The sequence below is a fragment of the Gigantopelta aegis genome, chromosome 9 (assembly GCF_016097555.1).
Source record: "Gigantopelta aegis isolate Gae_Host chromosome 9, Gae_host_genome, whole genome shotgun sequence".
NCBI classification, from domain to species: domain Eukaryota; kingdom Metazoa; phylum Mollusca; class Gastropoda; order Neomphalida; family Peltospiridae; genus Gigantopelta; species Gigantopelta aegis.
In genome coordinates this window covers 39,901,110-39,973,198 of record NC_054707.1, presented here as the reverse complement: position 1 = coordinate 39,973,198, position 72,089 = coordinate 39,901,110, and the positions used below count along the sequence as shown (strand labels likewise).

The 72,089-nt window shown below is 35.2% G+C and overlaps 3 protein-coding genes and 1 long non-coding RNA gene across 7 annotated transcripts in view; 3 read left to right on the top strand and 1 right to left on the bottom strand.

Moving 5' to 3' along the window:
* The window catches only part of LOC121382068 (sodium- and chloride-dependent glycine transporter 1-like), a 17,162-nt gene extending 16,425 nt beyond the window's left edge, over positions 1 to 737 (top strand). Inside the window, exon 14 of the mRNA XM_041511549.1 lies at positions 1 to 737. This exon is cut by the window's left edge and continues 2,278 nt beyond it. The gene's annotated coding sequence lies outside the window, so the exon portion shown is untranslated.
* Positions 738 to 7,183: 6,446 nt separating this feature from the next.
* Positions 7,184 to 29,785, top strand: LOC121381324 (choline/ethanolaminephosphotransferase 1-like). The gene is made up of 8 exons (XM_041510585.1): positions 7,184 to 7,528; positions 20,130 to 20,277; positions 22,733 to 22,874; positions 23,546 to 23,630; positions 24,857 to 24,991; positions 26,533 to 26,691; positions 27,552 to 27,677; positions 28,285 to 29,785. The coding sequence occupies exons 1-8, from the start codon at positions 7,304 to 7,306 to the stop codon at positions 28,429 to 28,431; spliced, it is 1,167 nt and encodes a 388-aa protein (XP_041366519.1). The 5' UTR covers positions 7,184 to 7,303; the 3' UTR covers positions 28,432 to 29,785.
* Positions 29,786 to 37,598: 7,813 nt separating this feature from the next.
* LOC121381076 lies at positions 37,599 to 41,589 on the top strand. Its single transcript, XR_005959041.1, has 2 exons — positions 37,599 to 37,675; positions 37,711 to 41,589. It is a non-coding gene; the product is annotated as an uncharacterized LOC121381076 (long non-coding RNA).
* A 1,798-nt stretch (positions 41,590 to 43,387) lies between these two features.
* On the bottom strand, positions 43,388 to 71,737 carry LOC121380674 (choline/ethanolaminephosphotransferase 1-like). 4 transcript variants are annotated; one of them, XM_041509611.1, is made up of 9 exons: positions 71,066 to 71,737; positions 59,638 to 59,882; positions 57,670 to 57,817; positions 55,771 to 55,912; positions 52,774 to 52,858; positions 51,664 to 51,798; positions 50,335 to 50,493; positions 48,365 to 48,490; positions 43,388 to 47,155 (listed from the first exon to the last, which is right to left on the bottom strand). In XM_041509611.1, exons 2-9 carry the CDS (start codon positions 59,869 to 59,871, stop codon positions 46,991 to 46,993), a joined length of 1,194 nt encoding a protein of 397 aa, XP_041365545.1. In that variant the 5' UTR covers positions 59,872 to 59,882; positions 71,066 to 71,737; the 3' UTR covers positions 43,388 to 46,990. The 4 variants fall into 4 exon arrangements, with proteins under 4 accessions (XP_041365545.1, XP_041365543.1, XP_041365547.1 ...); XM_041509609.1 differs by lacking the exon at positions 71,066 to 71,737 and adding an exon at positions 62,205 to 62,493; XM_041509613.1 differs by lacking the exon at positions 71,066 to 71,737 and adding an exon at positions 62,053 to 62,176.
* Positions 71,738 to 72,089: the final 352 nt, after the last annotated feature.

The window sequence follows — 72,089 nt, the reverse complement described above, 5'->3', positions numbered from 1 at the left end:
TGTATCGTGTTTAACGTCGGCCTCAGTGGGGTGGTAGTTAATAATTAAGCCATCGGTCTTGATGCGTATATATACTGGGTTCACATGCCGGCACTGGGTCCCACCAAGAGTTAGCAGTAAAGGCCCAGTGGGGCGGGGTGGGGGGTAAATACCATTAACGACTTGGTTTTCACCAACTATTAACAACGAGCCTTAGTCCTAAACAAAGTTTCAAATAACTGAGATAAAATGAACCATACTTGGATATAGGTACAAAAACTGAATGAAGCTGTTCTTCGCGACTATGTACATTGCTACAAATTAGGGGATGGGGAGGAACAAAAAATAGCTAATATAATTTAACAAGCTTTATTTCCTAAATCTCTATATAGTCTGGGCTAAGTTTTGCAATGATTAAAAAGTTTCTGATTAATTGTTATGTGTTTGAGTAATGTTTTAATTTAGAAGCAAACATTTTGATTTTCGAAAATAAATAGAAAATGCAGTCTAAACCTAGATCCACAGTAAGGCCTATATTGAGAAGAATCCAGGAAGAGTGTTCTGTTTCCAGTGGTGGTCAGCAAGCTCCAACTTTGTTGCGAGTGACATTGACAAAATTGGCACCACGCTTGTTAAGTTTCTGAATGATGTATGCAAATTGTTATAATGTTAATAGTACTGGGTTTTTTATAGGAATATGTCCGTGTATTGTTTGTTATATAATGCATTTTAAAAATAAATTAATAGTTTATTTATTATACGTTTGTGTTTGTTGTATTTTGACAATATTTAAAATTTAAAAAAGTTTTAATATTCAAAACGATTTACGGAAGCTCGGTGGTGGCGCGGTTGTTTATGTTGCAGTGGGTTGTTGGATCGATAACCGTTACAGATGGTGCACTGCTCAACGATAGATTGTGATATATAGCCATACGCAACTCCCACACATGCCCCCACCACACACCCCCCCCCCCCCCATCCCCGCACACCTGCTGAAGAAATACAAACAAAACTGAAGGTGACTGAAATGTTTTTTGTAAATTAGCCAGGTATTTACCATGGAAAAAATGGCTCCAAGACATTTTTCAATGATCATGTAGTTTGATTGGCCTCATCTTCGACAGGCACGCACACGCACACACACACACACACCCACACCAGGTGTGTATGCAGAGGGAAGGTTTCGGAATCGAAACCCTCCCTGCTCAAGCATATTTTATTTTTTTAAATATATTTTCCAGAAGAGAATGATTCGATCCTCCTATAAATTGCGGTCGTCACAGTCTAGACCCCACCAACTGCTAAAATGCATGCACGCACACGCACAAACACACCACACACGCGCGCACACATACATACACAAACGCACACACGTACGCACACACAAATACACCACATGCACACACACACACAAACACACACACACACTGTCTACCAGTACACAAAGTCTACGCAGGTATGGGGCGCCGCATCTTCATAAAAAAAAATGCTTAAATTTCATTGGATGCGATGAGATCTGATTGCAACGAATCGCAACGCTCCTTATAGATTCCCTTGTTATGTAAACTCCATGTTGGCGGGCGAACACTGATGGTTGCACTATACCAATTAATTTCCGGCTGGGTCGAAGTTCGAGATGCACCGAAGTTTTGATAGAGAAGTTAACACCACAAGTCCTGTGATTGGTTATAAATGTGAGTGTGTTGGTTGTAAAAAAAATTAGTTTCATCTGGGCTAAAAACGTATGCAATTTTATTTGATGTAGTACCACCGTGTCAAGTAGCCTTGTGCTTGGAACATGTATGGGGTACCTGTAAAAAAAATTACTCAAATTTTGTGCGAAACTAGGGGTGTTGCAGAAACATCTGGTTATATCGAAAATGAGCCATGAAAGGTACCATTTTCTGCAGTTAATACTTTGAGGTAGGGGTTGTAGTACTGATATTTATGGGTCACAGTTTGGTTGATATATTGCATATAGTGTTTTTAAACACAAACGTTAACATGGTCGCCTATGGGATTTGAATTGGTATAGTCCAACCTGATATTGCTTTCAAGATTGTCACATGTTACCGATGCTGTGATTGGTCAGCGATGTCATCGTGTAAGGGACATAATCGGTGTTACAAATTTTCTTCCAATAGAGGGCGCTAGTAGTGGATATCAGTAATCTTGACATGTATCAAGGCTGAATACGAGGAACGAATATTAGCCTTGATTTATGAAGATGGGGGCGCCGTTAACATTTGTTTTCGTATCTGAAACGGGGAGGCACAAGCCATCGTAAAATATATTAAAAAGTAAACGTGTGTTTTAACACCGCTCGAGTACATTGCCTAATTAATCATTGGGTATGAATGCCAAATATTTGATAATTCTGACATATAATCTTCAGAGGAATCCCATTACATCTTTCCATTATCTGCATGGGATACTTTATATGCACCTTCCACAAACAGGACAACACGTACCAAGACTTTTGATATACCAATCGTGGGGTACTGGTTGGGACGGGGGAAAACCCAATCAGACAATGGGTCCACCGAGTAGGTTCGATCCTGCTACCAAAGCACCCCAGACAATTGCTGTACCGAGTGAGCTACATCATTCAATCACCCCTGCGAGTGCTGTAACCTCACCGTGGTGCAGGGGTGTAACATTCTCTTTGAGAATGGCCAATACAGCACAAATTGAAGTTTAGAGTAAAATTCGGTGTCCGTAAATTTCTGTGATATTTGTATTTGTATTTTTGAACAGTTCTTTACACTGTTCTTGTTTAAACCTTGAATTTTTATATTGATGTTGATCATCACTTTATTTATTTGCATTACCATAGTTTGACACCCAATAGCCGATGTATTTTTCGTGCTGGGGTGTCGTTAAACATTCATTCATTCATTCATTCAATCAGTCATCTGGTTTAACGTGCTAACGTTCAATTAGTGTGGATGGTTAACAGAATCTATCTAGTCAGCTGGTTTATTTATACATCTAATGTCTGAATTTAGTTGACAATAACAGTTTCGTCACTGCAATTATTTCCAGCATCACCTTCGACAAGGTAACAATAGTCATAAGCGTATGAGACAGGGGCAGGAGGGGCAACTGCAGATATTTGCGACCTGAGACCTTTTTACCATGCATTTTCATCATTCTACCCTCAAAATTAGTTGTAACTCATGTTAAAATACGTGGTGATTCGTTTGTAACCCTATATAGTTGTTTGGCAGAATTGTTAACATGAATAAACGTTGTTATCCAGATTCGGGCCATAATTTAATCGAGATGTTAAGCCAAAGATAAATTTTAATCTACATTATATATAAGGCTAGTAGGTACTTGGTTTGTATCAGTGTGTTCCCTAGAAAGGCATGGTACACTAAACACTTTTGGGACATTTTCACCATTTTCAGGGCACTTTTGTTTTCATTAAAGACAAACAAATTTTAATTCAATTAAAAATAAATGTAACTAATGTGTTTGCGTTAATAAATGAATGACAATATAAATGCAAATATATAAAGAATTTTTTTTAATTAATTATTGAAAAAGGCTTGTTTAATCTCAGGGCAGGATGGTGCTAATTAAGGCAAGATGGCACAAGACTATTGAGGCACGGTGCTGCACCATGCTAAAACAAGCTAGGGAAAACACTATATATATATATATATATATATATATATATATGAATTTTTTTAAATTAATTATTGAAAAAGGCTTGTTTAATCTCAGGGCAGGATGGAGCTAATTAAGGCAAGATGGCACAAGACTATTGAGGCACGGTGCTGCACCATGCTAAAACAAGCTAGGGAAAACACTATATATATATATATATATATATATATATATATATATATATATATATATATATATATATATATATATATATATATACCTTTTAAGGGCTAAACCAGGTTCCAGACACCAGGCGCCACCTACTTCGTTCCCAGCCTGGAGCTCGACGCGGTATAACATCTCGATTAAATTATGGCCCGAGAGATCGGTGTCCCGATTAAAAAGGATTTTCTCTGCCAGATGACAAATGCGTATAAGATTACTGGCATGGTGAATTCCATCTCTTACAAATGCATAGGTCTACTGTATGATATAATAATGGAGCACATTCACTGGGAGCCAACTAGGTAAAACCAAAATACGTTTCGCTACGAAGTCCAGTATAGGCGCTGCGGCGACAATATGGTACACCGCATGATCGATATTTTTAAAAGCTATTAGAATTCGTAGAGTAACATAGACATCTGAATTATCTATGTTTCCATACGTAGTAGATTCTCAACGAAGTCTAAATGTTACGTACTGTAAGATATTGATGCTTTTGTGTGCTCTCCCTATTTTGTTTTGTTTTTGTCAGCGAAATGGAGTTTTCTACTGGGATGTATGCGGCCATTGGAACTGATTGAACGCTGGAACGCTTCTCATTTCGACAGCCTGCAGCACCAGGTTGGACTCTTTTTCAGCGATATTCCTTGCCTCCACGTCATTTCTCCGGCTGACGTACGTCGACTTGTTTTTCCGTGACTCGTATGACGGCCATTCTGCAGAACGCCACGGTTATTCGCGTTTAGTATCTACATATCCGTGCCTGCCCTAGCAGCACTGGAAGATTGACCGCCCCACTCTAAGAAGAAACAGGAAGCGGGGTCGACCCCTGCTACTCTTTTCTAGACTTTACTTTGTTTTATATTGATACCATCTCAGCAGTCTTTTTTTATTTTTGGCTTGTAACTTTTTTTTTTTTTCTTTTTTTTTTAAATTCTGTTAACTTTTTTACTAATTGCTATTTTCAAAATGCTGCCCATTTTCAATTCTAGATTCCCCCCCCCCCCCCCCCCCCCACCCCACCCCTTCTGTCCCGGACCCTGTCACTGGCAAAGTCAGAGATTGTCCCCGGAAGAGACGTGCTTGAACCTTAATTGGATATAGGCACGTTAATACATTATCCAATCCGGCCACCTTATTTGGACATCATTCATTAGCTCGACTATCTTCCTTTACGCTGCCTGTGTTACCTTGCAGATGAAATGAGCATGGCAATCAGCAGAAAGTTTCCAAATACAAGGATATTTTAACGTGTTCATATACCACTACGGTTTCGAGCACGCCTGTCACGGGCTTAATGTCTGACATGGTCAGTGACTAAGTCCGGGCCAGGAGGGGGGTGTAAGTTTAAGGTGGGCGGAATTTGCAACAGAAATTTAGAAGTAGGTCTGAGACCTATGGCAAAATATATATCAGCTGATTCATCCTGCTCATGTCTGGACCAAAAATATTAAATCAAAAAATAAATTAGAGTGCTCGGCCGAAAAGGTTTTAAAGTGATTTGAGCAATTTTGACGGTCTATGAAATTAAAGTGTGTTGGACTGTTTACAGAAACAAATAAACAAAATTTTGAATGACGACTCGTAGTTTTAAAGTCCAACTAGCCCCAAAAAGGAGGTTATCTTTCCTAGGTAAGGTTGGCTAAGGCGAGCTGATGAGCGGAGTCGCAGCAAATCTGGGAATGAAGCGCTTCCATTTTTGATGTTGTATATGGCTGATGACGCTTCCATAGTCGCTGCCGAAGAGAGCCTTGATGATCCGATGAATGGTATGGCTATCCATTTTGCTGATCATGATCGCTTGGCGGTAGACATTTCCTCGACGTTAAGTGACGACTAGCCCCGACTTGTCGGTTGGTGACTTGGTGGAGTGAAGCTCGAAAGCGCTTCCACCAGAGAGGTGCTGTAATTCCTCTTCCACTACTCCGCCCAACAGCGTCATCTTGTCCTTGGTGGCCCCCTGTATGAACTTCAGATAACCGGACCTGATCTTCCTGATCTGAACTTTCCAGACGGTATCTGAGTCAACAGGGGCTGGAGCTGGTGGTATCTTCGGTGTTGGAGGAGGCCGGGCCTTGTCAGGTTGGTCGCTCGGCTGTGCGACGGCCTTCCTCTTCGCAACGGCACCTGATCGGACCGGTGGCTTGACGACTGGCAGTACTGGTGACACCGACCAGTTCTGTCTAGGTCACGTAGAGGTCGGTGATGGAGGGCCGCCGCAGGGCGTCTCCCACACCGCGGTGTTGAGTGTCCCTCGCTACATGCTACTAATGATAAAATGTATTGGGTTTCCTCTCTAATACTATGATAAAATTACCAAATATTTGACATCCAATAGCCGATGATTAATGAATCAATGTGCTCCATTGGTGTCGTTACACAAAACAATTGCAAAGCTCGGCGATCTATTTCGAGACGTAGACCACGTGATCGCGCACTGGGCGATTCCGCCTTGTGCAGCAGTTACAGGGGCCGTCTCATATGAAGCGAAGTTACAACATGGAAGAGTTGGCTAATGCCGTTTTGGATGAATTTGGATTTCATTACGTCATTAAACCAAAACAATTACACATTATTGATTCCATTTTGAATTTGAAGGATACATTTGGGGTGTTATCGACAGGATACGGCAAAAGTATGTGCTACGTACTGCCTCCTCTTATGAGATGACCCCTGTAACTGCTGCACAAGGCGGAATCGCCCAGTCTCGAAATAGATCGCCGAGCTTTGCAATTGTTGCGACGGAGTGTCACGAAGCGTAGCTGAATGTGGGTGCTGTCGGGTTTCTTTCTGTAGTATGTGTATTAGTGATTAATATGTGGATTTTTTTGTATCACTTAACTCGAAAATGATTGATGTAAAGGTATTTGACGTCAAACATAGGATTGTTGTGGTATTAGAGCGGGAATCGTTGCCTACCGTTTGGTAGTCAGGAATTGCCAAAAAAAGACATAGGTTGGTCTCTGACTGTAATGAGAGCGTGTTTATGTCCAAATGTCCGTCTAGCTCTCTTACAGTCAGAGTACTCGGGCTGTCAGTCACAGTACTCGGGTTAATCGCTTAGTAAAACGGGGCCCTGGACAGACAACCCAGATAGCTGAGGTGTGAGCGTGCTTGAACCTTAATTGGATACAAGAACCAAAATAAGTATAAATAATAAACAACAATAAAGCAACCATGACGTTTTCTTTAAATTAAATTAAACTAATGGATATAATAAATGTATCGTGGATATAATCTATGTACAGCAAAGGCCGTTGTGCCCAGCAAAAGTCTATGCCACGAATCAAGTAATGTCAAGTGCGCATGTTTACTTTCCATTTCCGCCATGCGTATTTCCGGTTTGATGCTTGATGTGTATTTTTGGTTATTCATAACAATTCACAGCTGATCTTATTATAGAATACTGTCACAAGTGTATTTAGTAATAGTCGGGTAAAGGCGAAACACACATTGAATTGTACTTGACACGTAATAGATCACAATGACAGAAATTTTATCCACTGTCCAGCTGAAAAAGCTTTCGAACCACAAATACAGCGTTGAGGGAACCTCCTTCCTCGAACCGCCGATGCAGAAATTTTGGAGATGGTTGATAGAACAGGTTCCTACATGGTGGTCTCCTAACGCTATCACGCTGGTTGGACTTATTATCAACATTACAACCACTTTAATTTTAGCATACTACAGTCCAGATGCCAGACAACCAGTAAGTGAAATACAGTTACATGTATTATAGTATATATTTGATATCATTTATGATCATGATGATGAAGCATAAAGTCCAATCATATTGTTAACTACCATTAATTACCTTCTTACAGGCGCATTTGCAAGAATTTATGCAGGGGGTGTCTAGAATGGTGAGTGAAATATCTAGGGGGGTGTCGAGTCATGCTGACCCAGAAAGTACATTATTAAAAATAATAATATTTGCTTTAGCAGGGAAGGATTCTGACCTCAAAACCACCCCTGCACACATACCTGTACCGCTTTCCAGACGGTTTGTCCACCGTACAATTCGTCCACACGATTACAATATTTAGACCAATAAATCTAAAATGTTATTTCTTTGCCATTGAAATGGTTAATTATTTTTGTTTTGTGATAAACTACTAGTATATGAAACAAACTAAATTTTAGTGGCACTATCAATTTATTGTCTTTGTACAGCCTAGCCCGAGTACTCTGACTAGGAGAGCTAGACAGACATTTGGACATAAATACACTCTCATTACAGTCGGAGACCAAGCAGAATTCTAAGTTCGCCGACCTATATTGTGACATAGATTCTACACACTAGATTATAACCATGTCACCAATTTGACTTCACTGAGATCTCCTAGGACTAAAAGCATGCAGTTTTTGATGTCTGACATTTAGTTTTTTGTGGAATGCTTTTTGCCAAATCGTATTAATGGTACCAATACATACCAATCAATTCACATCAAAAATAAATAACCTGAACATAAAACAAATTAATTTCAGTAACCAAAAGTGTTATGCTATCCAGTAAACACAAAAATGTGTAAGACTTCAAGTTACTTTATTATTATAAAGCATTCGTCCAACAAAAAAAAATAGAAAATAGAACTTGCGCATGAGTCGTGCTTGCGCGACGAGTGTGATATGATTGCAAACTTCACAAGATGAGATATAAATCATATTTGACAAAAAACATGAAATTTTCTATTTATTATATAACTTTTGGCAATTTACCTTTATTTTTATAATGCCAGCAGCAAAATAGTTTCGACTTTCTTACAGTAAAAATAACTCTAAAATGTGTTATCTTCACTGAGTGACTGATAACACTTTTATTTCACTGATATGTTAAGATATTTCACTAAATGTTTTATAATAAAAATGAATATCAAGCTATTAGTTTGTCTTTGAATATAATGCAAGCAGTATGTATTGTAATTAAAGTCTTACCCACCTCTCCAAACATCCAAAACAAAAGTTAAAGTTTGTTTTGTTTAATGGCATGACTAGAGCACATTGATTTATTAATTATCGGCTATTGTATGTCAAACATTTGGTAATTCTGACATATAGTCTTAAAAGAGGAAACCCACTACATTTTTCTATTAGTAGCAAGGGATCTTTTATATGCACCATTCCACAGACGGGATAGCCCATATCACAACCAGTTGTGCATGTGTTGGCTGGAACAATCCTAGACAGACTGTGCATCGGGCAAGCGCTTTACCACTGGGCTATGTCCGCCCTCCTAAAACAAATGACCCATACAAAGGGTATATGTACTTATTTTAAAAATCCAAAGTTTCATTGAGATCATGAATTTATGTAGCAAGTAAAGTGTGAATTTATTGTGCAGCAAGAGACAGATGTTACGTACAGGTGAAACATTGGTGACAGCCATTAAAATTTATCAATTGATATTAACCGACTAACCTGGCTAAAACCAAATCATTTATTACTTGTTATCAGTGTGACATAAAAAATAAAAAAAAGTCGGCTGCATATTCGTGAACAATGTTTTATGTAACTAACAACGGTTCAAATAAAACAAATTAATCATTTAATGATTTATTACTTGTTATCAGTGTGACATTAAACAAAATTAAAAAGTCAGCTGCATATTCGTGAACAATGTTTTATGTAACTAACAACAGTTCAAATAAAACAAATTAATCATTTAATGATTTATTACTTGTTATCAGTGTGACGTTAAAAAAATTAAAAAGTCGGCTGCATATTCGTGAACAATGTTTTATGTAACTAACAACAGTTCAAATAAAACAAATTAATCATTTAATGTTTTATTACTTGTTATCAGTGTGACATTAAAATTTTTTTAAAAAGTCGGCTACATATTCGTGAACAATGTTTTATGTAACTAACAACAGTTCAAATAAAACAAATTAATCATTTAATGATTTATTACTTGTTATCAGTGTGACGTTAAAAAAATTAAAAAGTCGGCTGCATATTCGTGAACAATGTTTTATGTAAATAACTAGTTAAATAAATATGCTTAATGATCTTTTTAAATGATATCATATGTCATATGTTGATCCTTGTGTGTGTATGGTTTAACATTTGCCAGTGTTGTTGATTGTCATTTGCACGCTTGTGACCTCACTTTATCTCACAACAATCGACTTCCACTGATAATGTGTACCAACACTGATAACATGGACTTCTGTACCTTATAACTTTGTATGTAATTGTCACCAGCTGGTCTTTGGAATAGGCAGCACATATTTAAACTTTTTTTTTTAAACACACACACACACACACAATCATGTAATATTTTGTAATGCTTAGGCCATTTCTTCATCTAGGGCAGGACCTAGCAAGTGGTAAAGTGCTCGCCTTGTGCATGGTTGATCTGGGATCAATCCCCATCTGTGGACCCATTGAGCTATTTCTCATTCCAGCTAGTGCACCACGACTGACATATCATAGGCTGTGGTATGTGCTATCCTGTCTGTGGGATGGTGCATATAAAAGATCCCTTGCTGCTAATGGAAAAATGAAGTGGGTTTCTTCTCTGAGACTATATATTAAAATTACCAAATGTTTGACATCAAATAGCCAATTATTAATCGATCTAATGGTGTCGTTAAACAAAACAAACTTTATTTTTCCCACTGGAATTACACAACATACTTCCCTCCCACTTTCTTTCACTGTTAAAGAGACCATCTTGAATTTTCTACTATTGTTATGATGTTTCTGTCTAACGTAGTCCCATTCACCACTAACATTGCTCTTTTTTTTTTTTAATATTGGTATCCGTATACCCAATGTGTTTTTGGTAACCCTAATGTTTAAAGTAGCTCAAACTTTTCTATAATATATAAAAAAAATTGTATGTACAAATTTATTGCCAGATAAAATCCAGGGGCCTAATTCACAAAGGTCTCTTAGGCTCTGTTAGACAACAAAGCATCCTCTTTGCAAGTCTTTTATCATTGCACTGCGAGATCGCAGAGTTGCAAGAGTTTATTGAATTAGGCTCCAGTTCTGGCTACTAGCTACAGACATTTGGAATCTTGACCAGAAAAGCATAGAATATACAGACACTAGCAGGTATTCTAAACAAGAATATGGATTTAATATATAAGCTTAATTGTTACAAAGCTCTATTACTAGAAAATATGTTACAATGGTACTCAGGACAGTCCATTTAATATTTTTTCTTATGTTTTTTGGCATTAAATGCACTTGACAAAAAACATCACCAATAGAAATATTGGTCATGACTGTCTATGTTTAAGTTTTGGGTATTTATTTAGTGATTTCCATAGAAATTAGGCAAGGCATGGTAGACCAAACACTTTTGGGGCATTTTCACCATTTTCGGGGCACTTGTATTTCATTAAAAATACACAAAAATTAATTGAAGTAAACATTAATGTAATTTATGTGCTTGCTTTAATAAATGAATGGCAAAAGATATAAAATGCATATTTTATTAATTAATAATACCTTTTTGGGTGTTTTATAAAGGCAATTTTAGAATTAATTACTGAAAAAGGCTTGTTTAATCTCAGGGCAGCATGGTGCTGATTAAGGCAAGATGGTGCTAGGCTATTGAGGCATGGTGCTGAAACAAGCTAGGAAAAACACTACTATTAACAACCACCTCTACCCCCAATATGTTTTATAGACCAGGGCTTTAGATCTCACTAATTTATGTTTAAGTTTTGGGTATCTATTAACAACCACCTCTACTCCAATATGTTTTATAGACCTAGGCTTTAGATCTCACTAATTGGGGCACAATATAGGCATTTTGTCTGTCCTGAGCACACCATGGTCCTTTTAGTACAGTAATGAAAATAATAGCCGGTAAAGAGTTTTACATATTCACAAATGCATTTTAGAATAGTTTAATCTAATTACAGCTTAACATTCCATTAATGTTGAGATAAAATGTTTTGATGTTATCATGTTTGTACCTAATTTGGGCTATTTTGAACATACTTATTTTGGGTACACCTTTTATTGCCTCAGTTTTGGTGCAATCTATTTAAAGCACCAGAGACACATATGTATAGTCTTAATGTTAAAGTGTGGCAACCAAAGGTTAAATGGTCAAACTTCACTGAAGAGGAACAGCACAGTAGCTATTTCCACTCATTGAGTGTTTCATGACAGTTTTAAAATGTTACATGCAAAAAATAATTTACATACGGTAGTCGGTCACGAAAATGAGGTTGCTTGTGGTTATCATTTTCAACTTGACTGTCTGAATTATGACCCTCATTTGGCAAGTCGACTATTACTTTTTGCAGCACTAAGTGTGTTGTTAAACTTGCTCTGGATTGGAGTCAGTTCTGGGAGGCTAACTCATTACCCACTAGTCGTAAGGCCAGTGGCTTAATGATGGCAAAATGCATATTAAACAGTAGCCTGTAATACATGTATATTTACACACGTAGAATGAGGTTTTCCTGATGGATGCCTGTCCATCTTGTAGCATCTTGACCATTGATTTGGTTAGAGTTTAGATGAATGTTTATATGTGATCATATTAATAATTCTGCTTGGGTTTTTGGGTGTTTTTTTTCACATAATTGTGCTACATATTATATATTGTGATGAATTTGTGTTTTATCGGTTGAAACTTGGTTAAAGTTATGCCTCTAGTTGCCTGTAATTCCTCAATTCTTTAAAGGATGGCTTTTGTATTTGTGTGTTAATCAAGTGATAGTTTGTACCCTCAGCTCCACGTACACATGTATGTGACCTCAGAACTAGGTCACAGTCAATTTAGATTAAGAACATGCTTTATGTTTAAGTTTGATTAAGTTTTTCTGTTTGCTTTGATACTTCCATTAATGGAAGGAGATGTTTTGTTTAACAACGAACTCAACACATTTTATTTATTTAAAGTTATATGGTGTCAGACATATGGTTACGGACCACACAGGTATTGAGAGAGGAAACCCGATGTCGTCACTTCATGGGCTACTCTTTTCGATTAGCAGCAAGGGATTTTTATATGCACCCTCCCACAGGCAAGGTAGTACATACCACAGCCTTTGATATACCAGTCGTGGTGCACTGGCTGGAACGAGAAGTAGCCCAATGGGTCCACCGACAGGGATCAGTCCCAGACTGACCATGCATCAAGCGAACACTCTACCACTGGACTATGTCCCGCCCCTCCATTAATGGATTAATTCACATTTGGTATTTGTAGGACAGGTGTTCACCAAGATACACTGACAGCCGCCAGCCCCATGTATGTGACCTCATCAGTGCAGCTTTGTTTTGTTAAAAATCCTTTCAACTGCACAGCCCAGGGTACGGTCACTGTCACAGTCATTTTATTATTTTTAAGTGCATTCTAATCTGAATTTTAAGTATCTAATGGCTTGCTTTCATATTTGGCATTGTTGTTCACCAGTTGAGTCTTTCAACAACACACACAGGCAGAGTTCTTTGATTTAAATCATTGATTTAAATCACTGCAAAAAAAATCATGCATTTCGATTTTTTAAATTTTATTATGTTTCATTTCGATTTTTATGATTATTGCATTTATTTTTATTGATTATTTTGTAAACATGTGATTTATCAATTAACTTGCAGTACAAAAAATGAAGTGTTATTTAAAATCAATTGTTACTTACGCTAGATAATATAAGTTGTAGAAGCATCACGAGGGGTATATGGCTTTTTATGTACCCTCTGTGTGTTCTTTTACCCCGAGCCGAAGGTAACACTTAAAAAGCCATATACCCCGAGAGATGCTTCTACAACGAATTTATCTTGCCGACATGTAAAACCATATAGCCAAATAATCAAAATAACGCCAGACAATAATTGTTAACAATTTATTAACGGAGCCGTACCACGCGGACGCGAACGAAACCACTTGCCAGTGATGAAAAATAGTTCCGTCCATAAACAAGTTTTTAACTTCAGATGTTTGTAATACAAAATTGTCTGAAACAGATCTTTTTTTTTATCAGAAAGTTATGTAGACACTTGTGAAGTGTTATGCAGTTGGCTTACCTGTCAAATTTGGTACACTGTTTTGGACATTGACAAGTAAACGCATAAGGACATACCATTTGCGACACTGAGAACACATTGTTTTTGTTCAATAAAAGTATTAAAATACTATTTTGTTGCCTTATTTCTCGATGTTCGAGGTATTTCCTTTCAGAATGCAGTGAAGCTTCCAAATCGTGTATTTAACAGGGAGCAAGTATTCAATTCAGAAGCTCCAAATTAAAGTAAAAATTTAAAAAATAAAAAATCATGATTTTTTTTCTACCCTGCACACAGGGTTTCTGCCAGAGGGTAAAACGCGTACGGTGCCATACCCACATTTTTATTTTTTTAAGTTAACATTTTGACAAAATTAATGACTCTTTATCATTATTGTATGATTTTTTTACCTTAAACCTAAATGTAACTCATTTTCTTTGTGGGGGGAGGCCCCCATACCCCATGTTGACTGTGGTTGCATTCAATTCCATAGCGCCATACCCAAAATTTATCATGCGCGCGCACACACACACACACACACACACGATATATACACATTATACAGGGGTGCAGATATGGGAAATATTTTACTAGCCCGCCGGACCAGAGCCAACTAGCATTTATTAGTATGTCAGAATTTCTACTAGTCCCCAAGTAATAAAAGTCTATCACATACACAGAAATGTTACTAAAAATAAAGTGTCATTTGAAAGAAAACTCAATTTTAAAAACTATTTTTGTTTGTTCTCAACTGTACTGCTATCAGAATCTAGTTGTTGAAGTCACCTGATTGTCACAGCGTCTTCTGGCAAAACTCTCTACGATATTTGCCTGAATATATATGGTCCTTATATGTTTTAAAGTAAATATCTTTCTGGCTATCTGTTTATATACTGTATTTATTTATTAAAACAATTTTACCATTATAACCATTATAACATTAGTTTTCCTACAATGTTGTCTGTTAACATTGGTTCTCAAGGACTCCCATTTTGTAATTTGCCTAATTTGTTGAACAACATATATGTTTTAATAAAACATTGAAAAGTGTTGTGTTGGAAAGTTTTTGCTGTAAGCTATACCACTAAATGTATCACCCATCGAAACAGGTTATGTAGTTAACAATATTTGCAGCTGATGTATGCTACAGTTTTTGATGCACGTGCAGTAAACTTAGCTACTTAGCGGCCAGTTTAGTGCTCATGTGAAGTGTAGAAATACTAATAAACAGGTAGCTATTTGAATAACAACTATCTGTTTATAAATATTGATATGCTTTAGAACCGAATGCTTATGCTCACCGAAATTGGTTCATCCATGATAATAATAAAACAAAGTAATAAATGATTAATGTAGCTGTTGTTTTATTGAAGATATCATCATTCAGAGACTTGTTATGATTATGTTCCATTTTAGCCATATATTTTTAAAACTTTGGTTCCATTTTAGCCATATATCCATAGATTATGGTGCCATTTCAGCCAACAATAGATTGTGTTTCGTCTAATTTGGTTCCGTTTTTGTTTGGGACAGTTTTGGCACGGTTTCGTTTTCGCTATAACCCGTTTCCGGATGTCGTGCTTGTGCAGTTCAGAAGTCTGAAGTTGATGCATGTAGTCATATATATTTTAGTATCATTCTGAACCTGGGGCGGGACGTAGTCCAGTGGTAAAGCGCCCGCCTGATGCGCGGTAGGTCTGGGATCGATTCGCTTTGGTGGAGCCATTGGGCTATTTCTCGTCCCATCCAGTGCACAACGACTAGCATATCAAAGGCTGTGGTATGTGCTATCCTGTCTGTGGGATGGTGCATATAAAACATCCATTGCTACTAATAGAAAAATGTAGCGGGTTTCCTCTGTAAGACTAATATTACCAAATGTTTGACATCCAATAGCCGATGATTAATAAATCAATTTTCTCTAACTTTAACTGTATTGGATGAATATGATAAATACAGTCCAGTAGATGTTGACAATAATACTGAACATAGAATCAAACACTTATCTGATGATAACACTAGTGAGCAGAATGACACTGAACCTGATCCAATTAGCACAAGTTACAGAAAGGATGCAGTGGACTGTCTTTTAGAAAACAATCTAAAAATCTAATTTATGACCATATTTTGAAGTTGAGGGAAATGGAAAAAGAGCAGAAGGAAATGTAGGCCTACATAATATTCTCGCTGGGTAAAAATTAAAGGAGGGTGGAAGCCCCCGGAAAAATATCCGCCCGGTCCCCCCCCTCCCCTAACCCTAACCCTAACCTTAACCCCAACCCTAACCCCAACCCTAACTCTAACCCCTAACCCCTAACCCTAACTAAAAATAATAATGGAGGGGACCGGGCGGATATTATACCAAGCCCCCTCCACCCCCCTAAAAAAGAAACCAGAAGAGAAAAAGAAGAAAAAAGGGGTGGGAAACATGGTTACCGTATAGGCTAGCCCGAGTACTTGGGCTACATGTAGACCTATCGTTGGGTATTGGTCGACTTTGCGAAAAGACATGCCCCTTGTTTTAATATTATTTTAATAAAGATTTCAAGATATCTAAAACAATAAAGGTGATCCCCTAAATTGGGATAACATGTCTGTGTTCTTTTTATTTCTTCATGGAATGAATCGATCGCACTGATATCGCCAGGTGATAAAAAGTTTTGTTTTTGTAAAGGTGGTGTATATATAATATGACGTCCAAGAAAAATACTTTTAATGATGAACATTACCACTTCCGTTATTTTTATAAGCGGTGATACCCCCAAAATGGAAAGTTTCTTATATTTTATAAAGAATTGCCAAATAAACAAATGACAGTAATTAAAAGTCATCAGTTGCGACCAACTACATCTGCAATTGAAAACAAAATATTAGACAAAAGTCAGTGAACACAAAAGACTGATTGACCAAGGCTGTTAAAATAGTGTTAAATTACGTTTTGGTACCTATCATAAGCTACTGAAGTTTTTCCACACCGCTGCTTGTTTTCTTTGATGTCGAGTGTTCCGACTGATCGATTTTATTTTTTGAGTGTGAAAAAAGTGTCCAATATGAAATAGCGGAGCTGGGTTCTGTAAAATATAGTAGGATGTGGGAAAATAAAGAGGGATGGAGAAAAATAAAGGGGGCGGAAAAACATGAAAGTGGGGCAGCAAAATGCAGTAGCTTAAATGGAGCAGCGAGAACACTTGTCACAACAGAAACAAAACTAAATATAAAACCATTCAACCCTTTGTCTGCCCCAAGTACCAGGTTACAACATGCCCACCATCAACCGAAGAATGAAATGATATCGTTCGACAGTACGACACCAACAAAATATAAAATTATTCCATAGTGGATACAGGAATCTGAATAAAGTTAGGTGGGGTGCAATATGCAACAGAAAATTGAAAACCATTGGTGCAAAATGTTGTAGTTCGCTAAATTTCATATCTCTCACTGATTTGTATAACATTCATGTATTGGATCTGTAGAGTTATTAAAAAAATTAAATAGGAATATATCGCTTTAAAAAAAAAAAAAATCGGAATATGTAACTTAAAATACTGGGTAAAAAGAAAATGAAAAAAGTACCAAATCAATTGATTTCATTGAAATTGGGCAGGAAGTAACCTAGAATAAAGTAATAACGTTGAAATTTCATTTTGACGCAGTCTACTTTGAGTTTGAAAACGTGACGTCATTAATGCTGTATTTTTACAAGATATAATTAAGATAGAGCCCAAATACCTGAGATTTAGTTTTGTAAGGTTATTACCTGTTATTTACACAAAAAAATAAGTTGTAGGTTTTCCCATGTGACGGCTCATGTTTTTTTTTATATAACAGTTAAAGGGACATTCCTGAGTTTGCTGCATTGTAAGATGTTTCCGACTAATAAAATATTTCTACGATTAAATTTGCATATTAAATATATTTTTTTGTTTAGAATATCAGTGTCTGTATATTCAATGTGTTTCTGGTCATCTTAATATTTGTAAGAAGCCCAAACTGGATTTTGTCTTCAAATAATTTCGTATGTATGAAAAAATATATTTTAGGAAATAAAATGAAATTTAACCTAATACAAATATTAGAAGGATCAGAAACATGTTTGATATACAGCCATTAATATTTTATGCAGAAAAATATATTTGATGATTACAGTCGTTAAAAAGTCTTTGTTAGTCGATAACATCTTAAAAATTGCAGAAAACTCAGGGATGTCTTTAAAAAAAGCAGATAGCTTGTAAGACTGGTAGATGCATTTTTTAACACGTCCGTCAGAATTTTTAGTCACATTTGGTGAGCAGGCAAGTATTATTTGCACTCCTGATTATACACACACACCACACATTATACACACACACCACACATTACATGGGCGGATCCAGGAAATATTTTTAGGGGGGGACCAAAAAAGAAGGGCACATTGACTCGTCAAAAGGGCACCTTACTACAAGTTTTGATATTTACAATTAATATGAATTCCTACAGTTCTACGTCATAATATACTAGCAATAATGAAGTAAATTGGCGTCACTCACGTTAGAACCTCAATGGGGCCCCATTGAGACTCAATAACACAGACACATATCTGCAAGCTTGCGCATGTACACGAAAATCTTGATTTCATTTATCTACAATATAATTATTGTTTACTTAAAAAAAAAAAAAATCTACAAACAAAAAGGGCACTTGGACATTTTGAGGGCACTTGAACAATTTTTGGGGGGGACGCGTCCCCCTGGTCCCCCCCCCTTGGATCCGCCCATGCATTATACACACATTATACACACACCACACATTATACACACACCACACATTATACACACTCACAACCACGTACATGTATATAAATACAAACAGTACCAGCTGGTACAAATAATCACACCTGATACAATCACAGTGCTTTGATTTATCTGTCAGAATCAATATCAAACTGCAAAGTTGTCCTGGTGTATCCAGACAATTGAGCTGATTAGCAAGCCTGAGGGTATCATTTTACTTGTGGGGGTCCATAGAACAACACCATGTATATTGTAATAAAATTAAAGGATTATTAATTTAAAAAACCTCAGTGTATTAATTCTTGCCTGTAATATGGTGCTGTTAGTATTTTGTTTGCACATGCTAGTAATTCAATCAGACCACCCCAGAATCTCTGTTTACCTGGAGTTTTAATAATTCAATTTTACTTGATGTTAGCGTATGTGACATTGGAAAATTTAGCATCATTTTATATACAGTGGGGAATTTTTTTAATTCAAATTCAAAAACATAAAAGTAGCTATATAAACGATACTAAATTAAGAAAGTTGAAAAGTTGGGCATTTTTTACATTAATTTTGTTCATTTTTTAAAATTTGGGGATAAAAAGAACACAGCCTTTAAGAAATGCTGCTGAATATCAGTCTAGCAATGTAAGTAATAAAATGCTGTGCTGTATATACCTCATAGGATAAATGTGTCAATTGGCCAATGCATGTGTACCTAAATAGATTTATTTCTAAACAAATATACGAAATGAACAAATTAGCCACATTGCTAATATGTTTATTTTATTAGTGGTCTATGTCTGTCTCATAGATTTAATCTATGTAGAGCTATTTGTTTTCCATTCAGCTTTCTTACTTTGGTGTCCAGCTAAAGATGTTGCCAATAGCATTCAGTTTTGTTTTTCAATTTAAGTCTGGTCGTTTACAAACCTTTAACAACAAACCATAAACTCAGTGTCCCGCAGTCAGCGGAGATAGCTGAGATGTGTAACTAGGATAGCTATTGAAACTTTATTGGATATAAACATGAAAATGAAGTTGAATTTCAAACTAGTACTACACACAGGAAAGTTTAGATGGGTTGTGGCGATTTCTTTTTCCTTTTTTTTTCTTTTTTGACCGTACACTTGGCTTTCCCTCAAAAATACAACCAGCCGAGGATATATACATTACCTCTGAGTATGTAGCTACTTCTATGTTAAGTGACAAAGATGGCAGCATCCATTGAGGTTGTATTTATGTAATTCATCTTTGAATGCAATATTTAACACAATGTGTGTTAGTTATCTTCAGACCTGAGTGCAAAAAAATCAATTTATTTAATAAGCGGTTTCGGGTAAGTACGACGATGGTCGGCAGCAGTGCAGATCAAAAGAGGACAAACGATCAGAAGGATTGGAAATTGTTAAAAAGTATATTAATATTATAGATGCTGAATGTCCTCTCGTCTTTCAGGTACCTCCATGGGCGTACATACTGTGTGCGGTTGGATTGTTTGCGTACCAGTCCCTGGGCGCGATTGACGGCAAGCAGGCTCATCTTACTAACACTAGCAGTCCTCTCGTCTTTCAGGTACCTCCATGGGCATACATACTGTGTGCGGTTGGACTGTTTGCGTACCAGTCTCTGGACGCGATTGACGGCAAGCAGGCTCGTCGTACTAACACTAGCACTCCTCTCGGCGAGCTCTTCGACCATGGCTGTGATTCCGTCTCTCAAGGTACATTAGACCATAACAAAATAAATAATATATTTTCATTCAAAGTTTTTTTCAGGACATTGGAAATACCACTCATCTAATATCATGTACACTCATGTCACTTTAGTCTGCGCGGCACAAATGTCTGCTCACGTTAATTACGTTACATTACGTCTTGAAACAATTGCTGGAGCATGTTTGTAAACAAACAGCGTTAATTTAATTCATAAAACCATTGTTAAAACAACACATGATTGTGAATATATGTATGAAACTGGTAGATAACAATTTGATTGAAAAAACCCCACCTGAATTAATGCACAAAAAGATTACTTTTGACAGCCCGTCGACGTGTTTTTGTATCATCTGTCAACACATGTCTGTCAACCTTGTATATTAACTTACACAAGTTTACATAGAAGCTTCAATACATACCTTATTGTAATTTAATTTATCTTTTATTTTATCTGTTAACGTAAACATCCAAGCATGCTTTGAATTTCCCTCGGAGTGACACAACATAACAAATATGGCTGCCCAGAGCATATAAAACTTACAAGTTACAGCATGGCCTGTTTTAGCTTTAGTCTGTCTCAAAATTATCATAGATTGTCCTATATTTCTAACGAACACTATTTGTGCTCATTTGCACAGTTACCGATAATAACAGACAACTTTTGTTGAATAATGATAATAAATTTTGACATTGACTTTTTTTATGTTATCAAAATTTCCTGAAACAGACTATAACAGGAAGTGTTTGTTGTCTGGAACTTACAAAAAGTCAGATCCATTATCTGTTGTTGTTTCTGTGAACATTAGCGACAAAAGTGGTTGCTTTAATGTTTGCTGCGCAAACTTAAGTGTCATCATGCAGGCCAGTAAATACACGGGGTGCCACTAAAAATGTGTTCATTACTTCAGTTTAATTTTTTTTTTTTTTTTTTCAGTTGTAACACGTTTATTGTTCCATTGTACTGTGGCGGTGAAACAAATATGTTTAAAGAAAGATTTTAACTTTAAAATATAACACAAATGCTTAGGTGCGCAGACTTAGGTGCCACCAGTGTACATGTACCGGGTATGTTTAAATAACACCAAAAAAAGGCCAGTTAAACAAAAAATTAGGGGCAGGTCTTTATTCTCGGGGCATCATTAAACATCTAATCTAATCTAATCTAATCTAATCTAATCTAATCTAATCTAATCTAATCTAATCTAATCTAATCTTATTCTCGGGGCAGGTGGGTATCAAAATCTTGGATTTATTTTATTATGGTTTTATAATAAACATAAACATGACAAAATTGTAAAAATTTCTGAAGTCTTATCTCTTCAAAAGACATGTAGAACTTGATGTTATTTACAGTTAGAATTTGTAAGATAACTAAACATTAGATGTAGATATACTTTGTATGATAACTAAACATTAGATGTAGACTTCAGTTTTAAAAGCAACAAAAATATATACCCAGAAACATGTTGGTCGTGTTCACAGATGTATCAGTCAACCCATCATATGTACTAATATAGATAATAAACAGTTATAATCAACACAGACAGCATTTTTTATTAGCAAATTATCTTGTCCTTGAAACAAAGAAATTAAAAATCTTGACATAGTTTGCAAGTTTCCTATCTGCCATGTAGTAACAAATTAATTGGATACTACGCGTATGTATATAGATCAGTTATAATTGCTTAAGGTTTAATGGAGTAGAACTTGCCCAACAAATGTTATCCATCAGGCTTTGTGCTGAAAAATAATTTCAGGGTATGTAATAAAAATAAAACAAGTCATAAGTGCCCTATCTAGGTGGTTATGGGATTGAAATCGTTTGAAATTGTACACAGCATTGCACGTTCTTTGACAGATTTTAAACAGCAGTTCTCTTACTATAATACATCTAAAAATTATTAAATAGAGGATGCGTCATGAGTGTTTATTAATATGGAAAATATCATCCAAGTTTATGTTAATCAGTATTTGTCAAGGCTCTGCTGAGACAAATACCAATGAACTAGATACGGTTGATATTTTACATATTAAAAAACCATGAGTAGGAATTCTGTTTATCCAGTAACACTTCTAAAATAACATTTTAATTCGATTTTTAGTAACTCTCTGTACAAATTAGTTTACGTCACACGTTTTAACTAAATCTTATCAAAATGTTACGCTCAGCTATACAGGTCTTGTTAGCTTGTAAACATATGACCCATTCACAGCAACACATTATTACCTAGAGACTTTGAAAATTTGCATATACCTTTAAATTTACATACTATTATTAACCAGGTTAATACACTAAATTATCACCTGGGTTTATGACATGGATATCATGCATAAGTTCTTGGATAAAATGTATTTATTAAACTAGATTTTAGGGTACGTAATTTTACCCTTGGTACCCTCTGGCTGAAACCCTGAATTTAGTTGATCTGAATGTTGTTAAAGACTGATTTGATTTTTTAGCGGTCGTTGTGTTGGGGAGTTGCATTGCCTTGCGGATGGGAGAAAATCCTGCTTGGATGCTATTTTTTGGATGTGTTGGATCAATTTTGTTTTACTGTGCCCACTATCAAACCTATGTTTCGGGTACTCTACGGTTTTCCAAGTAAGTTAAAATAAAAAATTACCTAACTTAATTTTTGTTTTAGTCGTTGTCTCTATGCTTAGTTTATAAATTATAAATTGAAAGTTAGCCCTTGTGACCAAATATTAAAATGCCATTTTACCATAACATTAGTTGCATAATTAATTGTATTGAGTTTAAGTATTGCAAAACAAAAAGGAAATCAATTGTGATTTTGCATTGTTTTGAAAGAAATCACACAAATAATATTTAGCTCCACAATTAAGCACTTTTTCTGTAAGCATGTCAGTTAAAAAAAAAAAAAAAGGTTATTATTTCAGGTTTTGAAATTGGGGGATTAACCTTTGTTCATAGTTAATGAATCAGTTTGTTAAATTTCTCAGTTTTTGGCCGATTGTACTATAATAATTGACATGAAATTTTGCTAATGGCTTTTGAAAGGTTTATTTTATATTTGCTAAATTCCATTTTAATACATATTTTAGGTTTTACATCCACGACTACATTTATAGTATGGATTTACACACATTACTGTCCAAGTAATTTTGATTCTGTTACCAACAGTTTTTAGTTATGTGTACCATTGACTGTTGATTTAACATTCTAAAGATTCATAAATAGGATTGTGTTTTTGTATGTGTTTAGAATGACACAATTTTGTTTAGATTAATTGATTTATATTTCCATTTCAGAATTGATGTGACAGAGGGACAAATCTGCATTATTGGTATATATTTGCTGTCTGCATTATTTGGTGATGTTATATGGACTTGGCCTGTGAGTTTCACATTGTTTGCTTTAAGAATATGTCTTCTTTTGAAGACTAATGATGTAATTCTGTCTTTTATAGTCTTCAAAAAAAGTAGGGGAACTCTAATAAGAATTTACAATTGTAAAAATTGTAAGGTATATTAGCTCTGGGGATTGGTTATATGATAATAGTGAATTAATTGGGCAAACATTACAACCGGTAGTTCAGTATTACAGTAGGTTTTATGACCACCAAAGATCTTGAAGGACGATTGGGGTCAGTAGTGAAATTTGAAAGTTGAAATTTTTTTACCAGTAAATCGCAAATTCAAACAATAAAAATGACTAAAAACAAACCAATAACAACTGTATGATCAACAGAATGAAAAAGATTGACAGAAATAATGTTCCATAGTGATTAATGGACCTTCCTGGAAATTGTCAAAATCGAGAATGACACCCCACACACATGTACTGGGCAACTTGCGTGATGCATGTGCAAACTATGGAATGTGTTTCAGTGTGTTGATAAACAGACCTGAACGTTCTTTACTAGGATGTTTGTGGTCTAATAGTTGATATTAATATTTCAGGTTCCCCTACTTTTTCTGAAGAGTATATAATGAAAGAAGGAAAGAAATATGTTATTTATCGACACACTCAACACATTTAAAATTATATATGCTGTTCTGTCTGTGGCAAACTACATATAAAGGTTTTCCACATATTGCTCTTTGGTAAGAATAGGCTATGTAATGGCAGCATATTTCTTCTTCTCTCAGCCCCCTAAACCAGCATCACAATTAATAGAATTATGTTTAACACCTAATTGCCACCAGTGAAACACATTAATATATTATTTTTATTGTGCTATTTAAATTTTTTATTATGGTTCTGTTTAGAAATTTATAAATGATGGAAATAACATGCCCAAATGTAAAATTCATGAATTTACTACTTTTACATAGATGTTTAAATCTGTAATACATATACTAAGTGGCCGGTAGCAAACAATAACAATTGTGGTCAGAGACTAATTTCACAAAACATTGTAAGCCTTGTTTAACCCAAAAACTATATTCCATTAGCTAATAATTAATGTATAAATTGCATTCTGTTGGCTAATAATGTATGGACTAAATTCCATTTGCTTTTGTGAATAAATCCTTTTTTAAATATTGTAAGTTTTATTTTATTAGTGGTCTATGTCTTTCTTAATGGATTTAATCTACAACCATTTGTTTTCCATTCAGCTTCCATACTTTGGCGTCGAGCTAAAGATGTTACCAATAGCGTTCAGTTTAGTTGGTGCAGTGATACAGCTAAAGAATAACTTTGCAGTCATATTTATGGAGGGTGGGGTCGGCAAGAATGGATCAACAGTGGCTGTAAGTCTTTGAACCAAACACCTTAGTGTTTTTCTTCACTTCTTACTAGTGTTACACAATTCAGACATTGATATAAGCATAGTGTCTAGTAACTCATCTGGTATATCAAAGGACATGGTATGTGTTTTCCTGTCTGTGGGAAAGTGCATATAAAAGATCCCTTGCTGCATTAGGAAAAATGTAGCAGGTTTCCTCTGTTGACTATGAGTCGGAATTTGTTTGACATCCAATAGCCGATGATTAATTAATCAATGTGCTCTAGTGGTGTCGTTAAAAAACAAAATAAAATATAGACCTGTTAACCTTCATGTATATCACACATTTATCAAGCTTACAATTCTCATTATTTTGCTAGTAAAGCCCTGGATAAACACACTAATGTGATGATGGGTACCGGTGGTATTAAAAAAAATTGCTAAATCAGGTATGAATTACCTTAATATAGGCATTGTGCCTATTGTTCAATCCCCAATGTCAATACAAACGTCAATAAATATTGTTATAAGAATTACCATGACTTTATATGGAAATGAAATGTGTCGGCCTTGAATGAAATACTTTTCACTCTAGAATTTTTTCATCTTTATTGACATATACTGATAAGATAGTAATTTCTTTTAGACGTGAACATCAATTTTTGTCTTATTTCAATGCCTGATAATATTAACATATTAGAGACATTTATTCTGGCAAGAATAAATCAACTGTGTTTTATACCTCTTTAACTAAAAAGTGGTGTTTCTCTTGGGAGCTTTTCCATTTCTACCAGTATCCTGTGATGGGTATATGAAATACTGTGGTTTGTTTTGTACTGAATTTGGGTGACACTTTGCTGTTAATATCTAGCTAATGACTTTTTGGGGAGATATAATCAAGTTGGGTGTGTTCTAAGACAACATTTTGGGGTTATTTCATCACAATATCCAAATGTTATATACACTTAAAAGCTACTAATTAAATATTTAGCTGGGGTATCATTAAATATTATTTTTCCTTCTAAATATGTTGATTTTAATTCAGTCTGTTTTTCTAATGCAAAATTTGATTGAATAGTCAAATCAATTAACTGGCGTAGGAAGTGTGTGTGGAGGGGGGGGGGGGGTGCAAAGGAGCATGTACCCCCTACTTTTTAGATATTTTGCTTTATATTTGCTTTATAATAGAGTAAAAGTGTGTAAATATAAAAGTGTGCCCTCCCCCCACTTTTTGGCACCTTCCTATGCCACTGCAATTTGTGTTGTAAACAAGTATTAATATGACAGAAATGTATCAGACGGTGAAACCAGACTTAACATCTGCAGATTATCAAAGACCATGTATCCTAATTTATGTAACTGTTGTTTGATACTCATTTGACCTTGTTTATTGTATGTTAAGCATTGACTAATTTCTAACATACTTTCTTCCAGGGAAGTGGAGACAGCGGGTTTCCTCTCTCAATATCTGTGTGGTCCTTAACCATATGCCTGACACCATATAACCGTAAATAAAATGTGTTGAGTGCATCGTTAAATAAAACATTTCCTTCCTTCTTCTTCCAGGGAACCAGTACAATATTTCCAATGTTTCCGATGGCGTTAGTTATAGCTCTGGAGGTTATGTTGCAGGCAAAGTCGCCCAATCAGCTATACGAGAAACATCCCTGTCTTTATGTTATAACCTTTGGTTTGTTGGCAGCCAAAGTTACAAACAGACTGGTGGTAAGTCTAGATAAACATTTGTAGTAGTATTATTTCATTCAGTTCCATAACAAGTTTCAGTTTACAATACATAGTACGTTGGGGAAATGTGGATTTTTATGTTGAATTTATAGGAGGTAAAATATGGCATACTGTTGTTTTTTAACATAGCTGTGTGAAAAATTGGGATCTGTGAGATATATTTTAGAGGTGTGTGCCCAGGACAGCGTGCTTGAACCTTAATTGGATATAAGCACGAAAATAAGTTGAAATGAAATGAATGATTGCATCCCATAGAAACTACAGTCTCTTAATAATAGTATACCGGCCTCGGTGGTGGTGTCATTACACCATTGGAAATAAGGCTAGTGCGTACGTAATACTTTAACATGCTCATAAACCACAAAGGTTTCGAGCATGCCCGCCACAGGGTTCGGTCTCTGGGAAGCCAGAGGCCCAATCCGGTGCAGATTAAGACTAGTAGGTACTGGGTTCGGAGCCCGGTACCGGCTCCCACCCAGAGTGAGTTAAGGCCACTACACCGACTTCTCTCTCACTAGCCACTAACCAACTAACAACTAACCCACTGTCCTCGACAGACAGCCCAGATAGCTGAGGTGTGTGTGCCCAGGATAGTGTGCTTGAACCTTAATTGGCTATAAGCATGAAAATAACTATTAATGAAATGAATAATGCTATTTAGTATATCATGTGACAAACTCCATTTTATTAAGCTGATAAATTTTAGTAAGTCATATGATCTAAACTAAAATTGCTTTGTATCTCTCCTTCATTGCTGTATATTTAATGATATTGTAAGTAGGTCGCACCAACAGGTTTGTACACTGTATCAAATATGTCTGCTTTTCCATCCACCACAGGTAGCTCACATGTCCAAGAGTGAGATGAATTTGTTCTGCTTCGGACTCGTGGGACCAGGATTGCTATTTCTAAACCAGTATTTCAATAGCTGTTTGAATGAATACTTCGTGCTATGGCTAGCCTTTGTAAGTTTATTGTCAAAAATTCTTTTATATATTATTTTTATTATCCCACCAGACACAAGATAAATGTCAGAGCTACATTCTCAGATATGATTCTTGTTGATTATTGTGATTCCAGTGCGACTCATGTTAAAGTTGCTACTGCATCACTTTCTTCGTGCTGAGGTGTCGTTAAACATTCATTCATTCATGCATCACTTTCCTGTCCGTGTACTTGCTTTTAATACGAGGGCCAAGATGTAGCTCAATGGTAGAACACTTCCCTTTGATTTACGTGATTGGTTACGAAGGTATATCTAGTCGTTTGCCGAATATATCCAGGGCTAGCTCTGGGTGACCAGAAAATCTCGCCAAATTTTGCACAAAAAAAAAGTTAATTTATAACAATATATCAGTTATTATATGAAATTATTTCGCCAATTTAAAATAAAATTCGCCAACTGCTTTAAAAATTTGCATTTGGCGAATTTGGCAAGTGCCAGAGCTAGCCCTGATATTGTGCATGTTAAATCCCATAATGATTTTTATTTCCTTCTGTTTTTGTTTTTAATTTTATAATTAAAAAAAAGACTTTGTTTTGATTGATTTGAAGATGTGTTTCAATTTTCAGGTCATAGTTTTGGTCGACTTATACCGCTATTCGTCACAAGTGTGTCGGGAAATTTGCAAAGATCTCAACATCTACTGCTTCACAATAACGTCAAAGCCTGTGCCAACATCTTCCGAAGTAAATGGAACGAAGAGCAAAAACAGATGAAAATAATGTTTTAGAATGGTTTTATCAAAGCATATCTTTATTGTCAATAAGTTATCTTGTTAATTATATATATTTGGAAGCTGTGTAAACTGCAATATGGCTGAAATCTGACCGTATTTTCCCCTACAGTGAGTCTTATCCATTTCCAGATGTGATATATTTCTGTACTTGTATCAAAGCATGCCGACTAGGGCCTCAAACTTGGTGTATTGGATTTATGCCAATTAGCATCTTTCTCGGTATCACATTTTGGTATATTTTGGATATAGTGTTCAGTGGGGTCATCTTAAAGATATATATATATATATATATATATATGTATAACATTTTTAAAATCTGCTGCAATTTGTTCTAAGTTCAGTCATATTTTTACTATTATATCTAAGCATGCTGACTAAAGGATTGTACTTGGTTGCATGTGCTTCCATCCCAAAGCTGTATTCCACAAGAGTATCCTATCGATTTGTAGTAGCTTACTGACGTAATTACTGCTTACACATCTCAGCTTTACAATTGATTCACAAAGTAACAAGAAGAAAGTCATAAAAAATATCCCTCTGATAATTAAATCCTCTGTGTAAAAAAAAGTAAATGTTGCCTTAGGTCAGAGGCGGATCTTGGGGTGGTTGGGGATGCCTAAATTATGCAATTTATAATTTTATTAAATATTAATTTAGATTTTTTTTATGACCCTTTTCCAAACCTCCCCCAAAGTTATCTTGGCATTCCACCTCATGTCATTGCCCCCCCCCCCCCCCCCCCCAATGGATTTTCTGCATCCGCCACTGCCTTGGGTACACGTTGGATGTATTCATTGGTGTTTGACATCTGAGAAGAATTTTACCACTTGATTGTTGAGTGGATAATTGCCAAACATAGGACCTGATACATGAGTTATCTCCCATATTTTTGTTTGAAAGTTGTAAATGATCTAAAGACACAATTGTTCTTTGTCTGCTTAGGATAGCAGTAGTTCCTTTATTCATAATTTAAGCTGTGTTGTGTCATGGCATTGTTTGCCAATCACAGGAAAAAGCCCTAAATTATGATCGATAAATGACACACTTTATATTAATGCAATTATGTTGAATCAGTACATAGACTGATGTAAACAAAGAAGCAGTCTTTTACTAGATTCACTGGATGTTGAATTTTTCAAGCCCTGAATTATGATAGACAAATTACACGCCTGACTGATCTAGTCTATTAATGCTATTATGTTGGATTAATACAGAAAACTTTCTTCACTTTATTTTCATTCATTCATTGAATTTGATTCATTTCAACTTATTTTCGTGCTTATATCCAATTAAGGTTGAAGCATGCTGTCCTGGGCACACACCTCAGCTATCTGAGCTGTCTGTCCAGGACAGTGCATTAGTTGTTAGTGGTTAGTGGGAGAAAAGAGGGTGTAGTAGTGTTACACCTACCCATTGAGTCGTTAAAACTCGCTCTGGTTGGGAGCCTGTACCAGGCTACGAACCCTGTACCTACCAGCGTTGTGTCGGATGGCTTAACCATGACACTACTTTTTATCAACTGCCTGTCTTTTAAATTGGTTTTGTGGTCCAGAGTGGATGTGACGTAGAGGCATTTAAAGTTAGATTTCAGTCATATTGTAGGATGTCTTTTCTTTTTCATTGTCCTGTTGTATTCATTGATTGTTAATGTCATATTTTATTTTGATTATATTAGTTTTACAATTATATATATATGTAAATATATATCTATCAAATGTTAATGCATATTGCATTAAGTCTTGCTGAATGGAACATAATATTTTTTAGCATCTTTAATTTGTTTTCGAGATAATTGTCTTTTAGATGCTTTTAGATTAGGTGTGAAATTAACCACTAGGCCAGCTTAACTGGCGGTTAAACTGTATATCTTGTTGCTTTGCTAATGGTATGTTATGAGATGTTAATTTGTTTGTAATTTGTTTTAATGTTCTGATAGTGATAACTGATAACTGAACCTGGTCATGTGATTAATCTAATAGCTTTTACATTTATTCATTTAAAAGATTTATTTAATTATGATTATATCCTGTTTGAAAAGTTTCTTTATTTATCGTTGATATACATCATGGCATATGAAAAATTTGTTATACAACAGAAAAAATTCCTTTATCTTCTTGCCATGGAAATATTAAAAATGATAATTCCTAACCTAAAATTTTAAATATTTGTATATTTCAGTACTACATCCTGTATGTCAAAACAGTTCATCTGATTGCAGATAAATAAAAAAAGAAACCAGTTTCAGCCATTCCCAGCCCACTTCGCTCTCAGAGTAGGATTTTTTCCCTCGAATGTTTCCGAATCTGGAATTTTAACTCAATCCGTTAAACTATGCCTGTCTTGGTTCTTTGAATAAAGACTCATAATAATCCCATACTTTTTATGAATCTGCAAATTTTCATGGATTTTGTGTCTGATATTTTAATTTTTGTATCCACCAGTTTTATTGTTGTTATGCATAAGACAAGCTGAAGTCATTTTCCTGCCTTCTTTATTTTGTTTTTTTGTGTGTTTTTTGCCAATCCTTTATTACCCATTCATTTTGTTTAAATTGAAGGCCAAATGTTTGGTAATAAGCTCTCCTAAGTCATTTTTAAAAACATTTATGAATAAACAATGTTTTTCTTGCCTTTCTTTGGTCATTATGGACTAGCCCACCAACCCATTTTATGGTTATCATTTAAAAGAGAAGTTGTAGATTAGACAATCTCTGGTCATTCCCCCACCCCATACTTACTGAAAGAACATTTTCTTACCTGTCTTAATCCTCAAGGTCTCTGTAACTCTTCCACCTACAACCTGCATATTAACCATTTTGTAACTGTCATTTCAGAGAGGTGATAGTAGCTTGATAAACGGTATCCACACTTCATTATCAAAGAAAGGGCGTTTTTCTTTAGGCCTCAGACCCCCACCGCCTACCATCCCATTTTTTAGGCTGCCGTTATTTTGAAGATGAAAGTTAGATAACATTCCATCTCCTCTTAACATGTTGTCCATAACCCTTTGTCATTACTAAAAGGCTTTTCTTGCCAATTATTGGGTGATTTCTGAGACCATTGTCGTCATATCGTCATCCTCCCAGCCAGTGTCTGGACGTTATCAGTCAAAATATAAGCTAATGTCAATTTACCCCATCCTCCATCAATAAACAATGTTTCTCTCACCATGTTTGCTAATTACCTGGTGCATACTATCTCCACTCTTACCAAAATATAAGCTAATGTCAATTTACCCCATCCTCCATCAATAAACAATGTTTCTCTCACCATGTTTGCTAATTACCTGGTGCATACTATCTCCACTCTTACCAAAATATAAGCTAATGTCAATTTACCCCATCCTCCATCAATAAACAATGTTTCTCTCACCATGTTTGCTAATTACCTGGTGCATACTATCTCCACTCTTACCAAAATATAAGCTAATGTCAATTTACCCCATCCTCCATCAATAAACAATGTTTCTCTCACCATGTTTGCTAATTACCTGGTGCATACTATCTCCACTCTTACCAAAATATAAGCTAATGTCAATTTACCCCATCCTCCATCAATAAACAATGTTTCTCTCACCATGTTTGCTAATTACCTGGTGCATACTATCTCCACTCTTACCAAAATATAAGCTAATGTCAATTTACCCCATCCTCCATCAATAAACAATGTTTCTCTCACCATGTTTGCTAATTACCTGGTGCATACTATCTCCACTCTTACCAAAATATAAGCTAATGTCAATTTACCCCATCCTCCATCAATAAACAATGTTTCTCTCACCATGTTTGCTAATTACCTGGTGCATACTATCTCCACTCTTACCAAAATATAAGCTAATGTCAATTTACCCCATCCTCCATCAATAAACAATGTTTCTCTCACCATGTTTGCTAATTACCTGGTGCATACTATCTCCACTCTTACCAAAATATAAGCTAATGTCAATTTACCCCATCCTCCATCAATAAACAATGTTTCTCTCACCATGTTTGCTAATTACCTGGTGCATACTATCTCCACTCTTACCAAAATATAAGCTAATGTCAATTTACCCCATCCTCCATCAATAAACAATGTTTCTCTCACCATGTTTGCTAATTACCTGGTGCATACTATCTCCACTCTTACCAAAATATAAGCTAATGTCAATTTACCCCATCCTCCATCAATAAACAATGTTTCTCTCACCATGTTTGCTAATTACCTGGTGCATACTATCTCCACTCTTACCAAAATATAAGCTAATGTCAATTTACCCCATCCTCCATCAATAAACAATGTTTCTCTCACCATGTTTGCTAATTACCTGGTGCATACTATCTCCACTCTTACCAAAAGGAAAAGGTTAGTTATGACCTGGTATTTTGTTTTCAGTGGCTAATGCAGTATGATTAATCTGCAGTTTCTTGCATATTGGATTCTTTGTATGTTACATCTCATCAGATGCAATGATGACTAATAAAACTGACAATCTGTGACCCAGTGATGCGAGAAGCACATTTCGTAGTTTGGAGATTGGTGGTATAAATAAATAATCAATTTGGGAGACAGACCCACTGGTGTCCAAATCAGTTTAGAAATTTAGATTATGTATGGCATTTATCAAAGGTTAGTTTTTGTAATAAGATTTTAACCCGAATAAACAATTATAATGTTTAATTCTGAAAATCATAATTAGCATTTAAATATTCAGACAAGGAGGCACTTTTGTTAATTTTGAGTCTTGATACAATGCAATTTGACTAATATATTGTACACAAGAGTATAGTTTAATGATCAGAGTAGTTCGGAAATTAAGATTATGTATTGCATTTATTAGAAGTTAGTTTTTTGTAAAACGATTTGAATTAATTAAAATGAATAAACAGTTATAATGGCTGATTTTCAAAATCACGATTAGCATTTATTTGTTCCATCTTTATTTTTCCTTTCTGCAGAAAAGATGCACCTTTGAGTTCACTTTAAGTTTTGACATTTTGTACACAGGGTAAATCTATCGACAATCTATCGAGTACATTTCCACAATTCTAGTCCAAACATTTATTACAAAATATGTTTTTACAAATGATTTCTAAAAATACATGCTAAATGAATATTTGGTTTGTAAATTGTTGATTTTTATTATTTAGATTTAAGTATTTTATGTGCAATACTTATTGGTGAGTATTGACACTTTATCATTGTTAAAAGTGTCCGTTGAGTATTGTTTATGAGCAGCAGTTTGTTGACAAAAAGTTATGCAGTTATCAAGGACATGAATTCCACATTCAGATTTCTTTAGATTCAGCTGTAGGATATAAATATTCTTCCTCAAATCTATAAATTTTCCGTTGTGCTCTAAAAAATAGAATCTTTAACATAATAAATAGATTATAGAAAACAACATTTGTTTTTAATACAAAAAATAATTGTTTGCCTTTTCTTTTCTTTTCTTTTTGCTATTTGATTTTTCTCAGAATAGACTTTCTGAAAAAACATTTTGTTGAAGTAAAATTTTACAATCCCATTTATTTGTTGTGTTCAGTTATATGTTTAATGTACTTGCTTCACTTACAACATTATATGGTATTTGTGTCCAAAATTTTGGTTTTTGCTTGGGATTTGTTTTCGACGTCTGTAGTCATGTGAACTTTTTCCTGAGTGTATAATCACTTGTATCACTTTAAATCTAATTAGTACATTTTTAAATCTAGTTAAAGTAGTGTTTATTCACCTCGGTCTAAATGTTTCTGGAAAATATAGGTTCGTTGAAAACACACCACTTGGATCACTATTTACACTGCACATGTGTTATATCTGTATTATAAATTTATGATGGTGCTAGAACATGTTTCCATATCTCTTATTATCTTCAACATAACATGTTGGAGAAATTGGTAAAGTTGAAAAAGTCAGAGATATATTGGGGAATTATATTCTTGATTTATTGGTGCCATCAATATTTTGTACTTGGTGTTAAAATTTATTTTCTTGAAAAAGTCATATGTATAAAACTGAATTCTTTGGGCATAAAGAGCCTATATTTTGTTAACATTTCTTGGGTTAATAAAACATCCAAATTGTCTGTATGTGAATATATTATGTTGAAATTTACCACTTTGAAAGTGTACATATCAATGCAATGGAAATCCAGCAATCCACCCTGCTTGGCTGTAACCATTTGTTTTTCTCTTCGTCTTTTCATGGAGTGTTTGCAAATGATGCTTTATTTCCATTTTACATAATATGCTAAAATGAATTTTTGTTGTTTAATCTATGCTATTTAACTAAAAATGTGTGTGTGTGTGTGTTTTCTTGAATTATTTAGTCGCATAAGGCCATGTGTATTACTGTTTTGGGTCTGGGTCACAAATCCTTTGACTGCATGAAGCTCATGTGAAAATCAGTAGTGTATCTGTTTTTCATGCATTCAAACAATTTAAATACAAATCAAAATGGAAATATTTATATGATAATGTCAAATACCATTTCTTTCTTGGTTGTGGGACATGTGCATTAGCAATAAAAACGTAAAGTAAAATTCTAACCCATTTCTCTGCTTTTTTTAATGACTTTATTAATTAAAAAAACGACAACCCCAAATTGGCAGCAATTGAAATGGGGTTGGGGGTTTTTCTGAGACCCGAAAGATACATTTAGTTAAGCATGGCCTGAAGCTGTTGTGTATGTGCATTTAACTATCGCAGTAATATCACACCCTTTCCTACAATGCATAAAGGTGTACAATGTACGTTTAGTTGATTTCTCTGCGTTTTGAAAATTTAACATTTCATATTTTATTGTGTGGTAGTCCTGTGTTTGTGATTATTAATTAACACATGTTTTAGTGAATTTTATTAAAATCTGTACACAGTTTTATGTGTATTGCAAATGTGGCATGATGAGGTTAAATTTCACATCTTTTCCTTAAAATATAGATTTTTAACATTCTAATGTTCTTCACCTCTCATAGTATAATTTTGCACATATATAGTTTATGCATTCCATTAGTTGTACGAGCAAATGAATATAATTATAAATGTGACTTTTTTTGTGATTTTATTTTAATGGTCATTGTTCTGGATGCAGTGTGAGGAGATCAGTAATGTTGGGTAATTTTTGTTCCATCATAGTTGTAATTATCCACTCATTATGCAATTCTATTAACAACTGAAGTGGAAACAGTTTACCTGTAAAGTCTGTACACAAATGTTAGAAAGTGTCAAAAAAACAATCATGCTATGATGGTTTCATTCCTATAAAGAGGAAGACATGAATTTCTTGCTATTTTGTTTGAAATAAGTATTTTTTTTTATCAAAATTAAAATTTGCTGTAGCTTCAACACAAATGATTTGAAATACTTGTAAAAACACAAGACATACATACATTCAGTGTAATTCTTGAGTGATTCAGTTATGTAATTAGTTATTAGCACAAGTTGGCAAGTTAAACCAATAGCTGATTTAGCAAAATTAGCATTTTATGTTACGTGTAATATAATTTTTGAATGTTAAATTAAGCATAATATATTGTTGATTTCTTTATTGGAAGTGGGTGGCTGGGAAGTTCAGATAACAAATTTAAAAAGACAGATTTTATAGGAGCATGTGATAATTTATTCTATATATCAGTTGCAATTGTTCTAAGTACCATTAATAGGTCATTTGTGATGTTTTTAAAGTGACTGTGATTGTTTTTGTCAGAGTTATTTCCCTTGTTAATATTATAGTAGAAGAATGATGTAATCTTTTCCATAGACATTTAAGATCAGTTAGTCCAGATATGCTTAACTATAAATGTTAATCAATATTCAGATATTTCTGAGGCATCCAATATCAAGCTATTTAATGCTTGATAATTTGTTGGTTTCTTTTATATATGCAAGTTTCTTTGTTAACTTTCAAAGAGTAAATTTTGTAAACAGTTGCAATTTTTTTAAATATTGATTATCTGGCTATTTAAAAAAATTAATATCCTTTTAGGCAAAACATTGAAATTGTTCTCGAGTTGGATGCAGACTGAATTTTGGTTTTCTTTATTAAATTTAAACAATTCTTTCAACATTTACAATGAGCCTTTGAGTTACCTTTCCATTTATCACATAAACCTGATAATTCTGATGTAACAATGAGCCTTTGAGTTACCTTTCCATTTATCACATAAACCTGATAATTCTGATGTTGCTATGCACTTGTATAGTTAGCCTACGTATATATTTAGGTGAAAAATAATACATTCTCTTTTTTTTCTTTTTCTTTTTTTATTTCAGTTAACATTTTATTAATGCATTTGAAAATTAAGAAGAAGATTAAATTTTATTTTGCAAGATATTTCAAATTGAGGATTTGCCAAACACAGAAGTGATTTTCTAGTATGTTTGTTTGGTGCATGGCAATTCACTCATTTGTAGATTATGAAAGTCGGATGATATTGTACTCAAGATCGAGTCGTATACAGCAATATATATTTTCTGTAGTGCTGCATAGTTAGAAGCAATAGATTACTAGATGTTTGTTGATTGATATGTAAATAGCTTTAGATCAAGACATTGTACTTTTATAGCATATGTAAATATTTTTTGTCTTTTTTGTAGCACTTCCACCATGGTGTATAATTAATGTAACATTAGAGTATCATAATATGATCATTTTTAGTTTTTTTAATTAGTGAATGAATGAGAAATTTTATTTATTTATGGTACAACAGTAAAGTTTCTGTTGTTTACTTTCATTACAAAAGTGACATCATAGTAATATTAGCAAACTGTGGCATTTGTTTTTGGTTTTTTAGGATGTACGATGCTTTTGGACATATTTTGTATTTAAGTACCGGTAATAGCCAGTGTGGCAGCAGTGAGTTTTTTCTCTAATACTAGTGTCACAATGACTATAATGTTTGACACCTACAAGCCACTTACAAGTGTTTTTTTAAATAAATGTTCTTTTCCAAGTATGTTTTTCTTCAATATATTTGTAATTGTGTTGGAGGACATTGTTTATTTTTTTGGTTTTTTATTTATTTATTTATTTTTATTTATTTTTATTTTCATTTAATTGTCTTTTTATTAATTTTATTTTATTGTTTATTTATTTATTATCTTTATTGGGTTTTTTTGTTGATTTTTGGTTAATTAATTATTTTATTTTAAAATTGTTTTAATATGTTATAAAAAATGTTAAGAAAATTCATCCTGAAATGTCATTAATTAAATAGGTTTAATTATGGAGACAACAGCATGTGACTAGGTCAGTACTGTAGTTTACCAACAGCATGTGACTAGGTCAGTACTGTAGTTTACCAACAGCATGTGACTAGGTCAGTACTGTAGTTTACCAACAGCATGTGACTAGGTCAGTACTGTAGTTTACCAACAGCATGTGACTAGGTCAGTACTGTAGTTTACCAACAGCATGTGACTAGGTCAGTACTGTAGTTTACCAACAGCATGTGACTAGGTCAGTACTGTAGTTTACCAATAGATTACCATTGGTGACTGGAGTAATTAAGATTACATGTACATGTCTGTCTGTACCATAATATTGGACTAAAGAATTGCAAATGAGCATAGTGATTCATACAGTGATAGTGATATATACAATTATGTATTTAAGAACGCTGCTTTAAATTCCATGTTCTTATTGATTTACCTGTTACTATTTACCCAGTTATTCTAACTGTTCTTTTCATTATTTATTAAGTTTGTAGGTGTATCAAAATATAATGTATGAAAGAAAATGCTTTTAAATTAGTGTAAATGGTAAATATAAACTGTTTGTGATGGTTGTAAGTAGTAGAAATAGTGTAATGCAAGTTCAATAATGGCTGTTCCGAACTAATCATATGGTGTGATAAAAAGCAAATTTGTTTTTAATACCAATCCCCTTTAATCTAAAATTAAACAATTTAAACACACTGGACCGGATTTACAAAGCCGGTTTATGTCTTACACACCTGTAACTACATACATTTACAATGCTTAAACATCTACGTTTAAGAAAAACAGGCTCCTCATCTTTATGGGAGTTAACAATAATGTGTAAATGGTACTTAAGATATATTGTAAATTCGACCCCTCATCTTTATAGGAGTTAACAATAATGTGTAAATGGTACTTCAGATATATTGTAAATTCGGCCCCCTATCTTTATAGGAGTTAACAATAATGTGTAAATGGTACTTCAGATATATTGTAAATTCGACCCCTCATCTTTATAGGAGTTAACAATAATGTGTAAATGGTACTTCAGATATATTGTAAATTCGACCCCTCATCTTTATAGGAGTTAACAATAATGTGTAAATGGTACTTCAGATATATTGTAAATTCGGCCCCCTATCTTTATAGGAGTTAACAATAATGTGTAAATGGTACTTCAGATATATTTTAAATTCGGCCCCTCATCTTTATAGGAGTTAACAATAATGTGTAAATGGTACTTCAGATATATTGTAAATTCGGCCCCTCATCTTTATAGGAGTTAACAATAATGTGTAAATGGTACTTCAGATATATTGTAAATTCGGCCCCTCATCTTTATAGGAGTTAACAATAATGTGTAAATGGTACTTCAGATATATTGTAAATTCGACCCCTCATCTTTATAGGAGTTAACAATAATGTGTAAATGGTACTTCAGATATATTGTAAATTCGACCCCTCATCTTTATAGGAGTTAACAATAATGTGTAAATGGTACTTCAGATATATTGTAAATTCGGCCCCTCATCTTTATAGGAGTTAACAATAATGTGTAAATGGTACTTCAGATATATTGTAAATTCGGCCCCTCATCTTTATAGGAGTTAACAATAATGTATAAATGGTACTTCAGATATATTCATTCTGCATACATGTGCTTCTTTTTTACCTCTGTATTAAGACCAACTGTTCTTCTTGACTATATTGTTTTATTAGATCTTGTGGATCGCCATAGCTAGATTTGCTTTTTAAAAATCCCCTTCAACCTGAAATTAAACATTTTAGCGGTTCATAAACACACTATTTTTATAATAATGGACAAAGTTACTTAGATATTTCCATGTGCATCCATATGCGTCCGTTTTACCACTGTATTAAGACCGCCTTTTCTTCAAGACCATATTTTTGTATTAGATCTTGTGGGTCGCTCTTAACTGGATTTACTTTCTAAAAATATTTATTATAGCACAGTTAGCCAATATATTAAACAATAATGTTGATGTTTCCCACCCAGTAACTACCATATGTTGATTTCTGAGACAGCTGTTACATGTATTTGATACCACAATAGATTGCTTTGACCCCCGGTGGACAGTCTTTTCAATATACTCATCCAGATTTATTACCTTTATTTATACAATGTTGTTTGTGAATTTCCACATGTTTTCCCAGCACCAGTCAAACCTTGATCTCGTCTGTTTGTGTCATAGTAATTTAAATTGGTCCTAGTGTGCTGCATGCACTATACATACGCACAACACTACAGTCACTGCACAGCATTAAATCAGTCGTGTATTGCACATTAAACATAAGAGTTGTCTCTATACGCATTATATACAGCATCCCCAGGGCTTAACCGGGCTGGCCAGCAGTCGCAGGCTTGTTTGTCGGTCATCGAGATCGAATGAACAACAAAAAATATATATGTATAAAAAAAAAAAATTGCTATAATGTTTAAAATGCGTGAAAATCTCATGTACCGGCGGGTGAGCGTGACACAACGTTCAAATGCTCATGCCGAATGCGTGAGACTTGACAGGACTGCATCCCTAATATACATACATGAGTTGGGTTTTTTTAAATCGTTGGTCTTGACCAATTCATTGTAGGGACTATCCCGAGTTTAAAGCCACTGTTACATGTTTTTCATCAATATACCAATTATAGTCTCTCTTATTTATTAAAATATTCTTGCTGAGAATATGAATAGATTTTTTTTTTTTATGTTCATGGTAACTCAGTAGGAATGTTTGACTTAATCATTTTGTCCCGGGTCAGGCCCCTGGCAATCCAGAGACAGGACCCGGGACAGACATGCTTTAAACCTTCGTGGTATATGAGCATGACAGAATTATCCGCTCCGCAATAATTGTGAACATAATTATGATCATATCAATTTATTTTTTCTAACAAACAAAATTTGAAATAGTTGGGCTAAAGAGCCTCAAATGTATTTCCCTGTATAATGCTTCATAGTTCAAACAGTTTGATACAGGTTCTTTTACACAAATGTATTAAAGCAAAGGTTCCAAATTTAAACCACTGGATTTTTTTATTTTTTTTCCTAATGGCTACAAACTCAAAATAGTGTCTTTTTACAGGTTTTTTTTTATCAGAGACAACATTGTTTGCACAACTTAGCTTATGCATAAAAAGTGGTTGATGAGTACATAGTACACACACCCATGTAGTCATATTACTACCTGAAACTTGTTAGAGCATTTTATCCATGACAGCATTGTTGTAATTTGTTTCAAGTTGGTGCCAATGGTGTTGGAATTTACCCTGTGACCCCCACAAAATCCTATTTATCAAGTTAAACAAAAGAAGTTTATTTATTTATTGCTCATATATAAACAATATTTCTTCTTGAAAATGCTTACAGTAATTATGTAGCATGTATATTTAGACTAAGGACACCAGGAGCTACAAAGCCAGGTTATCATGTGTCTGGTGTGTGCGGTATGCAACAGCGATTATCAAGTTCATGCAGTAGTCTTTATTAGCTGCACTTGACAGCCTTACATATGTATGCAATTTTTGTTTTCTTTATGTAGTTTGGTTAAAATGAAAGTAAAGAACTAATTTTACTGTTCTAATATGGGTCAGAATTTGTGGCATTTGGAATACCACCGAGTGCAGAGAACGCATTTGAAGACCTATATTAAATGTCATTGGAATGATTTTATGAAAAAAATGCATACTGCACACCACACTTTATGCTTTCTGTAGTACATCAAATTCGCAAATGTAATATCTAGCATATATAACACAGTTGTACATTTTATATATATATTTTTTTTTTCATATGCATCTGCAATAGTCTGTGTAAACACAGTTTCTAGGATACATTAATTTGAAATTAATATTAATCTTGTGTGTGTAATACTAGTGTCTTCATACATGTGTAATTAGACATTCTACTGATTGAGAACAAATTTGAATACAATTTTACCTCATTGCTTTGTCTTCTTCTTTGTAGTCTTGCCAGATTTCGCCTCTCATTTTTTTTTTTTTTTTTTTTTTTGTGTGTGTGGTATTGTTTAAGTACCAGTATCTCTTGTACAGATAAAGGAGTATCAGAACAGAAATAAAACTTTTCATCCCGGTCCATCAGCTGGCAATGTCAAAGTTGGACCCATGGTGGCTGTGCATGAACCTCAAGTGGATAGATCATTGGGTTCATTCAGGTCCCATCTGAAGCAATGGGAAATTTGGTTTTTGAAACTGGCACACACCCAGAGCGAGTGCACTACTAGGCCCAGTGGGTAGGTGCAAGATCAAATACGGTTTACTGGTGCAGACATGCAGTCTCTAAGTGTAGGTGTATGAATTATAATGCCATATGCAGGAGGATCATCCAGCAAAACCTGTGTATCTCAGTCTTGGGCAATATAGAGAAATCTAAATTTACAGCATTGTGGAACATATTCATGTCGAGTAGTCCCCTATTGAAAGGGAAATGATGAAGCTTCACCATTGATTTCATCTATATACATGTATCAGGGGCCTGAAGGAATTAACATAAGGATGGTGGGTATGGGAGGGGAGTCATCCCCCCACCCCCCTCTGGCATATGGTTCTGCAGGGGAGATCTCGCTTGAAACATTTTCAAAGATACCTACTTTCAGGCTATATTGTCAGAATGTTAAACGGAAAGAACAAAATATGCACGAGTATGTAGTTTACAAAAAATTAATTGCTGAATTATTGCGACGTCCCACATCCGACACACCTCTGTATCTGTGATGTATTCATGTTGCACATAGTGATATTTAAAAAGAGGTGGTAATTTTAACAAAAAGTCTTGCAGATTTTTAACAAGTTACATGGTAATTGCAACAGGAGATGGAGGTGGATAAATCTAGGCTATTCTTAGCAATTAGCACCAAGGGATCTTCTAAATGCACTTACCCTACAGACAGGACACTACAAACCACAACCTTTGATAAAAATGTACCAGTTGTGAAAGATTGGTCAAAAGGAAAAAAACTTGATGGGTCCACCAAGGATATTTATACTATGAACTGGCCTCGGTGTCATGGTTAAGCCATCAGACATAAGGCTGGTACAGACACAGTGTGTTTTGATGACTTGGGTAGGTGTAAGACCACTACACCCTCTTCTCACACTAACAACTAACTCACTATCATGGACAGACAACCCAGATAGCTGAGGTGTGTGCCCAAGACGGCATGCATGAACCTTAACTGTAAACTGATAGCGAATGTGTTCTGTATTGTTATTGGTTAATTACATTCTTTTTCCAGGATCAAATGAACATAACACCCGGAAAAACAATTCAGTTTACAATGGACATAACTATATTGAGTTTAGATTTGTGGGTGTTATTGTCTATTTACGATGCCCGCAAATAATAACGCCTTCAGTCAAAAATGACATTTGCGAGATCAAACTGACAATAACACCCGCAAATCTAAAAACTCCATATTGTTATCACCTAATTGGACATAAGCACGAAAATAAATTGAAATGAAATATACTATGACCCATCATCTTAGACGCTTCCCAACAAAGCATGTTAAGACCAGCATAAAATTAATATCCTACAAAAATTAGAACAAACTATCGAGATAAGTTCAAGTTGTGGACTAGGGATGGAGTTAGCATTTTTCTGTTATTAAACTGGCACGTCATAGAGGATGAACTCAAAACTGTACAATAAATGCTAGTACATTTTCAACTTATTTTCTCCAGGGTTGTAGGTAAAAAGAACAAAATTGAGAACCAAACAATAGGTAAATGACTAGTTTATTATCCATTTGTAACATAAAATAAACTTGTAAAATAAAGAATCATTTAAAATAGTATATAAGTACACTCCTTTAATGTAGTTAGAACATAACCATAAGCCTACGAGAAATATGGCAGGAGCAAAACCTCAAATTCAGGCAAAAATTATAGATATTCTGGCAAAATGTGTTAACCAGAGACCATTTCATGTACTTCCATCATTCTACCCTCAAAATTAGTTGTAATCCATGTAAAAATGCGTAGTGATTTGTTTGCAACCCTATATAGCTGTTTGGTAGTAATACCAATATGAATAAATGTTGTTATTGAGATTCTGGCATTTTTGTTTAATTCGGGCAAAAGCCAGCCTGCCCTCCTACAAAAATGTAAGCCTGTACGCCTATGAATACACTGATATTTTGTTAGATTAATTTGTCCATTTTCGTAAAAATGGGGAAATGGTATTTTGCTAGTTTCAGACATATTTGAGTATTCATGTTCTACACAAATACTGTCATAATTTCACTGGTGCACTACTTGGTTTTAAGTACAATAGTACATGGCACAATATTTTATGCAAATTGTTTGGTTTATGTGGCGATTATGCAAACTGTCAACAGGTTACACAGTGATCCACTATTTGTTTAAATTAGAAATTGTTTTAAAAATTCAAGGTTCATTTTGGACACTTTATAAATACAAATCAATTTGTTTAAAATAAATCTGGAATGTCAATGTAGTACAGAAAAGTAGTGCATGTGCGCTACTCACCAGTTACGCAGATATAATTATCATAACCAAACAATCATAACCTAGGTAAAAACAACACAGAATGATTTCTGGTTACATAAATGTTTTAAATATTATCCCCATATAGTACACTGATAGAAGTTTAACTTAAAAATGTTTTGAAGAGCTACTGAAATTTGATATTAATAATTTCAAGAGCATTAAAAGCATTATACCAATAATTTTAATTGCATGAAAAAAACACGAATGAGACTTGTTGCTATTATAAAACTTCATTAAAAGCAAAAGCCTATCACTACAATGTAAATTATGATAAAATATTTTATCTACCAGACAGAATTTATCTACAGGAATAACACAAGAGTCTAATTGTTGCTCAATTCTACAAGAGAATTGCAGCCATGGTTCACTGTAGTGGTGGCTGGCACACGTAAGCAACCATAGGGTACATGCACAAAGTACACATATGGTAGGAGTCACCAATCAATTAAAATCTGCTGTATGAACAAGGTAAATATTGCTTTAGTATTTGCTGGTATCGGAAATCTGTAAGTAATTTTTCCAGTTAATTTCCATAGTAATAATTGCACAATTATTGTCAATATTTTCATTTAATGGTCATAAATGGCCTAAACATGACCAAAATGTTTTTCATCAAATTGCAAATTTAAATAAAGATATTATGTAGACTACAGTCCACAGAGAACGCCTTTTTTCATACTCTGAAATTTACCACAAATTATTTATTTCTAAACAGATTGATTTGTAAATTGGACACAAAAATAGTGTGTTTTTTGTTGTTGTTATTTTCAAAACATTTCTAATTTTCTTGTAAGAAGAAAAGTATGAGTATGTACGTAAGGTTAAACTAAATTGAAATTATTTAAAAAAAAATTTATATATATAGAATGATGAGACAGACTATAGATCCATCTTGACACAAATGATTTTGTATCCTACCTCAGATCTACTGTAAATTGTCACTGAAATTCAAGACGATAGCAAGCTACATGTATGCTGCATCACGTAATGGGCTGCCAATCAAAGAACAATGTTACGGTCACAATATTAAGTATTTATGATACAGTGCTAAGATTGTTTTGTAGGATGGGGTCTAGATTATTCATACACTATATTGTTTAATAAACAAAGGAAAACAATGCTCAAAACTGCATATTATACTAAATGAATACTACAATATAAAAGTAAGGTACAAACACATTAATGTGAACAATGATTAAAATTGCGTGGGTGCCATTGCTCGAGCTACAAATATTTTGTCTTCGATGTGATGAATGATCAACATGTAACAAGCGGTGTCTGATTTGTGTGTAATATAATGCCATCTTTGACGTGTTGATTGATTTACGTGTAACATATGCTGTGTCTTTATTTGATGAATGATTAACAGGTAAGGTAGCATATGGCTACGGTGAAACATATCTCGAGTCTTGGATATGATGAATGATTACGGTGTAATAAGCATCTTTGATGTGATGAATGATTAAGGTGTAATAACTATCTTTGATGTGATGAATGATTAAGGTCTAATAAGTATCTTTGATGTGATGAATGATTAAGGTGTAGCATATGTTGTGTGTTTTACGTAATTAATTAACATACAACCTATTCTGATTTTGATGTAATGAATGTTTAAAGCGCAACATATGCTGTTACCGTGACTTGATAAATGGATAAGATGGGACAGAAGTCTTCACTGAATGGATCATTAAAGGTACGTGGTCCTCTTAAAAACAGACTAAAGCTTGCAGTTTCTTGCTTATATTTTTTATTTCTATATAACCAGTGTGTTTTTGGTTATCCTAGTGTTCAAAGAAGCTCAAGTTAGTATCTTGGTGTGATCATGTGCCAGAATTTTAAATGTTACTGGAGTGTTGTTGCAATATGCAGAACCACAAAAGAACTGCGAATACAAATGCAATTATTCTATATTTTGTGCCCACTATATATCAATGTCTTAAGAATATTTGACAGCCATTTTGACAATCTCTTTACCAAATTAATTTTATCATGAAAAAAATAAATATATATATATACATATATATATTAAATACACATACTAAAATATTTACATTTTTGTTGTTTGGTATATATCCTAATGAATCGTCAAGGAAGCACTTACTTATCTACTGATAAATTTTGAAATTTTGAACTCTTGAGCATCTAGACCAGAGTTGGTTACAGAAAACAAAATACAGAAAATGTAACTATTAGTGGTTGGATCCAGAGATAGGCCCCAGGTTCCGGGTTGCACAATGGTCTAAAATGGTGACCCCCCCCCCCCCCCCCCCCAAATCAGCATCAGCCAAAACCATATTGAAATGTTTGGATAGACAGCGGAAGACCGAGAAATACTGTACAGACAATTAAATATCCTAAAATAAATTCCAGATAAATGCAGAATATTTTCATCTCTGTACATGTGTATGTGATTATAAAATGCTCTTAAATAAATTTCATATAACCAAAGCCCGTCCTTATAAAACTTTAAGACTCAATCTCTAATGACGTCACACGCATACAATTTGTACACGCATACAATTTGTACGGCGTTGTCATGACATTGGTGTCTCACTCTATTAGAGTCTCAAGTCTAGACTGAAAATTTTATAAGCACCAGGCCAGATGTAACAAACTGTTGTTTCAAGCAAAAAACAATAACTTTTAGACAAAACTACCTGACACTGTTGCAAGATACCTAAATACCTTTAATATGGTTTTTTTTTACTGACCCATCTTTCGTGTAATGAATAAAGATGATTTCTGTGGTTGAATTATGCTCTATCAAATTGCATAGATGTGCATTTCAGTTGTATGACATCATCATGCTCCAAGGTCAATGTTTTGACACACTTGTACCGGTAACTACTCCATTTCTTACTCCATTTTTTACGCTATGTGGTGGCTTCGAAGAGATGGTAAACATATGGATGTTAAGGTGTTCACATATTTCCATGCTGATTTGGTAAGAAAACCACAGAAAGTTAATTGTCACAAGAAACTGAAAAGAAAAGAAAAGGAACTTTAAGCTTTACTACTTTCAATTTAAACCATAAAAACTAATTAAATTGATTTCAAAAGCAAAAAATGAACAGTAATTTTAGATGACATCTTATGATTTCCACAAATCATCTAACACAGTGGCAATGTTTATTCAATGGTATTTAGAAAAATCTGTTTAGTAAGTTTCTCAGATGAAAACACATATTTTTCCAGGTTGGTTTACAGTCAAACAAGAAAAAACCCATGACAAAATAACTTATAAGTCAATTTTGGAAAATGCTAAGAAATGTGTATACCATCTTTGGAATGTGTATGCAATCTTTAAAACAATTATTACATCACATATCAAATCATGTGAGACAATTAACCTTCTGACTACTGCAGGAGAGATATCTTGCCCGATATCATGCCAGTCGACATACTGTACACTGTATACAGTGCATTCCCCAATTCATATTTCCCGCCGTTTTGCAACAACACTCACCGAAAACACTTTTCGGCAAGTATTTTTGCTTGACAACAATGGCGGCATGCCGCGGTTATTTTCAGGGATCGATAGCTGATTGCAGCAGCTAATTTGATAATAAATTTATCGTTTTACCAACAACGAAAATCACTAAATATTGCGATATGAATCATAGTTTGTTTTAAAAAGAAATTCTGGTCAGAAAACCACCATTGGGAATAATGGACATAAATGCTGGACAGCTGGCCACAAATGTCCAGAAGAAAATGTGACTCTTTTTTTTTTTCTGCCTAATTTTAATCAACATTAACTGATCTAAAATACCATACAAAAATTAGAAAAAGCCACAAAAATAATACTTACTGATTCAAATATGAACTTTATTTTATGTATTTATAAAATATTTAAGTGAATATATGTGAGTAAAAATTATAAACTTGTACCCACTCAACGTGTTTTTTTTGTCAAAAATTACTGTAGTCTAAAGGTTAAGTGTTGAGGTTACAAAACTGTTTACTGTTCTCTTTTGTGCATGACTGCATTCTGCTTTAGTGTTTTAATGTCTTGGAAAGGACTTTCCTGAGTTTGCTGCAACTATAAGATGTTTCCAACTACAACAGTGTTTTTAACAAACAAAATCATGCATTAAATACAACTTTTTTGTTTTGAGAATTTATCATATTCTTTAAGAACGTAACAGTTTGTTATTTAAGAGCAGGAAAATAAAAAGGCACTACTCACAAAGCAACACAACAGTGTAAAATACTCGTCAAGTATGCAGTTGAAATACTGGTTGGCAAGCATCACGCTGGGTCCAGTGAGTCCGAAACACACTAGACTCATCTCACTCTTAGACAAGTTCGCCAGCTGAAACAAACACAAAACTAATTCAGACCAAGACCGAGACCAAGACCAAAGTGTTTAACATGCACATTCACAGCAAGCTGTTGTAGCCCACGTATGTCCTGGGAACAAGTGCCGGCTCTTCCGTCCAGGACAGGAAAGGTGTGGGTGGGTAGGAGGGGGGACAGCCTACACTGGCAGGTGCAAGGGAGCACCAGCAGTCCAGCCATAGCCAGTAACAGGCAGAAGGTGGTATGGTATTATGGAATTTGGAATGTCCCGTAGGATTAAGCCAAAGAGAAAGGGTGCTCATTTTTTATGAAGGAAATTAGGCGCAATTTTGAACGGTTGGTCTAAATGGAAAGATAGGGAGCTACGTATAGGTTTGGAGTTTAGTAGGCCAAGAGTAGCTCGTTACTAATTCAGTTTTCATTGTAACCATTTATATTCAGTCCAGTTTATAGGCATCCAATTGGTCGTGGAATGTACCAATGGCATTGTCCAGTTTATAGGCATCCAATTGGTCGTGGAATGTACCAATGGCATTGTCCAGTTTATAGGCATCCAATTTGTCGTGGAATGTACTAATGGCATTGTCCAGTTTATAGGCATCCAATTGGTCGTGGAATGTACCAATGGCATTGTCCAGTTTATAGGTATCCAATTGGTCGTGGAATGTACCAACGGCATTGTCCAGGAATATTACATGAGATGACATCCCTTTATATTGTACAGTGTAACCAGTCTAAACTGGACCCTGAATAAACCAGAATCGTATCAAAACCGGGCAAATTTCATGGTTCCAAATGTAATAAATTCTTAAACGTGAACCTCTTAAACACCAGAACCTGTCTAAATTGGATAAATATTAGGCCCCCTGCAAGATCCAGTTTAGACAGGTGTCACTGTACTTTGTATTATTAAATGTTCTTGTTGAAGAACCAGGAAAAGAATTCAAAATAAAACACTTAACTTTTTAACATTTTGGTGCCATATAGTGAATTATCAATTAAGGGGACAGACCCTACTTTCAATACGTGAAAATTAACACTAACTTTAATTAATCTACTAAGGCCAGTTTAATTTTTAGGTTTACGAACAAGAACTTTTGTGCACAAAGGTAGGAGGAAGGAAAAAACACACCAAAAAAACCCTGTTTGGGGTGTATCAGTAGGGGTGAAATAGCGAATCGGACCGAAAGAGAGCGACCGAAGACGAATTAACAATTCGTATCTACAACGGTATATTTATTGACGAAGTAAGTGTTATTTCTCACTGTTACCATACGAAATGCGCCACAATAGACTAGAATGGTAACATTTATTTTCTTTAGAGCTATATGTGGAAGTCGGCGGAAAAAATAAATAAATATAAAAGTGAAAAATACGACCTTTTTTAAATATTTTATTTGAGCAAAATTTACGTCGGCGGGTTCGTAAATCGAATAATAAAAAAATACTGGCCTAACCTGTAACATATTTGAATTAAGTTACAATTGAGTGAAACATGAGTCTGTGACTTTGAAATGGTGAAATACCTTCTAAAAATAAATTAAAACTCAACTCCATAACTGTTACTTCTCAAAATATGAGAAATACATTTTGTGATATTAAAAACACTAGGATGGCCAAAAACACTTTGAATGTACGGAAATTAAAATCTAAGTAATGTATGATTTCAGTTATCAAAATTGGCTATAATAGTCAAAAATATGCCTTAGTGTTTAAAAACTAGGGTATGTCCCTTTAAAAATGTCCAACATTAAGTCCATTTACTAGACAGGTAATGCCAGAAATAACCACTGTTGTATTTTTTTTTACCACCTGACACAAATGGGAATTTGACCAAATAGGATTGAACCAACGTACCATCAGTCTGGTGGTGACCTTGGTTGCCAGCATGGTGAAGCAGGTCATGTACAAACACCTGTGTTGATGGAACACCTGACTAGGGGACATCACGTGCAGGGTGACCTGTACACCCAGAACAATGGCTATCGGAAACAACGGGAAGATGGTGCTCGTTCCCTGCAGAACAAAAAAAAAAAAAAGAGGAATAGTGGTTAATAGTTTCATTAATTTTGTTCAAAAATATTCTGTCCATGAACGAACGAATGAATGAATGAATGAACTGAATGAATTGAATGAATGAATAATGTTTAACGACACCCCAGCACAAAAATACACATCGGCTACTGGGTGTCACAAATGGTAAGTATATGAAAATATTATTTATATAATTATGTAAAACCACAGTGGGGAATAAAAGGTTTCTTATTATTTTTCAAAACAAGCCTCATTAAACATGCCAAATGACAAACTGATTTTTGTTGTGAATTTTTTATAAAAATGTATTTTCTAAATCAAATTTATGATTTTAACTTAAATGTCTTAAGTCATTTCTCAATTATTAACAGACATCAAAGTTTTGTCTAGTGGTTCTTTCAGGTTTAGAATTTCATTTAATTCTTTAATATGTTTACACAATAAAATGTGGAAACAAATTTCCTGCAACAGTTATGGCAGACTTTCCAACACTTGAACATAATTCTTTAGTAGTTTTATTTATTTATTTTACTTTATTTAACCGTAATATTTGTAATTTAATTTTTTTTTATACAATGTCTTCTAACAAGATATGATTAACAATCAAAATTCCAAGTGGACTAAGTTTGATTGCTCTAAACCTCTGAATGTTTGGGTTTTGGGGGGCGTGGGGGGGGGGGGGTTGGACTCGAAACAAAAATTGCTGCTGTCTTTAACTTTTTTACTTTTCATCGAGTTAAGGTATTAAAGACAGAAGCATTCATTACTAAACGAAGCTTTGAAAGTAAAGTTTGTTTTGTTTAATGACACCACTAGAGCACATTGATATATTAATCATCGGCTATTGGATGTCAAGCATTTGGGAATTCTGACTCGTAGTCAATAGAGGAAACCTGCAACATTTTCTTAATACAGCAAGGGATCTTTTATATGCACTTCCCACAGACAGGAACCACATACCACGGCCTTAGACCAATTATGATGAACTGGTTGGAACGAGAGAAAAAACACCAATCAGTTGAATTGAGGTGGTTCGATCCTGCGACACAATGACCTCAAGCGAGCGTTTAACCGACTGAGCTAAATCCCACCCCATGAAGCTTTGAAGACATTCTTTTGAACTTATTAAAGCAAGTCAAATGTTATACTCACTGCCACAGTTGATCCATCTTTCCCAATGCCACCTTTGACAAAAATCACGCTAAAATTTTTCAAAAGTCGTAGAAGTGCAAAGACAATGTATGTGTATATTATACAATCTTTCAGTTGAATTCCCAGCATACCAACCTGAAAGAAATTTCAAAGGATAAGAATGTTTAATTTTATGACACACCAGTACATTATTTCATCGTTATGTCTAGTCTGCAGTAACGGCAACACTTCGTCAAAAAAAATATAAAAAAGTCCCGCCGTCACCATTGAGTTGCATCCAGCTTCTAACAAAATAGATGCTGTGAAAATTAAATCACATTAATAGTGTTATATGTGCAAAGAAAGAATTATATGTTTCATTCTCAGTCCTACAATTTGGTGTTACGTGTATGTTCATGAGAAATTTATTTCTTATTAAACTTTAGCTCCCCATTTTAACTAAACAATGACCAAGTTGCTTTGCAGATAAGAGAACATAGGTTTGACATGAGGATATAGTCACTGATAAGCCACTGATAGGTTACAATAAACCTGGTAACATACAGGTTATGACATATTTATGAAGAATAAAATTCCCATTAAATATATTGTTCCAGCCCCTCACTGGCACGCTAATACTTCGTTATCTGTTTGAACAAAACACAACTGATTAAAGTGTGTGTGGTGTTGGTTTTATTTAATCAGATATTGTCAACAAGAAGGAAGGAAGGAAATGCTTTATTTAACGATGTACTCAACATATTTTATTTACAGTAATATGGCGTCATATGGTTAAGGACCACATAGATATTGAGAGAGAAAACCTGCTGTCGCCACTTCATGAGCTACTCTTTTCGATTAGCAGCAAGGTATCTTTTATATGCACCATCCCACAGACAGGATAGTACATACCATGGCCTTTGTTACACCAGTTGTGGAGCACTGGCTCGAACGAGAAATAGCCCAATGGGTCCACCGACTGGAATCGATCCTAGATCGATCGCACATCAGGCGAGCGCTGTACCACTGAGTTACATCCCACCCCATGTCAACAAGAAAGTACCGTTCTCAAATTGATTGTGATGTGATAACTTCCTGGTAACCCAAACAACCATTCTCAACTTTCCTTACCTCTTGTGCCCAGATCTGCTCTCCTGAAACTGATGTTACAAAGTAAACACCAATAGCATAATAATGGCCTTCATTTACATCAAACCTAAAAATGAATTAAATTAAGTCTTTGACATTATTTCATGTAATGAAGTAATATACATAACTGAAAAGAAAGAAAAATTACACAAATTAAAGGGACCATTGTGAGTAAACAGCCCTAGCAAGACTCTGGTTCTTCAAACATTCTGCTTTATTTCAAATTCGTTTGGCCGTTGGAAATGCTACAAAACATTGCAATGTCTAGAAATTAATTGGCTACAGAGATTTTCATATTCTAAGCAAAACAAATGTAAGTATCTTGTAATTTTCAGGGCAAGCTCTGGGTGATCAGAAAATTTTGCCATATTATCTTTAAAAAATCCAAAAACTATAGCTATTTTGCAACAAAATATAAGTTATTACAAAAACTGTTTCTGCCAAATTAAAATAAAATTTGCCAATTGTCAATTGGCGAATTAGGTGAGTGCCAGAGCTAGCTCTGATTTTAATAATGTAAAAATATTTTATTTGCCAATGACCTTCCAAAATGGCTACAGACTCAGGATAGTCCCTTTAAAATAGCTTCAGGTATCAACATTTTCCAAATAAAAGCACAGTAATCTTTTTTGGTACTCTCCTCCTTTCCTAAAAGCATACATTAAAAATATTGAACTGTGAGGAATATTTGTTTGTTTTTTTGTTTGTTGTTTGCTTTAAAAGTGTGTGTCTGAGTTACCACCCTCCACACAAGTATACAGTTTCTAAACTCAAGAAAGTGTTGATAAGTAATGTGAAAGGTCCCTTATCAAGAAATAACATCATTTTACAACATCTTTTAGCACTATCAAAATATTAGGCCTTCGACATCGTGTAGGTATCAATAACCATATATATGGTAATAACATAAATTATTTCATTTCTTCTTGTTTAGGTTTTCATAAAGATTCACTGTCCATCAGAATATGTCTTCTGAATTGATGTAATATCTGACTTAAATGTGCTATTAAAACTATAATAGTAATGGTTATCTGTTCATTAAATAAACAACTGCAGACAGTCTAAAATTAATTAATTATAAATTAAGTCAGAGAAATCAATAGGACATTTGAATCATTTCATAAAACTAAAATCACAGTTTTTGAAACACATATGATTATGAAACAGACGAAATGATTACGTAACATAAAAATTACCTTTATTAATTTCCCAATTTAAAAATAAAAATGCACGACGGCCTTGTCAGAACTGATCACATCAGACTGGAGTGGGGACACGACATAAAATGATTATATATGTTTATAGTTGTGGTCAGTTTAGTGTGAATCATGTTTAACACAGATGAACCTTAGTTAATTGTATTCTATGTATGAGTGGTACATTTGTGTATCAGTCAACCATATATCAATGTTTTGAAGCTGCAATATCATGTATTGTTTTAATATTTACAGAGCTTATCCTGAGTTTGCTGTCACTGTAACATTTGCCTCGACTAACAGTATATTTTTTTAATGAATATAATTACATATTAAATACATTTTCTAGTTTAAACTATCATTGTCTGCATATTCAACGTCTTTCTAGTCATCCCAAAGCTTGTAATAGTCCGACTTACCTCTTATGTATGAAAAAAATGTTTTTAGGAAATAAAATGATATTTGAGCTATTACAAATGTTAGAATGATCAGAAATACATTGAATATATAGACACTGATAATCTACTATCAAAATATTACTTCCATAAGTAACTTGATTCATTACAAAAAAACAATGGTAGAAAACTTAGGAGGGTCTGTTTAAGATTTTATAATAAGTCAATTTTCTTTCTGTGATATGCAGACCTGTCAACCCTCCCAGATTTCGTGGGAGTCTTCTGGTATTTGATAAAATCTGCCGTCTGCTGTTCAGGAGACAATTTCTTCTGTTAAATGACATTTTTGTAAGCATAAAAAAAAATCGATCACGTTTTGCCAAAACAACATATGGGAAGTAACTCATTCTCATTCGGAAAATGTTGACTACTTTCGTTTTCCCGACTGTTTAACCTTTGCCGAAGTAAGACTTGTGGGATATTTATATTGTTAAAAAAGCATATGGAATTTATAAAATGACGTGTTATTATAAAGTTTGTTGTCATCGTAATGGCTACGAAGCATGTCTTGGGTACTTAGCTACACTAACCACAGATGATGATGTAATGTAACTTAACCTGTAAGGCTGTAAGTGTAATACCGTAAATGTACTAATTAATTTTTTAATTTCTTGTTCGTGTTCTTAACATTTATGGATAAAATAGTTTTTGTTTTTTTTAAATATCTATTAAATCATAATAATATTTAAACTTTAATTTTTTTTAATAATAATATATATATTTTTTTTTTTTTTTTTTTTTTTTTTTAAATGCCAAGATCTAAGGTTAACAAGTATATATGACATTATGCATTGTTCATATAACTTACTGTAATATATATATATTTTAAGTCTTGCGATTTTGGGTTAATCTGTGTTAATTTAAAAAATCGCCTGCTTTTTCAACACATCTCCTGCTTTCTCTTGACTAAAGGTTGACAGGTCTGGTGATATGTCATTTTTCAACTTCTCATTGCAGCAATCTCTAGCATAGCTAACTTAAAACACAGTATTCACTATTTAAATCAGCTCTCAGAAAGTCAAGACTAGTTGTCTGGTAGATGGGAAAGACTGATTTTTAGGTCAGGTCAGATGGTTTTCTTGCACTTATATATCAATGTTAATGGTTTTAGAGTTAGCTCCTTTTGTTATAACAGGTGTGCATTGTGTATCCTACTCGAATTACCTTCTCACTTAAAAATATATTTTACTAGCATTAAATTTAAATGGGATTATTTAGTATTACAAATAATCTGCATTAAAACTGGTTGTTGGCACACTTTGCATGATGCTATAGGATGACGAGGCAAACTTTCAACAATGTGTTTGAATTATCTGTGTGTAACATACGTATACATCTGCAATGTGCCCGACACGTAGGCCTGCCAATGAGCACAGTAGAAGATGAACAGCTGGAAACACAGCAAACAGATCAACAGATGTGGCTCGTTTCCCAGCTTGAACGAGACGCTGATTCCTATGGCGAGCATACCTGAAAAGGACACAAATCACTGTCATCAGTAAATGTAAACTGATGGCGAGTGTGTTCTGTATTGTGATTGATTAATTACATTCTTTTTTCCGGGATCAAATAAAAATAACACCTGGAAAGCTAATGACGTCATTACAAAGTGACATCATTAGCAATTGGAACAGGCCAAGTTGACGGTTCAAGGGTCTACAGTTAAGATTGTAGCCAGAAATTTTTTCAAGAAATACCAAATATACAGTTAGTTCCATAGAAAAACGATTCATTTCACAATGCACATAATCATATGGAGTTTATAGATTTGCGGGTGTTATTGTCTATTTGATGCCGGCAAATGTTTCATATTTGACCGAAGGCAATAACACCAGCAAATCTAAAAACTTCATATGGTTATCTCCTAAATGAAATATTTGGAGAATCTCATTACATTAGTAATTCATTCAAAACCATTAGTAATTGTATTTAAAAGAATTTGGTCTTTAAGGCAAGCCCTCACCCCTACCCCCCCCCCCCCAAAAAAGCCTTCTGAGAATAATGCTTAAACTACCAGACCCAACAAATTCTGGTGGGGGTGTAATATTTGAATATAACATTTCTGTGATGATGATAGTGCATTTGCACTTTTACCCTCTCAAAAAACATTTATTATACTGATTGCATCACTGTGAACTTATAGTGCACAACCAATTGTGGTGTCAAAAAGGTTTCAAACCTCATGAAACATAAATTATATATATTATGAATACTAAACGAGCTTGCCTGTCATACCATTTTTATGAAATGAGTGAACAGTTTTGGTATCTGATGAGTGAAAGCGAAACTAACTGCAAACAAGCCGCTCCGCAGAAGTAAGCATATGTCGAGACCTACTACACGTTATTTTTCTATGAATTGGGTCAGCAAGTGATCTGTGTCACTCTCATGTCATGCCAGTATTACACAAGTTAGATATTGAGTGATTGTTATGACATGAGCAATATCTTACACTGGTGTGTAATAAATATCTATATGTGATAAAGCTATACACAGATCAATAAGCTGCAGCATTGCAAAGGAAAGTCCTATAACTGTGATAATGTATTAGTGTAATATTTTCTACGTTCAAGGACACAACTCTGTCAAAGTAAAGTAAAGTTTGTTTTATTTAACGACGCCACTAGTGCACATTGATTTTTTTAATCTTATCATCGGCTATTGGACGTCAAACATATGGTCATTCTGACACTGTTTTTTTTAGAGGAAACCTGCTGTCGCCACATAGGCTACTCTTTTATGACAGGCAGCAAGGGATCTTTTATTTGCGCTTCCCACAGGTAGGATAGCACAAACCATGGCCTTTGTTGAACCAGTTATGGATTACTGGTCGGTGTAAGTGGTTTACACCTACCCACTGAGCCTTGCGGAGCACTCACACAGGGTTTGGAGTCGGTATCTGGATTAAAAACCCGCCTGTAGACCGATGGCCTAACCACGATGTCACTGAGGCCGGTACAAAACAACAACTCTGTCAAAACGTCAAATTTGATCTGTAACTGTACATAATAAACATACATGCAAACTTTCAGTTCAATATCTTAAAGTATTGCCAAGTCTGAAAAACTGTGATGGGCGTAATATCCCCTAAGTTCAAGGGTCATAACTCTTGTCAACAATGGAAAAATCCTCATGAAAAGTCAAACTTGGTAAGTAATTCTACCCAACACAACTTTTGGATGACAGAAGCAAAGATAGAACAGCCATATATATACTTTTTCACCTACCGTTTGTTATGGCATCTGCACCATGATCGAAAAGCTCTCCAAGTGGGGAACTTGTGTTGGTACGACGAGCCTGTTTTCCATCAATGCTGTCCAGAGATTGATATATAAATGTTGCAAGACCACAGATCACATACGCCCAACCAGGAACCTGTAGACAAAAAGACAAGCCACAGAATCCATACTGATGTTTCATTACATGTACACTTTTCCCAAAATCGTGTTTATAGGGTCAACTGAAGCAGAGCTTGTGAACAAACTTTGTAATAATGAGCTCAGTTATAAATGACCGGCCTCGGTGGCGTAGTGGTTAGGCCATCGGTCTACAGGCCGGTAGGTACTGGGTTCGGATCCCAGTCGAGGCATGGGATTTTTAATCCAGATACCGATGCCAGACCCTCAGTGACTGCTCTGCAAGGCTCAATGGGTAGGTGTAAACCACTTGCACCGACCAGTGATCCATAACTGGTTCAACAAAGGCCATGGTTTGTGCTATCCTGCCTGTGGGAAGTGCAAATAAAAGATCCCTTGCTGCTAATCGGAAGAGTAGCCCATGTAGTGGCGACAGCGGGTTTCCTCTCAAAATCTGTGTGGTCCTTAACCATATATCTGACGCCACATAACCGTAAAAAAAATGTGTTGAGTGTGTCATTAAATAAATAAAACATTTCTTTCAGTTATAAATGTTTATGTACTTATATTTATTTAGGCTTGATTAAAAAGACAACAGTTATAATGCAGGGCCACAAAATAGCGGCCTGCGAAAAGCAAAAAGCAGTCCATTTTTAAATCAAGCAGTTGAGATAGAAATTCACCTGCTAAAGCTACCAAAAACAATAATTGTAGGTCATTTTCCAAGACAGAGATGTATGTATGATTATCTCATCTGCTATTTATCTCATAAATTTGTTATATTTTAATTCTATAATGCACTAAAATATAACTGAGAGGTCCTAATTTTTCCACACACTGTCCCAAACCCTCCCCTCACCCAGTATTGTCTTATTTGTAGCAGGACATATTTTTTCTAAGCAGGATATATTTTGTTTCACCTGCTACTTTAAAAAAAATAATACCAGGCCACATTTTATTTCCTAATTCAAGCCCTGTAATGACTGCATGACCTGTGGCACTTGATTTTGTTTTGTTTTATACTGTTTTTTGGTTTGTGTTTTTGTGGGTGGGATATGTTCTTGGCAATAGGATAAGAAAAATAAATGATGCAATGTAAATGTATTTTCAGGTCTCAGGAAAACTGCTAGTCCCAGACAAATTCAAATCAAAATAAGTTATTCTGGTGGCAGTATTGTAGTTTAGACTAGTGATATGTTTGACATCCAACAACCTATCCAGACTCCAATTCTCTAAATGTCTAAAACGTTGACAAAAGGATGCAGTCTTCGGCACACTGAGATAAGTTTAGAATTGGAGAAGGGCATAAACATAAATGATTAGTAATATTAGATATAGAAGTTCGCAATATATTTGGGAGATTGGAGTTAGTTCACAGCTAGATCATCTTTTTTTAGACGAGGTTACAGGGGTTTAAACAAGTAGTGGTGCAAAATGTTTACTGTCTCCAGTAATTGGATGCCAAGTGCATTATAACCCAAATTTTTAACCAAATACAGTAACAAGAGTATTAAAAAAAAAAAAAAAAAAAAAAAAAAAAAAAAAAAAATGCACACTCCTATACCCCTGCATCCATCTAAATATATATGGCTATTTGTATGGAGGGGTACAAGTGGACACCAAAGTATATCTCCCAGGGCTAGCTCTGGGTAAGCAGAAAATTTCCCACATTACCTACTAAACTTCAAAAATGGCAGAAACCCAGTTATTTTCTGGAAAAAAAATCATTTATTTCATGACATTATTTCACCAAATCAAAATAATATTTGCTAATTGTATTTGAAAGCTAGCCCTACAGGCTCCGAAGGCCCAACATTTGTTCTAGATATGCGTACTTACCGCTTGTTTTGCATCGGGGCTATACATCATGAGAACCGACGTAGACAAGATGTTGCTGAATAGTCCGGCCAGCGTGATGGCGTTGGGCGACCACCATAGTGGTATGTATTCTAGCAGCCAGTTCCAATACTTCTGTAACATCGGCTCCAGCAGCGTCGTGCCCTCCACGGAATACTTGTGCTCCGACAGATGTTGGAGCTGGTGTCTGCTTAATAGTTTGGTCATGGTTCTCATTGTTTGTGTCTCTGCCAATCAGAAAATGAGGACAAAAATGTATGTTTTTCTTAAATATATAAATATATTTTAAGATATATTGAAAATATGTAACAGTTACAGACCCAGACTTCAAAATACACCAGACATGGCACTTTTGCCACACTCGACAGACCCAGTCCCATATCTGGTGTGTTTTGGGCCTAAGGCTTGTTCATCATTACAGATTCTTGCTAATGGCAACACTGACGACAATTGCCGATGCTGTAATATGAATTACCGTAGGACAGGTTTTACCAATAGCAGTTTTTTGTCCTAGGATAAAAAATATTGACGTTGATTGAAGGGATCATTTCCAGTTTTTAATTTGTGTTTGTTTGTTGTAAAAGTCACAGGTTTAAAATTGCCATAGACTGGCTGAAAATAGCTGCCAAAGGTAACAAATTCTTAAGAAAGAAAGAAATGTTTTATTTAACGACGCACTCAACAAATTTTATTTCCGGTTATATGGCGTCAGACATATGGTTAAGGACCACAAAGATATTAAGAAAGGAAGCCTGATGTCGATTAGCAGCAAGGGATCTTTTATATGCACCATCCCACAGGCAGGATAGCACATACCACAGCCTTTGATATACCAGTCGTGGTGCACTGGTTGGAGCGAAAAATAGCCCAATGGGCCCACCGAAGGGGATCTTTTGATAGTTTTAAAAATGTATAGAAACTTGATATATAGTGTTTCTATACATGTGACCCTTTGAAGTGCACCAGAATTTTGAAGATCACTTATTATTAGTTATTGTAAACACCTTATTGAAATACATTAATTGTCGGGATATTTTACTATTCAAAACTTTTCAACTGATATGAATATATGGGCTAGGTATTTATTCATCTTTAGATTGCCATACAATATGTAGATCTATAGTCCATCCCATCCTCCTACAAAAATGTTTTTGTAAATAATTTTAGTTTGGTTTGATGTAAAAAAAACTAAAAGCGTTTTGGAAATAAATACAAAAATACTATTTTTTTGTGTGCAATTTAGAAATTAAACTGTAAATTGTAGTAAATTCTATGTGAAAAAAACGCATTGCCTGTGGGAAGGGGACTATAGGTGATTGTGCAGTCAGATACTTTTCTCGAATCTAAGCTTAGATGAACAGAAATTAATATATGTAACAAATATTTATTAAATAGGGAATAACTGGTTACTGTCTTAAGATATCGGTTTTATGATGCGAAGGTTAGAATGGCGAATGCAGCGACTCTTATCAAGCTGCATTCACCATTTGACCTGAGTAACCAGTTATGTCTTTTATTCTGCAATCCTACAGGAATAGTCGGAAAATCATTATTTATTCCATTTTTGTGTACACATATATAGAGTATCGTCAACCTTGCTAGGCTTTTGCCATATGATGTCGTTCTTTGTGTTTCTAAACTCTTAATTCATAAATAAATATACAAGTTTTGTATTGTTATTTCAAAACTAAATATTATTTGTATTTACGGTACTTAAGCAAATGTTTTAAAGAGTCGGCTATGTTATTGAAAATCTACTCAAATAGGCCTACTCAAGTCAAGTCAGGCTTGTCACGCAACCTATATTTTTGGTCAATGAACGAAAATATAGAGATTTAGTTCATCAAGACTAACCACAAGGTTAATCTTGATGAACTAATACAGATTTATTTAGTCATCGTATCTTGCTAACATATGCAGTGATTGCGGGGAAAAAGGATATACACGTGTATATTTTATTTTATGTTTTAAATATTAAGTTTAGGTTAGTGTTACTGTTAGGTTTCATTCAAGCAAACATAATGTTCATATTTGTTAAATCATTATCAGGCAAATTCAATAAACCAAAGCAGGAAACAAGTGGAACTCTTTCCTTTAATATTTAGAACTTTTGCTGTCCCATTTATTCATAATAACGGTGTTCTAAGTGGTGTAAATTTCTAGTGATAGCCTCTATCATCAATGGATTTTAATAAATTTATTTAAAGCAAATCATGTTAACGTTGAAACTGGTACGCTTTGGTCGATTTTTGGCATCTGTTCCTAATAAAATAGCAAAATATTGGTCAAACCCAAGCCTTACCATGTTGTAAAATATTGTCTTGGCATTTTAAATTAAACAAAACAACATAACATGTTTAAAGTAACATGAAAAGTTAACAAATGAAGTTTGTTTACATGTGATCGGAAGTATGACGTCACGGCCTAGTTGACTGACGTTAATCGGCAATGACCATTGTTGACGGCCTGATTTAAAGTTGCTGTACTCCAATATATATATATATATATAATTCACATTCAAATGAATCGATCCCACAAATAATATTTACATAAATTTTCTTGAGAATATCATTGACAGTGGTCGAAATTCTGTCGTCCCGGCTGATTTTTGCCGGTAAACACTAGGCTACCACGGACGAGGATGGTTTTTTTTCTTTTGCTGGTCGTCCTGTCAGACTGGTAATTATTTTAAGTTTATACTATATAGTCCGGCAAAATTTGTAGCTTAAATGTCCGGCAGGAATTTCAGCCAATTTCGATATTTGATTAAAATTGTGTGACTAATGTTCTGGCATGCCATCACAAGGCCGTCAAAACGACAGCGGAGGAATATACTACCAACCAATCAACCAACCATAGCGGATGGCCTAATGTACGGACTATATGTTCGCATCGATGCAGATTTTCGATGTATTTTAGCTGTTTTCATTAATTACTGAAGAAAATCATTTCCGCATTAAATACACAGTATCAATACTTTTACGCGCATGTTAAAATCGTTTCAAGGAATGCCCCAATATTTATAAATTTTTCGATCTTGAAATACCGTAAATAATTGAATAGAGGCCTATAGTCCCTTCCCACAGGAAACGCCCTTTTTTCATACTATGGAATTTAATACAAGTTATTTATTTCTGAGAGCATTGTATTTTAAATTGCACACAAAATTATTTTTGTTGTTGTTGTTGTTTGGAGGGTTTTGTGGGCTTTTTAATTATTTTCAAAACATTTTAACTTTTTTCTTACGTCAAACTGAAATTATTTACACAAAAAAAAAAACTAAAACATAAATATTGTAGGATGATGGGACGGATAATAGACATTTTTTTTCGCAACGTAGACCCGACCTTTATTCAAGGCAGGCTTCTTTCATCTTTTTTTAAATTTTATTTTAGTTCATGCACAATGTTCACACATACCAGCATTTTATTTAAAAGAATAACAAAGTTGATCGCCTATCTCACTTTTTTGTTTGTTTATAATTGTGTAGTATTGGAGAATAAGATTGTTAGGCCTACTTGAATTAACTTTTAGCCACAAAAAAAACAACACGTTTTTGACATCTGTGCAGGCCTTTATTAAAAGCCGACCTCCGTTTCTTTCCCAACGCTCTGACACCTAACCTTTAATCGAGGCAGGATTCTATTCAAGGCAGGCCTCCATTCAGGGATATACGGTAGTTGCAAGTATTTTTGTAACGGGCACCATCTCACATCTACTGAAATACATCAGTCATAGGGGTACGGGCTCCCATATTTTGGAGAACAGGCCGGGTTTTTTCCCCGAATTAAACGAAAATGCACGAATCTGGATAGCATTTATTCATATTAGCATTAGGCTTACTGCCAAACAACTACATAGGGTTGCAAACGAATCACTACGCATTTTTTCATGGATTACAGCTAACTTTGCAGGTAGAATGATGGAAATACATTGTAAAAAGGCAAAAGTACCATACGTTTAACATCCAGTAGCAGGTGATTAATAAATTAATATGCTCTAGTGGTGTCGTTAAACAAAACAAGCTTTGGTAAAAAAAAGTCTCAGGTTAGCACATTTTGCCCGAATATCTCTATAATTTTTGCCCGAATCTGCCCCCCCCCCCCCCCCCCCGCCCTAAATAACATCTGGTCACACACACACACACACACACACTTTTCAAAGTTGACCACTGGGATATGATGCAGCACATCATCTTATCTTTAATCCACAATCTCTGTGACGTAGAGCTATATAGTGCAGAGATACGGTTTTGATAATGGTTAACGGTTTTGTCGTTCAGATTGTATCAATACATCACACACCGAAAGTCGTGGTTTGGCGGAAATGAAACCAAAAGATACTTTTATATTTATCCGTATGAATAGTGCGGTTCTACACGTATAGGTTCAAGCAACGTGTAGTGGTCTAGCCAGCTTGTAACACAAATATGTTAGTTGAGGCCAGTGGTAAAGCGCTCGCTTGATGCGCGGTCGGTCTATGATTAATCCCCGTCGTTGGGCCCATTTGGGCCATTTCTTGTTCCAGCCAGTGCACCACGACGTTGCAAGTCGGCCATTTTGGATTTTTCAAATTTACACACCATAAACACAAGAATTAGTGGGGTCGGTTTTTTAATATTTCATTTATTATCACCAATAGAAGTAAATATGCAAATAAATACAGCATGTTGAATCAAATGAGTGTCCAGTTAGTCACGTTTTGAAACAAAGTTGCTTATTTTTGTATGCTTAGCAAGTGTTGATCTCATAGCCTGCAGGGCTATAGTGATGTAGGCAATCGAATGAAACGCAGGCGTAGCTACATCAATTTTACTTTAGAAAACAGTTTTATCGTGTCCGTCATGATTGCACATCTACCGAATACTGTTCAACATTTCATAACATTTGTGTTACCTACCTTCGAAACAAAATATCCGGTTATTTAACGCTAATTACAATGACTGAACTGAACTGAGCTTTATTTACACTCTGGCCGTAATTCAACGGCATATGAGGTACATTGTAAAAATATAATTAAATAAATAAATGACAAGTTGGCACATTCGTCATAATAATGTACATCTGATAAAACAAGTGTATATCTATGGATTCATACTTGCATTTGAAGACATACATTGCATATACAAATAAAATGAAATTGTAAAAACAGATTTCAGCCCTGGGACTTAAGAATATGCATAATTTGTTTACAGAAAACTGCTAGCTTTCTGAGAACACCAGGGTTTTTTAACTGTCAAATAGCATTCTAAATTTATAAACATTTGGTCTAGACTGGCAAGTCTTGCTCTTCCATCTTTAAAAAAAGGACAACACATTATATAATGAAATTCATCACCAATTTCGTTATTTGTACACAGAAAGCATGTTCTATTTGTTAAAGTAATTTTTTTCCATCTGCCTTTTTCAATGGGAAGATAATGATTTGAGAGTCGAAAATGTAATAGTGGTAACTGTATAGTGAGTTTCATGTGTCAGTCGTATTGTTGGATACCGGCACTTAAACAAGTACACAATAGCAGTGAAGTGATCCCGCTGATTTGCCGCAAAATGCGATTGATCCTTATGAAATTGTATTGGGTAAATCCCGGTGGGTTTTTTTCAAAACTCGATATACGCCAATTAAAAAAAATCACTTTTACTGAAAATGAATATATCGCATTTTGCGCCTAAACTCTTCATATATATATATATATATATATATATATATATATATATATATATATATATATATATATATATATATATAATATATGTGGCCGAGTGCATAAAGCACTCTCACACAAAAACTACACAAGTTCGATCTCGATTATATTCTTTAATCCATGATGATAACATATAGACAATGTATATAATATGGAGAGTTGGCCCCAAACGTCTTTCTCTCGTGCAAGATTCTCTCTCTCTCTCTCTCTCTCTCTCTCTCTCTCTCTCTCTCTCTCTCTCTCTCTCTCTCTCGTCTTAACCACGACGCCGGTCATTGCGTACAAAAATCAGGCGCGTGTGCAAGGGAGCGAGGTGTACGGGGTCAAAATCCGCTACTCAAAGCGAGGGGTGTTATTTCAATATATTTTCCGGGGAGCGTAACTCAGCGCTCCACCCCCATAGAAATGTCGCTCGCCAGTCTAGATTCACCACCACAACCTGGATAAATTCCTGCACATGTCCTGAAAATTGAGGCTCAAACACCAAGTAGACTAATTGGTGATAACAAAAGCGCCAAAATAAATTTGATATTCTTGATAGATTTATTCTAGGAAAACGTGGCATGGCAATTGGCAAACATCAGCCACCATATTCTCGGAACCGGCGTGACGTCACACGGCCTAGTTACCTATCATCCGGGTCTTTGGGGGTGAAGCAAAGCCGTAGTGATTACTGGTTTACATAGAATAAAGTTATCATATTAACTTTTTATATGCCTTACATATTGTCATTTATTTTCTGTAGCTAACACTTAGTTGCAATATGTCTTATGAGTATTATAACAGCTTGGGTTGCTATATAAGAGAAACGAACAACGGGAATCTGAATTAGTATAATCTATATTTAGTACCGATATGTTTCCGTGTACTTTGAATGTCGAGAGGACAGGGCAGGTTGGGCAGAATATAATTTTTGTTGATGCAATTTTCAGGTAATGTTAATTATAAATTTTAACAATTTTGAAATGATAAAATAATTATTAATATAATAATTATGATGTGGGCTACAAAATATATAATTTGTATTTATAATAAAATGTGTATGCATGATTAAGTTAATTATTTTTATGATTTAATAATTATTTTATTTCCAAATAGTATGTAATAATTAAACAATGGCAAAGTTGTTACTTTAAAACTTCAAAATTACAATAGTATTATTCTCATATCTTATTATATAGATGTAATGGCAACAGTATAATGTTCCACTGAATACATTCTTTTATTCTTAAAACAAAATACAGTTTCTTGAAATAATGAAATGCTTTTGTTTTTACAGATTGCAAAATTACCACATGATGTTGCCCTTCCTTACCGGTTGAATGCAGGCAAAAAGAAAATAGCAATAATAAAATATAGCCATCCTCAGACCTTGACATCTAGGGGGAGCAATATCTCTCTCTACTTACCCATCACACCTGAGATTAGTTCAAGGAGAATAATATATAGTTTCCTTTGGCATGTGAATTTATATACATGTACCGGCCTCGGTGGCATCGTGGCAGGCCATCGGTCTACAGGCTGGTAGGTACTGGGTTCGGATCCCAGTCTAGGCATGGGATTTTTAATCCAGATACCGACTCCAAACCCTGAGTGCTCCGCAAGGCTCAATGGGTAGATGTAAACCACTTGCACCGACCAGTGATCCATAACTGGTTCAACAAAGGCCATGGTTTGTGCTATCCTGCCTGTGGGAAGCGCAAATAAAAGATCCCTTGCTGCTAATCGGAAGAGTAGCCCATGTAGTGGCGACAGCGGGTTTCCTCTAAAAATCTGTGTGGTCCTTAACCATATGTCTGACGCCATATAACCGTAAATAAAATGTGTTGAGTGTGTTGTTAAATAAAACATTTCTTTCTTTATATACATGTAGTATCAATATGGTAATATTTTAAATTGCCCCCCATAAACTACGTTAGGGAGCAAATAATCAGTTCCCTCAGTTATTTTCATGTAGAGGTCTACAACCTAATAAAACAAGTGTTACCTCGTCGAAGAAACATGCAAATGTTTTAATAATAGGGTTTAACCTGGTATATTTAGTAATAAAACACAAAAACTTACCTGAGTAAATAATGGTTAATATATATATAATATTGGTGTTGTTTTATATCTAGTCACAATGGATATTGCAGATATTTTCTTGTTCAGTCATGTGCTGTATTGGAATTGTTATTGCAATTCAATTTAAGTAATATCTACAAAACTAATTTTTAATAGTATACAGCTGGAGAAAGGAGGCAAATATCATGGTTGTTAATAAAGTGATCTATATCGGTATGCCTTCTACTAGACTACACATATTTAACCTAAGTTGCTTTTAACCCGGGTTAAATTACCTATGTAGATGCACTTATGTAGCATATTCAAGGAAAATATATGAATGAGATGGTTAAATGCTACATTCTCCATGTCAAACAGTGTTTTCAATATGGAAAACAAATATCAAATATGGCAGTTGACCATTCATTTTATTGCAGGTAATTGCTAAAGCAGATCACACACACACACACACACACACACACACACACACACACACTGAACTGTAGAATACCATGAAACTACATATATATGTAAAAAGGTAAGTCCTCTAACTTGAACAAGCAAAATCTACAAATGTACCACAACCACCAAATTACATTGATCCACAATAGAGTAGATTTTTATGTATTTTTAGATTTATGTGTGTATGTGTGTGTGTATATATATATATATATTATATATATATATATATAATGTGTATATATACTCTTCAAAAAAAGAAACGCAAAAGGGTACAAATGGGTTATAACTCCGATTTTATGTTTCCTACCGGTTCATGCTTTGTGAATATAAGGTCATTGCATGTCCCAAACACATTCCCACGGTTACATTCGATAGAAACGCAGCTACTGTACAATAAAGTTCCAAAATGTGAATATTCGCAAAAACGCAGCCACGTGCAAACCATGTCACCACTGCACGTGCGTTGTCTGCACGTGCAACATGAACACCGACAGTATAAAAGTGCAGGGTGTTCGCTTGCCTGGCCTCTGTATCTGGCCGACAGTTGACAATCCAGGACATGCCACGTCTCAGTGAACCGCAGAGAAACAATGCCATCGGCCGACTAGACGCAGGCGAATCCAGAACGGCCGTTGCCAGGGCATTCCATGTGTCCGCAAGCACCATCTCCAGACTGTGGGACCGTTACCAGCAACATGGATCAACACGTGACCTCCCTAGATCCGGTCGACCACGGGTCACTACCCCCGGGCAGGACCGCTACATCCGGGTACGCCACCTTCGGGAACGATTGACTACTGGCACCTCCACAGCCGCAGCAATACCAGGTTTGCGCAGGATATCCGACCAGACCGTACGGAACCGCCTACGTGAGAGGAATTCGTGCCAGACGTCCAGTTCGAGGTGTCATCTTAACACCACAACACCGTCGACTCCGACTGCAGTGGTGCCAGATTCATCGACAATGGCCTCAACTGCGATGGAGACAGGTGTGGTTCAGTGACGAGTCCCGATTTCTGCTCCGACGTCATGATGGAAGATGTCGCGTGTATAGGCGTCGTGGTGAACGTTATTCGGCAAACTGCGTGCAGGAAGTGGGACAGATTCGGCGGGGGTAGTGTCATGGTGTGGGCAGCCATCTCACACACTGGCAGAACTGACCTGGTCCACGTGCAGGGCAACCTGAATGCACAGGGCTACATTGACCAGATCCTCCGGCCACACATCGTTCCAGTTATGGCCAACGCCAACGCAGTGTTCCAACATGACAACGCCAGGCCTCACACAGCACGTCTCACAACGGCTTTCCTACAGAACAACAACATTAATGTCCTTCCTTGGCCATCGATATCACCGGATTTGAACCCAATTGAGCATCTATGGGACGAGTTGGACCGACGCCTCCGACAGCGACAACCACAGCCCCAGACCCTGCCCGAGCTGGCAGCAGCCTTGCAGGCCGAGTGGGCCACCATCCCCCGGGACGTCATCCGTACTCTGGTTGCTTCAATGGGCAGGCGGTGCCAGGCAGTTGTCAACACACGCGGAGGCCACACCCGGTATTGACTCCAGATGACCTTGACCTTGGTGGTGTGTCCTATCACTTACTCACAATGGACTAGAGTGAATTGTGAACAATCCTGCAACATTTGGTAATTATCGGACTCACCATTCAATAATTAAATCAATTCTCCAAATGTTACGACAATGTGGTTTTGCGTTTCTTCTTTTGAAGAGTATATATATATATATATACAATGTGTGTGTGTATATATATATATATATATATATATATATATATAATATATATATATATATATATACTGAAACAAAGGCACACACATTATTTACACTGCACCAAAGTAAATACTAAACAGAGGGGGGGGGGATGACCTATATTTTCTTACTGAAGGCCTGCTACAGACACATTTGCAAAAAAAAAAAAAATTATAATAATTAAAGTTTAAACAAGAATTTAGGCCTATATTATAATTATTATATATTTGTAATTTAGCAGTATAAACTTATTTTAAAATTAAAAAATAAATAAATAAGATGTAGTAGCTGTAGTATGGCAAAATAAATACAAGTATAGATAATATCCAAGCAACTATGATTAAATGAAAAATAAAGACCACACAAATTTAATGATAAAGGAATATACTCTTTATTCAAGAACTGGATGCATCGTTTTGTTGGGGGGGTTTTCATGGAAGACGATGGAATTGTGTATTTTATTTAGAGTACAATGTGGGATTTTTATCACTGCACATGCTTTAACCATTTTGTTTGCTAAATTAATCTCTGTTGGTGTCAACAAGCAACAACATTAAAGTCAACGTAGTCACATTCTGTGAGGGAAAGAAAGAAATGTTTTATTTAACGACCCACTCAACACATTTTATTTACGGTTATATGGCATCAGACATATGGTTAAGGACCACACAGATTTTGAGAGGAAACCCGCTGTCGCCACTACATGGGCTACTCTTCCGATTAGCAGCAAGGGATCTTTCTTTTGCGCTTCCCACAGGCAGGATAGCACAAACCATGGCCTTTGTTGAACCAGTTATGGATCACTGGTCGGTGCAAGTGGTTTACACCTACCCATTGAGCCTTGCGGAGCACTCACTCAGGGTTTGGAGTCGGTATCAGGATTAAAAATCCCATGCCTCGACTGGGATCCGAACCCAGTACCTACCAGCCTGTAGATCGATGGCCTGCCACGACGCCGGTCATTCTGTGAGGGAAGCCATGGAATTCCATCAGGTTTGTCGTTTTAATGACCCTACCCACAAGCGGCGCCTAGTCTCTTCTTTTGGAAATTTGTAAAACGATATTTTTTTTAACATCATGTTATGGTTTATGCAGCCAACTGCACAACATATTTTAGGCATCGTGACTGTTAACTGTTGTAAATGATCGACCAAAGTTGCCTCATTTCACTATCTAACCATACGTAACTAAGGAGAAGCTTCACCGGGTCACGTGATAAACAATGGCGGCCAGGGGTCGAAGTATCCGTATGGTCGCTCGCTCTACACAATGGCGAAGCGAACATGTTGTGCACTGCATATTACACTGCATGATATCGGTCGATATTACACCTACCAACCCACTTGCAAACACTACGTACATTACGTAAGGTGTGTACGTAAAACTGGTTTAATATGCTTATAAATACTTTAACCGTTCACTTACCGCTTATTTGGCATCCGACTTACAAACTTGAAACATGCACATTCAGCAGCATGTAGGCGACTCGTTACCTAGCAGCAAAGAAATTTAGTTACATGCTCCAGTGGCTGTAAAAAGCACACAGAGCGTGACGATTCAAGGGATGTAGGCTATTCATATGACTAGTTTGTTATAAACCGGTGTTATGCATACGGCAACAGATGTACTGGAGGAGATCGGGCATAGGCTCTGTGTATATCAAATATTTCCATTGTCGAAAATATCTTCAATGTTATAATACACATAGGGCCTACGGTCAACTGCACAAGGCCTATACGGTCACTAGTATATGACTCCGTTCTCATCATACCAGCACGCTTGATGGATTTTCACACTCGATGGACTGTAACGAGCTCGTCTCCATGGTTATTATTTGCACAGTTCCAAGTTCAGCCTGCAAACGTTTCGTTAACGTTCGCGAACTATTTGATTGGTTTTCGACGAGGCTATTTTGGTTTACCGTGAAGCGCATACACCAGTCTAGCGGTCGTTTTTATGCTCGGTCTGGCTGAACTCGGATCAGAAGGGTGTTTTTTGTTTTTTAACAATCAAAAGGCTACACTTGCCAGTCATAGTTTGCATCGTCGATTTTTGTTTACTATCCCAATAACGGAATAGGGCTAACTATGTCACATCAATCAAAGAATATAAAGAATTAAAAATATATATATATAAATACTAGCTAGGTCTTACTTCTACCAAACTGAGGCAGGATGTAGCCCAGTGCATCACGGCCGTGGTATGTACTACCCTGTCTGTGGGATGGTGCATATAAAAGATCCGGCCCTTGCTGCTAATCGAAAAGAGTAGACCATGAAGTGGCGACAGCGAGGTTCCTTTCTCAATATCTGTGTGATCCTTAACCATATGTCTGACGCCATATAACCGTAAATAAAATGTTTTGAGTGCGTCGTTAAATAAAACTTTTCCTTCCTTCCTATACTATAAATTTATTGACCGCCCGTACAAATGTGCAACATACTTTGAC

What these genes read in the sequence shown, in the direction of transcription:
- LOC121381324 (XM_041510585.1), top strand. Translation starts at nt 7,304, where the DNA reads ATGACAGAAATTTTATCCACTGTCCAGCTGAAAAAGCTTTCGAACCAC. An exon ending in CTGTGATTCCGTCTCTCAAG is followed by an intron (nt 20,278 to 22,732) that starts GTACATTAGACC and finishes TTGATTTTTTAG; the next exon opens with CGGTCGTTGTGTTGGGGAGT. An exon ending in AAGTTACAAACAGACTGGTG is followed by an intron (nt 26,692 to 27,551) that starts GTAAGTCTAGAT and finishes CATCCACCACAG; the next exon opens with GTAGCTCACATGTCCAAGAG.
- LOC121380674 (XM_041509611.1), bottom strand. Translation starts at nt 59,871, where the DNA reads ATGAGAACCATGACCAAACTATTAAGCAGACACCAGCTCCAACATCTG. An exon ending in AGCAGATCTGGGCACAAGAG is followed by an intron (nt 51,799 to 52,773) that starts GTAAGGAAAGTT and finishes AATTTCTTTCAG; the next exon opens with GTTGGTATGCTGGGAATTCA. An exon ending in AGGTCACCACCAGACTGATG is followed by an intron (nt 48,491 to 50,334) that starts GTACGTTGGTTC and finishes TGTTTGTTTCAG; the next exon opens with CTGGCGAACTTGTCTAAGAG.